The sequence below is a fragment of the Aquarana catesbeiana genome, linkage group LG13 (assembly GCF_042186555.1).
Source record: "Aquarana catesbeiana isolate 2022-GZ linkage group LG13, ASM4218655v1, whole genome shotgun sequence".
NCBI classification, from domain to species: Eukaryota; Metazoa; Chordata; class Amphibia; order Anura; family Ranidae; genus Aquarana; species Aquarana catesbeiana.
In genome coordinates, this window is record NC_133336.1 from 167,316,589 (window position 1) to 167,388,677 (window position 72,089).

The following is a 72,089-nucleotide window of genomic DNA, read 5'->3' on the forward strand; positions in this document are numbered from 1 at the left end:
TGCGGGAAGAAGCAAGGGATTGCATTGACCAGGGGAGGACTCTTCGGGAGAGGACCGAGCATAAGGCTGGTATCTTGAGAAGAGCCTGGGAACTCAGTCGGAGACGCATCTTGGATCAAACATAGCAGTCAGTCCATTCAAGATTGCAAGGTCTGTGGCAGAGACCGTGTTAATCACAGCAATCAGTCCATTCAAGATTGCAAGGTCTGTGGCAGAGACCGTGTTCGAGCATCACATCGGCTGCTAGGTCAGTGAGAGAGACCTATCCAGTGGTTGTTGAATCCAGCTGTGAGTGCTCGTCGCTGGATATAGAAATTACCTCAAACTGCAAGAAAAAAAAAAGTACTCAGCAACAAAAAAGTGTGTATACAGCAATATATACAGCACTAAATGTAATGCTGTTAACCACTGCAATACACTGACACTACACTATACTCACACTACACTGACACTCTACACTCAGTCACAATAACACTAACTAGTTATCACTGAGCCCTGCTCTATCTAACTCCAACAACACACTGCAAAAGGTTCCTGTGGGAAGGAACCTTTCATAGTGTGGGGTGGAACTATGAGCACTGAGCCATGATTGGGCAAAGTCATCATGACTTTGTCCAGTCAGGGCTCTGAGAGTGCTATATGCCCTGGTTGGGCAAAGCCTTGCACCTGACCAGTGGTCAGGTGCATTGCTTCAACCAATCAGGGCTCTAGAATGCACTGTGCAGCACGCAGCGTGCAGCCCGGCTGAGCGCCCGACAACTTCAGGTGCTTGGTGAACACCCTAATGGCCGCTGTTTGGGGCTTAACCAATGCTTGGCTCGAACAGCTTGCCTATCTATACCAGTGATACCAGACCAGATCTTGAATAGACAGCCCCTTCAGCCAGCTAAAGCCGCATGTCAGCAATTCAGACCGTCAAGTAGCCCACCTGAGGCCACATGGCAGTTCTCCCCTAGCTGGTTCAATTCTCTTCCAGGAAAGACCCAGTGCTCATGTGCTCCTAGAATATAAATACAAGCACCCAGCATGCCTAGGGGCACCTTCCCTTGTAATTGGCCAGGGCTTTATGAATATTCATACTCCCATCTGCATGTTTTCTGCTTATTATCCAGCACTTTACCTGGTTACTTGGATACAGGGAAACTCAAAACAGCATGAGCAGCAGCAGAGCCTACTGAGCAGGCTACACTAGCCAATCACAGCTCTCTGTTAAGCAGACAGCCATTAAATTTAACTAGCCAAAATGGAAAAGGTGTGATATCAAAATACAGGAAATCGCCCCGGGACTTTGAATAAGGTGTATGTGGTTAGCCAACAATTGACAGAGTAAATGCAGTCCCAAAATGTATTATTATTGTCATGCAAACATAAACAACATAAATCATAGCCAAGCCACTGAAATAATACATACAGCAAAAAATGTCACAACACGTATCATGGTATAAAATGTAAATTGAAAAAAAAAGATATAAATTATATTTTAGTACAGTGTCGCACAACTGCTCAATTATCAGTTAAAGTAACGAAAAAAATGGCAATTTGCTGTTAAGTGACTCTGGAATGTATGTAGATGTGATCGGGGCTGGTGCGAGGATTTTCGACACCCTAGGCGAAAACCTCATTTTGCCGCCCCTTGGCTCCGCCCCAACTCCACGCCGACTCCACCCCCTTTGACCTGCCCATGTATACGGTGGAGGTGGCGGGTGGAGATTTTTTTGTAATCCCCAAATGTAATCACCTCAGTGTAATACCCCCAATGTAAGCCCCCTGTGTAACGCCCCCAATGTACAGTATACAGGTGGGGCGGGAGTATACAGGTGGGGGTGTGCAGTATACAGGTGGGGGTGTGCAGTATACAGGTGGGGAGTGGGGTTGTGCAGTATACAGGTGGGGTGTGCAGTATACAGGTGGGGGTGGGGGTGTGCAGTATACAGCTGGGGGTGTGCAGTATACAGGTGGGGGGTGGGGGTGTGCAGTATACAGGTGGGGGTACAATACACTCTCCTGGGCACAGTCAGTATACCGACAGCTGTGTAGGGAGGTCGGTATCCCCCTGGCAGTAGGTCATCTCATATACACACAAGGCAGTCAAGGTGTGTGCATAGGTGACTCACCGTCAGGCAGATGGCGAGCAGTGTGATGAGTGAGGAGCCCCATGCCAGCTCCTCACATCACAGGACACCGACTTCGCTCTCCTCCATTACTGACCATACACTCCGCCCTCTTCCTCACTCCGGACCGTCCAACCCCGCCTCCTCAGCGACGTCCTACAACTCCGCCCTTCAGAGCTCATCCTCTCTTCTAACTCGGACAGAACAGGACTCCGCCCCCAAGATCTGAGGAGTTACTGAGCGATCTGAGGGAGCCACGGTGCGAACAAGGAGGTTAGGGAGGGGGGTGCCCCTGACTGAAGGAGCGGGACAGGAAGATGCCAGGGGAGGCAGGGTGCACCATTGTGATTCAGCTGCTCTGCCACCAATTATATCAACAACATCCCTAGTGGCTGTGGCTGCGCCCTAGACGGCAGTGCGCCCTAGGTGGCTGCCTAGTCCACCTAGTTGTAGCGCCGGCCCTGGATGTGATGTGACTGTTTTGTGCCAGTTTCCAAGTACCACAAGTAAAGTGCAGCAACCTAATTTATGTGTGGATATTTCTTCCTGTGGGAATATAAAGGTCAACAGCCAGGAATGTTGTGTGGAGGCCCCTGGCATGTAGTGGGGGACAAGATGGTGGAGTGTTCGGCTTCAGCAGGGGAGGACAGTGTTCTAGCATAATAGGAGTGGGGATATGGACTTGTGCTTTTGGGGGCTAATCTAGCCAAGCACGAAGCTCCTCTGACAAGCAGTCATGTGATCATTTCTTATCTTTAGGGCTGGCAGGGGACAGGTGCGGCATCACACATGAGTATGTATGTTTGTTTTTTTTAGCACCCCAAATTTCTCATTTAAGAGCTGGCTATGTCAAGGAAGGGCCTTTTTATTTTTGCTACACAGTGGGGTGAATATATACAATTACTACAAGAACATTTCCATGCAAGTTTTTTTTGTTATTAAGAAAGTAATATTAATTTCATAATATGCATTGGTTCTTGCACACATTTAAGAAAAGAAAAAAAAAACCTTTTATTAAGATTAAAAATGAGACACTTTGGAAATAGAAAGTTCAGCACCTGATAGAAAACAGCTTGGGAATATAAAGCATTTATAAGCAGAGGATGCAAGCACACATTTCTACAGCTTAATCTCAGAACATGACACTATCAAAATTGCATCTCATTTGAGGCTACTTGAAAAACAGGAACAGAAACATGCAAGATGGTTCATTGCTTTATAACAGGAACTCATTTGTTTGATGCTGTCTTGTTTCTTAAAGCTTTTACTGTAATTATGATTACAACTCAAAGTCTGACATCCTACGCTGCAAAAAAAATAGGATGTGATCTTAAGATGATAAATCCCAAATTACCAATGGGCTACACACGAGAAGGAGACTTTAGTATAGGTGGAATATTGCAAATATTAATAGCAAATGTCAGAGTTCAAGATGATTTTTCTGAACGTCCCGATTTGGATGTATGTGTGGGGTAAGCATGAAAAATAACAAAATTTGTATTTTGTATATACTCTAAACCATGGGTAGGCAACCTTTACGAGGTAAAGATCTGCCCGAGCAACATGGAAGAGATCAAAGCACACTTTTTTCTTTTTTTCCAATTTTAAAAGACTAATTAGCAAGGCTCCAATAAAAAGTAAGTATGTCAGTGAGAACCTTGAAATTCACATTCATTCACAACTTTTTCTTGTTTGGAGAATAATTGATCACCCCCACAGGACTGATATAGGAGTATGTAGGGCAGTGTACAGAGGTCAGTAGGATGTTTTGCAGTGTACAGAGGTCATTAGTAGGTAGAGCAGGGTATAGAGGTCAGTAGTATTTAGGGAAGATTATAGGGGTCAGCAGACAGTGTGCAGGGGGTCAGCAAACAGTGTACAGAGGGTCAGCAGGACAGAGAATGGGTCAGCAGGGCAGAGGACAAGGTAATGTGTTCAGAGGTAGGTAGTAACACAGACCACAGAGATCAGATGTACATAAGGCACACTGCAACAGTCAGTGGTGTGTAACAAGCAGCTGCCTAATTGTATCTAGAACCCTGGCCATTAACTGTTTCCTCCTCTAAGGAAGCTGCCACTTTAATGCAAAATAAATGTTGATCTATGGCAGGTTAACACATCTGCATTGTAGACAGCAGCCTCATTACAGCCTGCTGCCTCCTTGCTGCCCTTTCTCTGATATCCAGCTTTCAGCTACCTGTATTGCAGCATGAGTCCTACAAGGCTCCCTGAAACACAAACACAACTTATGGTTTTACAGTGCTGGCTGGGCAGGGACTCCTGTGGCTCACTAATTGATTTTCTCATTCTCATCCAGCCTTGCTACTTATTCAGAACTTCCCGTGGCTCAGCATTACATATTGTACTGTATATTGCTGCTCTGATCTAAGAGGTGGAAGGCAGCAGCACGTAGGGGTCATGATTCAACTGTCAGATGGCTGCGACAGGTAGATCATGATCAACGGGTTGTTGACCCCTGCTTTAAACAAATGATTAATGCAATATTGCATCCCACTACTGAACAAAAATGTTTTCTAAAGGGTCATTCCACCTTCATATACCTTTTTGGTTAAATTGATATTTTTACTCTGTTATGCTTCTAGAATGCACTATAGAATGCTGTACTTTTTACATCTATGCAACACTTGGTCAAAATGTCTGTAAAGCAAACTTGTCCTGATATAAATATGGGTATTCAATTGCTGACTTCCCTCTGAAAAATCCTAGTTACTCCAAAAATGCTAGTGACTTGGCAGCCATCCTGATCCACTAGTTTCAATAATTTCTAAATGCAGTTAGGCCAGTCAGCTGTAGCATCCATGTTTCTCCCAAAGATGAACAAGAAGACAGACCTTCTGTTACTTTTATCCCATTATGTCCAAATGCTGCCTGACAGTGTGCAAGCCAGAGCAGTTAAAGCTGAGTTCCAGGCAGGTATAAAACATTCAGTTGCAGGACTGTAATCATTCATTTCATAATTAAAGTCTGTGGCAGATCTTAAAGCCTGGTACACACAATCTGATTTTTAGAGGAATAATCGTCCGTTTTTTGTTGCATGCTAGTCCCATATATTGCTCTTATGATTTTTTCAGATGAAAACTGTACTAATTAAATGAAAATTGGATGTTATGTTTACATGCAATAAAAATTTTATAGCATGCATCTTCAGGTTTTTGTCATCCGAAAAGTCGGAATCAGTTGTCAAAGCACTATATTAACGATCAGAAAATCGGCCATTGTTCGTTGAACGAAATTTTACTTTCTCATTGTGTGTACAGGCCTTATGGGTTGTATACTGTGGCAGTTTTTGGGGAAGCAACACACTGCAGTTAATAATTTCAATTGCTAACCACCTAGTTGTCTTTTGCAGAACTAATTGACAGAAGTGAATGAATTGTGTGAAAGAGAGAGGAATAAGCGCTGTGTTCAGAATGAACTTTGAGCTTATCCCTACTACTAATACAAGTTTAGACCTACCTTTAGCTATTTAGCAGTTTGTCTGAATACCAAACTTTCTACTTGATCAGCAGGAGCCGAGCGTCATGTACAGTAGCAGTACAAATACTTCCACTTCATCTGACATCTACCTTGATGTCATTGTTTGATAGGGAAGCAGCGGGTGCTGGAATCCTCCACATCTTTAGTAACCAGTTATGTCACCTGGATCAGTTCAAGATTCTGCACTGTTCCCCCTGGCAACACAACTCCTCATGTTGAGGGAATGTGGTATGATATGGTTCAGGGGGAGACACACACTCGCCCCACACCCCCCTTTCCTGACCTGCCAGACTGCATTCTTGAATAAGGGCATAGTATAGATATTTGAGGGGACCCCATTTTTCTTTTGTTTTTTGCATGCATGTTGACTTGGCATTTGTTGATGCATGTTTTTGAAAGACTCCTTTTGAACCAACCTGAATGGCAAACTGCAAGTTGATGCACCCAAAGGCAGCATTCAAAGCTTTTTTTCAGTGTGGATGTAGTGTATTGGTGGAAAGTAAGAGCACCCCTGCTAAATGATTACTTCACATTTCTTTTGAACCATCTGGCTACCCTGTCCAAATCTATGTCATATCAAGACACCTTTTTCTAAACAGAGGTCATCTGTGACACCACTGATTACCAGTTTAAAGGACAACTTACCTCCACCACCCTTAGTACAGCCCAGCCATTACATACTTTCAATACTGAAGCAGTCATGTTAGTTTTGATGTTCTGCCTAGCTCAGCACAGCTTACTAAAAAGAAAAAAATCTGGCCAGCAACTCTTCACACTGCTCATGTGGGCCATTGCCCCATTCATCCTTATGAGATGGCCATACTAAAGGTAGGTTCTAGCAGTCCCAAGGCATACAGACATTCTATAGGAATGCAGTCCTGAGGCATACAGACATTCTATAGGAATGAACTGGGCTGCATCAATGTTATTATGGCCTTTACATCAGTGGTCAATGTTAAATCCCCTGTTATGTTGCTGGTTACTGCAGTTCTTTCCTTAAATTGGTGCTTGGTGAAGAGGGGCTACTTCCATTGGTATTTGGAGGCAAAAGGATCCCTATCAATAATGTTAATGGGGAAGGGCCAATTGCAAAGCAGTTTATTGATCACATATAACAGCAACATTTCAGAGAATCTAAGAGGACTTCATCAGGCATTAGTTCTCTTAGTGGCTTTGAAATGTTGGTGTAATATGTAAATAAAAATGCCTTGACTCTGTCATCAACATAGCCAGCATAGCCAGAGGCAGGCAAACTTCTTCAATTTGCCTGACATATGATGACTCTATTTTTGTCATTACAGCACCCCTTGGATGGTTGATCATATAGCTTTATGGAGTCCACCTAAGTCCCTACTTTGAGGTAGAGAAGGACCACCCCATTGATAGTGTTTAGTGGTTACTTACATGAAGTAGGAGCTGTAAAGCAGACACAAGTATCTACACCACTAGTTTTTATGCTAGTGCCTGAGTGCTGGGTACCCCTTGAGCACATGACTTGCTGAGGGGGCACTCAGAGAAGAGGATGAGTAAAGAGTGCCAGCGGGGGACCAAAAAAGAGGAGGTAAGGGACTGCTCTGTACAATATCCCAATATCCCTGGTAAGCACAACATCTTTTATTTTAGGAAAGTGGAATGGAGACCAGTGGCAGCTGGTGTTTTTTTTGGGGGGGCAGCAAATAACCCCCACCAGCTCTAGGTAGGCAGGTCGGTCGGCAGTTAGGTCACCCGCACCACCCCTCCCCAGGTTGGTCGGTCATCCAGCTCGGCACTTACCCCAACTAGGTTTGAGGGCAGATGGCAGGCAGCGGCTCCTGTGTTGGCGGGCGGTGGACAGTGGCTCCTGTATAATCTCCTCTTCTGCATCATGACGGCTTCTGCCATGCGTCTCCTCCCTCCTCCTCCTAGGTGTCCAATCAGATCGTCTGTCCTTTCAGCCAATCGGGGGATGGGTTTCACGACCTGCTTCCTGATTGGCCGGGTGGAGAATCAGTGTGGCAATAGTGAATATTCATTCGCTATTGTCACACAACTGGGTGGGCTCAGAGCACAGGTGCTCTGCGCCCCAAGTCCACCCCTTTTTGAAGCCTGTTAGAGCCTCTGGCTCAAATCATGGGCTTTATAAAAACCCTAATTGTGATCCATGGTCCGGCACCCTGTATGTAGATCAGGGGGTCAGACGCATGGATGCGGGGGCCGTGCCCGTTTCCCCCCTTAATGGACGGGCTGCCACTGATGGAGACTTTAATATCACTTTAAGATTCAAAGCTGTGTGAGAGAATTGCTGAATTGCTGGAGGGTTCTCAGCTATTTGTCTTGTGACCTGAGTACCCGATCCTCTCATTGATACCTCTTGCTAACTCAGTTTGCTTATGAACTTGCATCTGCTCTGCCTACCTGTTGACCTGCCTAAAGATTGTCCCCATCTACTACCTGCTCCAGTGTGATCTCTGTGACCTAGATTATGGCCCTGCTTGTTGATCTGCCACATGTCAGTTTCCGCTTACTGCTGACTCTAACATGTCCTCAGCTACTACCTTGCACCTGTATTGCTTCCAGCTGCTGACTTTAGCTTTAGCAGTTTCAACTTCAAGTTCATCTGAGGTGTTCTGATCCTAATTGTTCTGATGCTCTGTGGGGCACTCCATGAATAAATCTTCCATTTAGGCATTCAGAGACTGCATCTAGGTGCATCTAACTGTCTCATATAAAAAATGGTATTTGAATCCAAAACTATTCAAAGCATAATTCCACCAAAAGTGATATTTCAGGTATAGGAGGATTCTGGTGGGTTAAATAATCCATGTGCTTGAATGTGGTTTCCTGGTAATGGCCATAAAGGATGGGAAAAGCTTGGACTTCAGGTATAGAATATATAGACTCTTAAGCCTAGTACACATGATCAGATTATTCGCCAACAAAACCGTTGAATTTTGTCCGAAGGGTGTTGGCCCAAACTTGCCTTGCATACACACGACCACACAAATGTTGGCCAACAATTACGAACCTAGTGACGTACTAGACGTACTACGAGCCAATAAAAAGGAAGTTCACTAGTCATGCGCCACCCTTTGGGCTCCTTCTGCTAATTTTGTGCTAGTAGAAGTTTGGTGAGTGTCGATTTGTGCTTTTCAGCCTCGTGCTTGTCAGTTTGTTTCTGAACGGCCGTTCGTCTTCTAGCCATATAGCTTTCTCGTCAGAGACATCATGGTATCGTTGGGCTTGGAGTTATTGCTTTGACCCAAGTCCAGTCCAGGAACAGGGGGAGGAGGAGTTCTTGGACCAATAATTGGTTGCTTAATTGTGACCAATTCTGTCATATGCCTTTGCTGCGGGAGCTCCAGGAGAATAATCCTGATGATTTCAGGAATTATCTCCAGATGACGGACCCCTGCTTTCACTGTCTATTGGCTTTGCTTACCCCCTATATTAGTAAGCAGGACACATACATGTAGCAAGCCATCACTCCTGAACAAAGGCTCATCGCCACCTTGCGGTACTTGGCGATGGGGAGAAGTCTGGAGGACATCAAGTTTATCACTGGGATCTCCCCCAAGGCTCTGGGAATCATTATTCCATAGACCTGTTCTGCCATCATACAAGTCCCGCAGAAGGACTATATTCGGGTAAGTATTAGCCTTTAACATCACATTCTATGTATTTAATGTTTGCTAATGTATTGTATTAATTTCTTCATTCCATATTTATCATTATTGTAATATGCTGTGAATGTCCTCATGCATGCTGTAAACTTTTAACGCTCCTTTTTTGTCCTTCATGCATATTTGCCTTCACTAACCTCCCCAGCATGCTATCCTGGGCCCATACACACCTAGCCTAGTAACTTAACAATGTATTTTGTCAGCTACATGTTTGTGCTTACTCTAAACACCCCCTAAAATGTGTACAAATGTTATTGTTGTCCTCAAATTCAGGCAGAGACCATTTTTTGGGGGGGTCCAAACTCATTTGGAACCCCCCAAATGCTAAGTCAACCGATACCAATACTCTGCTGACTTTGCCAATCCCATACACACTATACCTCTTTTGTGGTCATATTTATTGATAAATTCACCAAAGCATGTAGTGCAAGGGCCTGCCTGAATACTTTTAAATGGTACTGCTGCAACTTTTTGTCTCCTATTATCTTGATAGGTAATTTATGAATGTAAAAATGTGCTTTTGGACAGTGTGTATCCATATTTTTAAATTATGACACTTCTTACCTGTCCACTGGGCTGCCAATAGTGTAAGTAAGGAGGGGCTGGCCAAAGTAACACAAATTTTTTATGCATTCAGCTCTCATGGAAGTGGAGAGGGTTACCTGTCCAAAACATCTACCCATCCCCCCACCATAACATTTTTAGAATGGGCCACCAGAGGGGGTGAGGAATCTGATAAGTTGACCTTATACTTTTGTCTTTAAATACTAATTTCAATAAATATTATACTCATGTTGGCCAAGAATTTTTGTGTCTAATCTGCTTGCAATGTTATGTGCAAAAGTATAGTACCTGACCGCGAGAATGTGTTTCCAGCATGATCCCATCGTGCTGGTTCTCTGCGACAGGGTACTGTGCATCTCGTGCTGGCTCGCTCATCGGGAAAGGAAAACTGTTTTTTCTTTCACAATAAGCGACAGGCAGTGCTGACAGCTGTCTGGTATGAATCATGAGGGGGAACGCCGCGCCAAATTTTAAATAAAAAACTGGCATGGGTTCCCCCCAGGGGCATACCAGGCCCTTAGGTCTGGTATGGATTTTAAGGGGAACCCCCTACGCTGAAAAAACGGCGTGGGGGTCCCCCCAAAATCCATACCAGACCCTTCACCGAGCACGCAGCCTGGCGGCCCCCCACCCCTGAGCACCTTGTCCCCATGTTGATGAGGACAAGGGCCTCTTCCCAACAACCCTGGCTGTTGATTGTCGGGGTCTGTGGGGGGAGGGCTTATCAGAATCTGGGAGCCCCCTTTAATAAGGGGGCCCCCAGATCCCAGCCCCCCACCCTATGTGAATGAGTATGGGGTACATCGTACCCCTACCCATTCACCTGGGGGAAAAAGTGTCAATAAAAAAACACACTACACAGGTTTTTAAAGTAATTTATTAGGCAGCTCCGGGGGTCTTCTTCCGACTTGGGGGGTCTTCTTCCGACATCTCCGCTCTCTCTGGCCTCTTCTCCCAGTGTCCAGTTCTTCTCCCGCTCTCCGGATCTTCTGCCGGGCTCCTCCGCTATCTTCTGCTCTTTTGCCGCTCTTTTGCTAGCGGTGGCCCGGTCTTCTCTGCCGTCTTGTTCCTTCTTCTCTTCCTCCGATGTTGACACGACGCTCTCTCCCACTGTAATGCTGTGTGAGCGGTGCGCGATGACTTATATAGGCATGGGGCGTGGTCACCAGGTGATGTCACCCGGTGACTCCGCCCCCTTATGATGTCACAGTCCCAGGGTATGATGGGACTGTGATGTCATAAGGGGCGGGTCACCGGGTGACATCACACAATGAAGGGTGGGGGGCCGGGATCTGGGGGCCTCCTTATTAAAGGGGGCTCCCGGATTCCGATAAGACCTCCGCCCACAGACCCCGACAACCAATGGCCAGGATTGTCGGGAAGAGGCCCTTGTCCTCATCAACATGGGGACAAGGTGCTTTGGGGTGGGGGGCTGCAGGGCACCCACCTGCCCCAAAGCGCCCACCCCCCATGTTGAGGGCATGCGGCCTGGTACGGTTCAGGAGGTGGGGGGCCACTCGCTCATCCCCACCCCCTTTCCTGACCGGCCGGGCTGCATGCTCGGATAAGGGCGCTGGCTCCCGTGACGGGGCTCACAGGTGTCAAATCTCACTGATAACAGCGGCAAGATTGACACAATATCGCAGTCACCTAATGTACTTTTATTTTTTCTTGTTTGACTCCAGTTTCCTTCAAACCCACAGGAATGGCAGACTGTGGCTTCCCAATTCCACCATCAATGGGATTTTCCAAACTGTGGTGGTGCTATTGATGGGAATCATGTGCAGATTGTCTCACCGTCCAACTCGGGCTCTTATCATTTTAATTATAAGGGCTTTTGTAGTATAGTGATGTTAGCGGTGGTGTTGGTCAATTATGAATTTCTCTACCAGGACGTTGGGTAGAACGGCCGCAACTTAGATGGAGGAGTGATAGCCCAGACAGAATTCTACCGTTTTGTACAAAATGGCACCTTGCATTTGCCACCTCCTGAAGAGAATGTGGAGGGTCTCAACTTTGTGTTTGTTGCGGATGAGGCCTTTGCTCTGGGGGAACATCTCAGGAGGCCATTTCCCATGAGGAACCTGACCCCAGAGCAGAGGATTTTCAACTATCGGCAGTCTCGTGCCCAAAGAGTTGTCGAGAATGTGTTTGGAATCACGTTGAGTCAGTTCAGACTTTTTCTTACTGCGATAAACCTGTCAGAATACAAACCTAATCATGTGGTCTTGTGCTGCTGCATTCTGCACAATTATTTAAGGAGGAATGCAGGCAGCTATCTTGCCTCATTTTCGAGTGAGGTGGACATTGCTGTGTCCGGCCCAGCTGAATCAACAGTGCTGATGGCTATGAAAAGTGTCCATGCTGGGTTGCCCTCCCAAACTGCCAGAGAAGTCTGCCAAAAGTAACTGGAGTACTTTTGTGGGTAAAGGGGCAGTGGCTTTACAGCAAAATTTGGCTAATGTATAATAGAAATTTGTTTTTATACTAAACTCATATTTCATTTGAATTACTGTTTGTGTTTCTTATCTGTCTCCTAAGTTTTCAAATGGGCTTTTAAATTTGGCCATTTTATTCAATAGTGCCAATGTAACTTATTTGCTCCATGAAGTGACAATCTCTTCTTTAGCTAACTATTATGTTGTGCTGTGGGTCTGCAACACACACACAGTGTTATTGTTGTTAATGTATTTAATGCATTAATGATAAAAATATTCAACCTTTTCAACTCCTTGAATTAATTGCTTGGAGTCCCTAAAATTGCCTGAGTTTGGCACATTTTACAGCATATTGTCACTGTAACTACACCAACTTAACAAATACATTGGTATTGAACATTGACATAAGAAGCTACACATTGTTTAGTATAAAACATTTTGCTCCAAGAACACAGGTGCGTTATAAAAAGTTTTTGAACAAACCAAGATCTTGGTGTATAACATGTATGTTTGACATTATTTTGCCTTTTTTTGGGGGCTAAACAGGCATGTTTAAAAACATAAAATACACATCCCCAACTCAGGAACTTAAAAAAGTTCAAGTTTGCTAAAGTGAAGGCAATATGAGACATTAGTATCACAAAACTGTGTTGATGTTTCCTTACTCAGATGGGGTGATCTAACCCCTCTAAAAGCCCAAATTTGAAGCCACGTACATGTAGAGGCATAACTGTTAAATGTCCCTTATGATCCCCTGCCGAAAATGTGTGTAGGGGCAAACAGGACATTTCCTCAATCCATTTTGCACTACAAGTGCACTTTCAAGTGCACTTGCATTGCACTTGTAGTGCAAAGTGGATTTGCCTTTTTGAAATAACCCCCAGTGTGTCAACATGTGCTAGCTCCCATCATGGTGGATCAATGGACGTGTTTTGGGGGTGCAACACCTTCCTCGCACCTATTTTAGTTTGGAGGAAGGAGTTGCACCCACAAAACGCGTACATTGATATCCTGTGATGGGGCATAGCACATGTTGACAAAAATAAAACTTTTCTTTTTTAGATTTTCACTAATATATCAATAATGTTGATAACTCTGTTTTGTACATTATGGATGTTTTCTTTCATTTTCTCCAATTCACGATTGCAAACCATGAGCTCACTGATAAGAATTTGTGCACTTGCACTGCTGAAGTGATTTGGGTCTTCAACAACATCCACATCACCTAAAAAAAAAAAAACACACCATGTATTAGAAATATGCAGGCATCCATATATTACTTGAAGCTGTGGTCTCAGATAGGGACGAGCTTCGAGTTTGAGTCAAACCCACGTTCGACCCAAACATCGCATGTTTGACCGTTCGTCAAATTTCGAACGTCATGGGCTGTTCGCGCCAAATTCGAGTGACGCGTCATGGCCCATAATTCACTGCAGCATCGCAGTGCATTGCTGGCTGATGATTGGCCAAGCATGCACTATGACCCGCATGCTTGGCCAATCACAGCACCGTCTGTACAGAGAGCCGTAATTGGCCAAAGCCAGGGTGGCTTTGGCCAATTATGGCTCAGGGGGTTTAGTACACGCCCCACACTATATAAGGTATATATATTGTGTAGTGTGTTGCGGCGGCGACGGAGAGATAGACAGAGAGACAGTGTCATTTGATTTAAGTTAGATAGAGTAGGCAGGTGAGTCAGTTAGCTGCACTTACAGTGTATTATGTATATATATGCATCCTAGGTGTTGTATATATATATATATATATATATATATATATATATATATGTACTGTATTCATTTTAGCTAGATGCATTCCTGTTATTCTCTTCCTACTGACAGGCAGGCAGGTGTTTTTACAGTATTTACAGCTACCTGTAGAAAATTGCTGGTGTTCTTCTGATCCTATTAGTCCTATTAGCTACAGTATTTACAGTTAGTGTAGTGCGTCCTCTGCACAGTGTGCACCTAAAGCTACCTGAAGAAAATTGGTGGTGTTCTTCTGAACCTATTAGTACCGCAGGCAGCTGCAGTATTTACAGTTAGTGTAGTGCGTCCTCTGCACACTGTGCACCTAAAGCTACCTGAAGAAAATTGGTGGTGTTCTTCTGATCCTATTAGTACCGCGGGAAGCTGCTGTATTTACAGTTAGTGTAGTGCATCCTCTGCACAGTGTGCACCTAAAGCTACCCGAAGACAATTGCTGTTGTTTTGATCCTATTAGTACCACAGGCAAGCAGCTGCAGTATTTACAGTTAGTGTAGTGCGTCCTCTGCACAGTGTGCACCTAAAGCTACCTGAAGACAATTGCTGTTATTCTGATCCTATTAATACCACAGGCAGGCAGTTACAGTATTTACAGTTAGTGTACTGTGTCCTCTGCACAGTGTGCAGAGGACACAGTACACTAACTGTAAATACTGTAACTGTGTCCTCTGCACAGTGTGCACCTAAAGCTACCTGAAGACAATTGCTGTTGTTCTGATCCTATTAATACCACAGGCAGGCAGCTACAGTATTTACAGTTAGTGTAGTGTCCTCTGTACAGTGTGCACCTAAAGCTACCTGAAGACAATTGCTGTTGTTCTGCTCTTATTAATACCACAGGCAGGGAGCAACAGTATTTACAGTCAGTGTACTGTGTCCTCTGCACAGTGTGCACCTAAAGCTACCTGAAGAAAATTGGTACAGTGAGCAAGACCTAAGTGTGAATACATTGATCCATATACCAAAGGTGAATGCACATTTCAAAAAGCACTTGAACATCGTTTCACAGTTGTAACCATGTTGCAAGATATAAAAGGAATCAAAACGTTACATTGAGATCATAGCTTCAGCAAATTTGCAGCAATAAAAAATACAGCAATCAAATCAAAAATAGTAGGTACATTGTATTGGTTATTTATTGGTCGATCAATAGAGTTGTCGCACAGCATGCTCAACGCATCACTCATCAGGAGCAAGCGACAACCATCCATCTATAAGTAACGTATAAGTATGTATAAGTACCACTGTATTCAAAATAGTCATAAAGTAAGAATATGGCCAAAATGAGGGCAAAGATCAAAATTTATTTGGAATTACTCACAAAATCCGATACCCCCATGGGCACTAAGTGCCAACACCAACACGCCATCCCAGAAGTGTCCACCATGGGAGCTGCGGGGACCACATCAATGCACACTGTATTGCAGTGGTGGACCAGGAAGGGGAAACAAAGTATCCATGAAGAATTCACCGGTGGTCGATTGATCATCCGGGAAGTTCTGTGAGTAGGTATAATATATGGTAAATTTTAGTGTTTGTAATGTATACAACTATATTTACAAGGTATAAATGTTTTATAATGTATTTTATAATGTATGGAGTCCCAAACAGATTCAGACCTAGTATATCAAAAATGTATTTATTTATTTTTATATATGTCTTGGACCTGTGCATAATAAGAAGCATAGTGATTCATTTCTAAATATTGTAAATATTGTATATAATTATATCACAAAACCATGAATTTAAATGTATTATAACAATAGATGGTTACACCTATATAAAAGTAATAATAAATGGTAAACTGGTAATGGTGTGTCCACCCAATGACAACACGGTGAGGTTGGTAATACCAATGGACACTTTTGTTTTTACCCCCACACAATTCCATACACATTGCACATTAACACTTCACTTACGTATTGTTCACACATCCACATATCATCTCTCCGTTGGGTGGACACACCATTACCAGTTTACCATTTATTATTGTTTTTATATAGGTGTAACCATCCATCGTTATAATACCTTTAAATTCATGGTTTTGTGATATAATTATATACAATATTTACAAATGAATCACTATGCTTCATATTATGCATAGGTCCAAGACATATATAAAAAAAAAGAAATAAATACATTTTTGATATGCTAGGTTTGAATCTGTTTGGGACTCAATACATTATAAAACATTTATACCTTGTAAATATAGTTGTATACATTACAAACACTAAAATTTACCATATATTATACCTACTCACAGAACTTCCCAGATGATCAACCGACCACCGGTGAATTCTTCATGGATATTTTGTTTCCTTTTCCTGGTCCACCACTACAATACAGTGTGCATTGATGTGGCCCCCTCAGCTCCCATGGTGAACACTTTTAGGATGGCGTGTTGGTGTCAGCACTTAGTGCCCATGGGGGTAGCGGATTTTGTGAATAATTCCAACTAAATTTTGATCTTTGCCCTCATTTTGGCCTTATTCTTACTTTATGACTATTTTGAATACAGTGGTACTTATACATTACTTATAGATGGATGGTTGTCGCTTGCTCCTGATGAGTGATGGTTCACAAAATGCATTGAGCATGCTGTGTGACAACTCAATTGATCGACCAATAAATAACCAATACAATGTATCTACTATTTTTGATTTGATTGCTGTATTTTTTATTGCTGCAGATTTGCTGAAGCTATAACCTCGATGTAACATTTTGATTCCTTTTATATCTTTCAACATGGTTACAACTGTGAAACGATGTTCTATTAAAGTGCTTCTTGAAATGTGCATTCACCTTTGGTATATGGATCAATGTAGCCACACTTAGGTCTTGCTCACTGTACCAATCTTTGGAAACACACCTCATTTAAAGTCCCAAACTTTTTTCTTTATTTTTGGCAACGCCACAGGGATGGAGGCGCATGTCTATGTGCACCTCATACAAAGTCCCAAACCTCCTTTTGTCTAGTATGTACCCAGGGATGGAGGTGTGCCACCAAGTTGATTGCAAGTGACTAACCCCTTGATGTCTACAGTTTATAGACACTTGGGGGGCCGTTCCCACAAACTATGGGTTCCGCTTTAAAATGCCCATTTCTTTGTACTCTCCATGTTTCAACCTACAGCTATCATGTTTGAATCTCACAGTCGGCTCCTTGGTGGACACGGCATCACCCATCGGGCTGTACGTTCCTTGTCCACCTTCGGGAGCTGCGATGCGCCCCGGCTGCTCTCCCCTGTCTTCCACTTGGGGTGGGGGCAAGCATTGCCACGCCACATCGGCGCCACACCTCCCTTACCAACTGCAGCATCACTGACGTGATGTCTGCAGGCCATCACGTGGTTTTTCCATCAGCGCTCGTGGTTGTGGGGGATTCGGAACACTTGACCAGCTGTTGTTGGTCAGGTGATGACGCAATCCCCATAAGATGCTGGGAGCCACACATGCATGCTCGAAGGGGGAGTGTTTTTACCCCGTTTGCAGAGGACTGCTGGGTTGAAACTTTGTGTATCCCTCTGACCATTGTTTTCCATTCTGGACATTACAGACACCAAAGTAAACGGCTTTGGAGAGGGTGGTATTCACCATTTCCCCCTTACTTCACACACCTACACATCCCGGTGGGTTATTCCCACAAGGCTTCTTACACTCATCTCATCACTCATTTTATTCCCTGGTTCAGGTCCACTTTGTGCCCTGTAACCAGGGTCACTTTCACTTTGTTCACCCAAGTTTTTCTTTTCATTTTTCCACATTTTATTCATTTTATATTTTTATATTGTCTGTTATGTTCACCTCAATACCAACAGACACTTTTGTTTTTACCCCCACACAATTCCATACGCATTGCACATCAACACTTCACTTACGTATTGTTCACACATCCACATATCATCTCTCCGTTGGGTGGACACACCATTACCAGTTTACCATTTATTATTATTTTTTATAGTTGTAACCATCCATCGTTATAATACATTTAAATTCATGGTTTTGTGATATAATTATATACAATATTTACAAATGAATCACTATGCTTCATATTATGCATAGGTCCAAGACATATATAAAAATAAATAAATAAATACATTTTTTGATATACTAGGTTTGAATCTGTTTGGGACTCAATACATTATAAAACATTTATACCTTGTAAATATAGTTGTATACATTACAAACACTACAATTTACCATATATTATACCTACTCACAGAACTTCCCGCATGATCAGTCGAACACCGGAGAATTCTTCATGGATACTTTGTTTACCCTTCCTGGTCCACCACTGCAATCCAGTGTGCATTGATGTGGCCCCATCAGCTCCTGTGGTGGACACTTTTAGGATGGCGTGTTGGTGTCGGCACTTAGTGCCCATGGGGGTAGCGGATTTTGTGAGTAATTCCAACTAAATTTTGATCTTTGCCCTCATTTTGGCTATATTCTTACTTTATGACTATTTTGAATACAGTGGTACTTATACATACTTATACGTTACTTATATATGGATGGTTGTCGCTTGCTCCTGATGAGTGATGGTTCACGAAACGCATCAAGCATGCTGTGCGACAACTCTATTGATTGACCAATAAATAACCAATACAATGTACCTACTATTTTTGATTTGATTGCTGTATTTTTTATTGCTGCAAATTTGCTGAAGCTATGAACTCAATGTAATGTTTTGATTCCTTTTATATCTTGCAACATGGTTACAACTGTGAAACGATATTCTATTGAAGTGCTTCTTAAAATGTGCATTCACCTTTGGTATATGGATCAATGTATTCACACTTAGGTCTTGCTCACTGTACCAATCTTTGGAAACACACCTCTTTTAAAGTCACAAACTTTTTTCTTTATTTTTGGCAACGCCACAGGGATGGAGGCGCATGTCTATGTGCACCTCATACAAAGTCCCAAACCTCCTTTTGTCTGTCATGAAGAAAATTGGTGGTGTTCTTCTGATCTTATTAGTACCACAGGCAGGCAGCTGCAGTATTTACAGTTAGTGTACTGCATCCTCTGCACAGCGTGCACCTAAAGCTACCTGAAGACAATTGCTGTTGTTGTGATCCTATTAATACCACAGGCAGGCAGCTGCAGTATTTACAGTTAGTGTACAGTGTTCTCTGCACAGTGTGAACCTAAGGCTACCTGAAGACAATTGCTGGTGTTCTCATACCAATAATACTACAGGCAGGCAGTTGATTCTGCTAGCTGCAGAATCAGTATATATATACATCCCAGCTTTGTGCAGCTACATCTCACTGCAGGCCATTAGTATGTCTGGAAGGCCAACAAGGAGAGGCAGACAGTCACAAGCCAATAAAAGAGGGCAAGCAGGCTCTGTGTCTAAAAGGCAACAGTGCTGGTCGTGAAGACGGTGCATCCCTCATCAGCATGTGGCCGTGGGACACGCTTGTCCTTTTTTACGGCAGCTGACCGTGTTGAGCCGCAACATGCGGAAGACTTGGTAGAGTGGATGACCAAGCTGTCCTCTTCCTCTTCATCCTCTCTCACCAAGGCTCAGGGTACTTTGTCTAGCAAAGCAGTTGCCAACGCTGCCTCTTCTCTCGGCTCAATGGCATCAGTCTTTCCTTCCCTAGCCCCACCATGTCCTCCTGAGGAGTCCCGCGAACTGTTTGACCACAGTGTTGGGTACATGCTCCAGGAGGATGCCCAGCGTTTTGACGGCTCTGATGATGGTACCCAGCTAGAGGAAGGCAGTATTGTGAGCCCAGAGAGAGGGGGTGCCCAAGAAGGACAGCAATCTGGCAGTCATGTTCTCCCAGCTGCAGCATACAGCCAGCTTTGCTCCAGTGATGAGGAGGGAGGGGATGATGAGGTCACTGACTCCATGTGGGTGCCTGATAGGAGAGAGGAGGAAGAGGAGGAGGAGACACATCTCCAATGAGGCAGGATGCCCTCCGGGGGCCAGCTTAAGGGCAGCACACCGACTGCATCACACTGCAGAGCTCCGCATGTGCAGGGTGCTGCTGTCTCTGCGTGTTATTCCAAAAGTTCTTTGGTGTGGGCCTTTTTTGAGACGAGTGCATCAGATCCCACCGCTGCTATTTGCAACATATGTCTCAAGCGTATCTCGCTTGACCAAAACATCACCCGCTTGGGCACCACATGCTTGACTAGACATATGTCGACCTGCCATGCAGTTCATTGGCAAGCGTACCTAAGAGACCCACATCAAAGAACAAAGCAGACCTCTCCTTGCTCCTCATCAGCTGGGATCTCCAACCCCACTATACCTTCAGTCCTCTCTGAAACCTGCACTGAGAGGAATGAAGGTGTAGAATTAGGTTTCACAGCCAAGTACTTGCGGGCAATCTGCTATCAGTACACCGACGTCAGATTGTACCAGGCAAATTTCCCTGCTCCAGCTGCTGCGCCGCCGAAAGAAGTTCACTCCCAGCCATCCACATGCCCAGCATTTGAATGCTAGCTTGGCAAAATTGCTAGCACTTCAACTGCTACCTTTTCAGTTGGTAGACTCTGCCCCCTTCCGTGAGTTTGAGGAATGTGCGGTTCCTCAGTGGCAGGTTCCCAAACGCCACTTTTTCTCATGGAAGGTGATTCCGGCTCTCTACCGGCATGTGGAAGGCAATATCTTGGCCTCGCTGTACAGGGCAGTCAGCGGAAAGGTGCATATTACTGCTGACTCATGGTCCAACAGGCATGGACAGGAACGTTACCTAAGTTTCATGGCGCATTGGGTGACTCTGCTGGCAGCTGGGAAGAATGCAGGACAAGGTGCAGTAGTGTTTTAGGTTGTTCCACCACCACGCTTCCAAAATGCCACTACTGGTGATTCTGCCACACCTCTCTCCTCCACCTCCTCCTCTTCTTCTTCCTCCATGGCCTCTTCCTGTGCTGATTTGTCCTCGGAACCAGCAGTGCTCCGTAGGCGTTCAAGGGGCTACTCAAGCACGCAGGCAAAAAGATGCCATGTGGTGCTTGAGCTGGTGTTCTTGGGGGACAGAAGTTACACTGGGGCAGTGATTCTGTCAGCTCTGCAGGGGCAGGATCAGAGCTGGTTGATGCTGCGCCAGCTTAAAGCAGGCATGGTGGTTTGCAACAATGGCACCAAACTCCTCTCCGCCCTCCGACAGGGACAACTGACCCATGTGCCCTGTTTGGCTCACGTCCTTAACTTGGTGGTGCAGCGGTTCTTGGGCAGGTACCCGGGCTTACAGGATGTCCTGAGGCAGGCCAGGAAAGCTGGCTGACCTCCAAAAGGAATTTAACCTGCCAAGAACCGCCTAATCTGTGACATGCCCACCAGGTGGAACTCAACATTGGCCATACTGCAGTGGCTGCACATGCAGCAGAGGGCCATTAATGAGTACCTATGCGACTATGGCACCAGGACAGGGTCAGGGGAGCTTGTTTTTTCCCCACTCCAGTGGGCTATGATCAGGGATGCATGCACTGTCCTGTCACCATTTGAGGAGGCCAAGAGGATGGTGAGCAGTGACAGTGCATGCATCAGTGACACTGTACCACCTTGTCCACCTGTTGGAGCACATGCTGCGTGGAATAATGGACAGGCAGAACAGAGGGAGGAAGAGGAGGACTTCCTTACCTCTCAAAGCCCCCTTTATCCAGACAGTGTTCCTGATGATCCGCTGATCACACAGGAAGAGGAGGATTGTGTCAGCATGGAGGTGGAGCCTGGCACTCAGCATCAGCAGCAGTCTTCAAGGGATCATTTACAGTCCGAAGAAACCCATGGACGTGTACGTGGCTGGGAGGAGGTGGCTGCGGATCATGTTGTCCTTAGTGACCCAGAGTACTCTGGACCGAATGCCTCAGCAAACCTATGCCGCCTGGCCTCCCTGATAATGCAAAGCCTGCGGAAGGATCCTCGTATTCGTAGTATTAAGGGGAGGGATGATTACTGGCTGGCAATCCTCCTTGATCCTTACAAGGGTAAGGTTGTGGACCTTATCTTGCTGTCGCAGAGGGAGCAGAGGATGAAAAATCTTCGGGAGGCCTTTCAGAAAGGTTTGTGCAATGTGTTTCCAGAGCCTGGGAGGTTACAATTTCCTGGTCCTCCTGGAAAACGTGTTGCTGAGGCGTCGGTCAGTCACAGAAGGAGCGGTGAAGAAGGTGGCCGTCTGACCGATGCCTTCAGACAATTATTTAGTCCGCAGCCCCAAGGTCTGATCGGTTCCAGCAACCACCGCCAGCGTCTGATTCACATGGTGCAGGATTACCTAGGGGCAAGATCAGACTTGGACACCTTTCCCACTGAAAATCCTCTGGTTTACTGGGTCTTGAGGATGGATCACTGGCCAGAGCTTGCACAGTATGAAATTGAGCTACTGGCCTGTCCTGCATCCAGCATTCTTTCAGAACACACATTCAGTGCTGCTGGAGTCTTTGTAACCGATCACAGGGCGCGCCTGTCCACCAAATCGGTCGATCGGCTGACCTTCAAAAAAATGAATCAGTTTTGGAGCACCATCTACAAAGCACCTGATGCTGATGTAACCAATTGATTTTTTTTTTTAATGTGAGATCTGTTCAAGACTGCCTATGCTGATGCTGAGCTACTGGCCTGTCCTGCATCCAGCGTTCTTTCGGAACGCACATTCAGTGCTGCTGGAGCTAGACATGTGCAGGATGAAAGAATTTGTTTAGTTTAGTTTAGTTTCGATTCGTTATTTAACTAAATTCCTTTAGTTAAATTAGTTGCATTCTTTACTTTCGTTTTTGGGATTCGTTTAGTTTCGTATTTGAATTCGAAAAAATTCTACCGCATTCGAAAAAAAGTATCAAATTCGAAAAAATTCTACCGCATTCGAAAAAAAACGATCAAATTCGAAAAAATTCTACTGCACTCGAAAAAAAATTGACCGAATTTGAAAAAGTAAACTATATATAACCATTTTGCGAAATTGGAATTTCATATAGAATGAAATCAAATTCCAATAGAAAAGATTTGAACAGCATAGAAAATAAGAATAGCATGCAAAAACAATAGAACAGAATAGAAAAAAATATAATATATTCTATTCTAATCTTTTCTATCCAAATTCGAATTGTACCAAATTCCAATTTCGGAAGATGTTATATATATATATATATATATATATATATATATATATATATATATATATATATATTTCCTATTCTGTTCTATTGTTTTTTCTATTCTAGTCTTTTCTATTAGAATTCGATTTCATTCTATTTCTATATAACCATTTTTCTATATAACCAAATTCGAATTTCGTATAGAATGAATTTGCATTCAAATAGAAAAGATTAGAAAAAAAATAGAAAATAATAGAAAAACCATAGACCAGCATAGAAAAAAAGTATATATATATTTATATATATATATATATATATATATATATATATATATATATATAACACCATCTTCCGAAATTCGTATAAAATGAATTTGAATTTGAATAGAAAAGATTAGAATAGAGTAGAAAAGAATAGACTAGAAAAACAATAGAACAGAATAGAATAAAACATAATATATATATATATATATATATATATATATATATATATATATATATATATATATATATATATTTTTTTTTTTTTTTTTTTTTTTTATTCTATTCTGTTCTATTCTATTTTTTTCTATTCTAATCTTTTCTATTCAAATTCAAATTCATTCTCGAATTTCGTCTAGAATGAATTCAAATTCGAATAGAACAGTTTAGAATGGAAAAGAATAGCATAGAAAAACAATGGAACAGAATAGAAAAAAAATATTATATATGTATGTGTATATATATATATATATATATATGTGTGTATATGTATATGTGTGTATATATATATATATATATATATATATATATATATATATATATATATATATATATATATATACAGTGTATATATATATATATATATATATATATATATATATATATATATATATATATATATATATCATCTTCCGAAATTCGAATTTCATATAGACTGAAATCAAGTTTGAATAGAAAAGATTATAATGGAATAGAAAATAATAGAAACGAATAGCATGGAAAACAATAGAACAGAATAGAAAAAAATATAATATATATATAGATTGAAGTGTAGAGGAGGAGAACCACATACAGCTTTCAATCTAGTGTCAGCAAACAGGTCCTCCCACCGACCTTGTATATATAAAAATAAAGTTCAGATGTGTTCTGACTGATCTAAGGAAGGGTGCGAACAAATCAGAATAGAAAAACAATAGAACAGAATAGAATAAAATACAATATATGTTTTTCTAGTTTATTCTTTTCTATTATTTTCTTTTCTATTCTAATCTTTTCTATTCAAATTCATTCTATACGAAATTCGATCTTCAGAAGCCATGTTCCGAAATTCGAATTTCGTATAGAATGAATTTGAATAGAAAAGACTATTAAAGAATATAAAATAATAGGAAAGAAAAGCATAGAAAAACAATAAAACAGAATAAAAAAATATTATATATATGTATTCTATTGCTTTATGATTTTATATTCTATGTTATTGTATTTTTTAGAAAATCGATTTCTATTGTTTTCAAATTCGATTTAAATTTATTTTTGAATTCGATCCGAATATGTTTTCGACTTTGATTCGAATATGTTTTCGAATTCGAATATGTTTTCGAATTCGATTCGAATTTGTTTTCGAATTTGATTCAAATTTGTTCGCTTTTTTTCAGATTCCTTTAAATTCATCACTTTTGTAATTCAGAAATTCGGATGCATCCGAATTTCCGAATAATGAAAAATTCATCCGAATTTTGTTTCGGAACGAAACGAAATGCACATGTCTACTGGAGGCTTTGTAACCGATCACAGGGTGCGCCTGTCCACTGAATCGGTCGTTTGGCTGACCTTCATAAAAATGAATCAGTCTTGGATCACCAGCTACCAAGCACCTGATGTTGATGTAACCGATTGATTTTTTTTAATGTGAGATCCCTTCAAGACTGCCTATGCTGATGCTGAGTGACTATCCTGTTATGCTGAGTCACAATCCTCTTCCTCCTCAATTTTCATGCTGATAGCTTGTAAGAACATTTTTGGTTCTGGGCACCGCCACCAGTGGCCAAGGCCCAATTTTTCTGCCCCTGTTTAACAGGGGCATGTAATTACAATTTTTGATGCAATACTTTGCAGCAGGGCTCATTCCTGCACTCCAACTATAGTACCTGTGAGGGGTTGCAGTGTTGTGGCACCAGCACCAGTGCCCAAGGCCCAATTTTTCAGCCCCTGTTTAACAGGGGCATATAATTACAATTTTTGATGCAATACTTTGCAGCAGGGCTCATTCCTACACTCCTACTATAGTATCTGTGAGGGGTTGCAGTATTGTGGCACCAGTGCCTAAGGCCCAATTTTTCTGCCCCTGTTCAACAGGGACATGTAATTACAATTCTTGATCTAATATTTCACAGCAGGGCCCATTCCTGTGCCCACCAAGAGTAACTGTGAGGGCTTACAGTGTTGTGGCAACACCACCACCAAAGGCCCAATTTTTCTGCCCCTGCTCAACAGGTGCATGTAATTACAATTCTTGATCTAATATTTCACAGCAGGGCCCATTCCTGCGCCCACCAAGAGTAACTGTGAGGGCTTACAGTGTTGTGGCAACACCACCACCAAAGGCCCAATTTTTCTGCCCCTGCTCAAGAGGTGCATGTAATTACAATTCTTGATATAATATTTCACAGCAGGTCCCCTTCCAGCGCCCACCAAGAGTAACTGTGAGGACTTACAGTGTTGTGGCACCAGGAACACCACCACCAAAGGCCCAATTATTCTACCACTGTTCAACAATGGCATGTAATTACAATTCTTGATCTAATATTTCACAGCACGGCCCGCTTCTGTGCCCACCAAGAGTAACTGTGAGGGCTTACAGTGTTGTGGCAACACCAATTTTAGCAGAGTATATAGAGCAGGCCCCTACTTTCAAACATCCAACTTACAAATGACTCCTACTTGCAAACGGAAGGAGACAACAGGAAGTGAAATGAAATCTACCCCTAGGAAAGGGAAATTCTCTCCTGTAAGAGTTAATATGGGAAAAACGTGTTTCCTCTTCACTGATGCTTTATCACCAATCCTCGTTTCACTAAAAAAAAAACAAATTTTCAAAAAAAAATTCTCGTTGGGACAGAAAGTGATGTGAAATCTTCTGAAGAGGTGTACAGACAGCAAAACAAATGTTACAGGGGCAGGGCTGGTGCTAGACTATTTTGCACCCTAGGCAAGACCAGCAACTTGCGCCCCCCCCAAAAAAAAACAACAAAAAAAAAACACACTGAATGGCTTTGTGCAGTGTCATTAAATAATAGCACAACACACTCTTTGATCACAGATCCCAGTGTGTATTGTGTGACAATCTGACAGTGCACTTTCTAATTATTTCACTGTGAACACCGGGGCCTGATTGCAAGTGCGACCTTTGTGACCCTGGCTGTTAGGCCTGAATTAAGAGCATCATGGGCCTGGTGCTGAGGATTTTGGTGGGCTCTGGATCATGAAGCCCCTTGCCCTGTATGATACATTAAAATTTTCTCTACAGCCCCGCCTTAACCATCACTTGTGCCTAGGCATTCTTTCCATCACCACCCATTGCACCTGGGACCCCTTTCCTCATCATCTACTGTGCCTGCAGCCTCCCTTGCCTTACCACCCACTGCACCTACAGCCCTCTTCCCTCACCACCTACCATGCCTGTAGCCCTCCTTTATTGCAGAAATACTACAGGAGATGATCAGAGACTGCAGACATAGTACAGGAGATGGGCAGAGACTGGGGACATGGTACAGGAGATGGTCAGAGACTGCAGACATAGTATAGGAAATGGTCAGAGACTGCAGACATAGTACAGGAGATGATCAGAGACTGCAGACATGGTACAGGAGATGATCAGAGACTGCAGACATGGTACAGGAGATGATCAGAGACTGCAGACATGGTACAGGAGATGATCAGAGACTGCAGACATGGTACAGGAGATGATCAGAGACTGCAGACATGGTACAGGATATGATCAGAGACTGCAGACATAGTACAGGAGATGATCAGAGACTGCAGACATAGTACAAGTGTGTCCTAGGCTAGCAGTGACCAGTGTGGAAATACATTGATCACTGCACTATGTGTAAACAGGAGTTTACAAGATATAACAATGTGCCAAAAAAACAAAAGTCATTTCTCAAGCACAGGAGGACAGTAAATGGTTAGCAGGTCTGAGAAGCTCCCAGCCTGACCAGATAATGCCTTCAAAGATAACAAATAAAAGGTCAAACAAATCCTAGATGGACTATATAGCTATAGAAAGAGCTGAAGTTGCAGCTCTTGCAGAAGTCTAATCAGCATTCTCCTGTCCTGTGTTCAGTGTAAATAAAAACACAGATAAGAAGCAGTGTGAGAAGACAGAGGGGAATCCCTCAATCAGTGTGATCACTACATATTCTACACACAGGACGGGAGAAGGAGAACACACTGATCCATTTCTGCAGCCAGCAATGCATTGTGACATGTTTGATCTCATACCTTCTTCAACATACTCAGGTATGTCGGATCCTCTCCATCCCGCCCTGCACTGGCCACTAGCATCTTCTAGTCAAATGTGGCGGGCTGGGCAATCTGATTGACTAAGGAGGTAGTGGGAGGCGGAGCAACTTAGCAGTCACACCCTCCCACTCAGAAGAGCAGTTCTATTGGCTGCCTGCCCTGTTACACAGACGTCCCTCTCCCTCCAGCATGTGTGAAAGCCTGGGAGGGAGAGAGGAGAAGCTACATGCCACACTGCAAGGCTACCACCCACACGCCTGCTGCTCCGAAATCCTTGCTGTCTGGGTCCCCTATCAGCGGCTCTGCCGGGAGCTTGGGGGGGGCGAAAAGAAGGGGGAGGCAAGGGTCAGATGCGCAACTAGGCGGCAGTGCGCCCTAGGCGGCTGCCTAATTCGCCTAGTGGGTGCACCGGCCCTGTACAGGGGTGATAACCCTTCCCTACGTTTTCCAAAAAGCTTAAAAATATATTTTTTGGCTGGAGCTACACTTTAAAAATGTAACAGTTCAAAATTACAAACAGATTCTACTTAACAACAAACCTACAGTTCCTGTCTTGTTTGCACCACCTGTATACTGCTGTTCAGAGTACAGAGCCTGTATACTGCTGGGGGCCCCATGCCTTTACTTTTTTTAATTTGAGTGCGGGGTTCCCCTTAATATCCATACAAGACCCAAAGGGCCTGGTAATGGACTGGGGGGGTGGGGGGTACCCATGCCGTTTGTCTCACTGATTTTCATCCATATTGCCGGGACCCGACATTACATTAAAACCGCAAGCAGTTTTAAATTACTTTTATTCCTTTAAAAATGTCATTTTGTGCAGGGACTATTCTAAGCATGGGAAACAGGTGCCACTTTACAGGCATACTATAGACACCCCCCCAGGTATGATATTTAAAGGAACATTTCGCTTTTTTTTCACTTTCAGCATCATTAAAATCACTGCTCCCGAAAAAACGCCCGTTTTTAAAACTTTTTTTTGCATTGATACATGTCCCCCTGGGGCAGGACCCGGGTCCCCAAACCCTTTTTTAGGACAATAACTTGCATATTAGCCTTTAAAATTAGCACTTTTGATTTCGAAGGTCCTATAGACTTTAATGGCGTTCTAATGTGCACGCAAACTTTCAGTCCATTCGCAGGTTCTGGTGCGAACCAAACCAGGGGGTGTTCAGCTCATCCCTAGTCTCAGACACTGACCTGTGGTCGACACCATTTCAAGAACTTCACAGAGTACTTCCTGCTCATCAGCATCAACATCTTCAGGGTTTGTGGTGAGTTGACTTTTTGTATCAGGAGGTGCTTGTTTACTGGTGTCCACACACAGCTGAGATGTCTATCTTCTTTTCTCTACTGACACTGAATCAAGTTGACATTTCGTTATAGTTACAAACACATCTAGACAACAATCTAATGAACTTATTTTAATCAAAATAGGCCATAACAAATGCATTTAACCTGCATCTCCCAAAAACAAAGTATTAGTGGTCGATTGAATGATGTTTAATGTCCCGTGAACGATTTCTGTGTCCACAAAAATAAAACTTGGCATTTTAAACTGTGCAACAGTAAAGAAAAGAACATGGACCAGCATGAAAGTAATAATAATAATATGAACATGCGACAAATACCGTACTTACTTTTACGCAGCAGTTTCCTGATCTTTCTATACTGATCTTCCTCTTTCAATTTAAGGTCTGACCAGCGTTTTCTCAACTGATCCTTGGATCGTCGTACCCCAAAATTCCTGTGCAGACTTCTCACAAATTTAGCTATGATCTTGGCCTTTCTTGCATTTGGGTTTCTGTAAAGTCCATGATTACCATCATAGTCTGTCCTCAATAAGATGTCCACCATCTCCACCATTTCTTCAAAAGACATATGTGAGGCCTTATATCTCGTCCTGGATCTGAAAGTTTCTTGCTCCAGGCTTACCTCATTGCTGCTCTCAGCACACACCTGCTGTCTCTCCGCTATTTGCTCTCCCACTGCCCTGAAAGAGAAGAGGCGGACAGTACATTAGTAAGAAGGACAGGGGCAGAGTTTCACGCATGCACAGTGTATATAAAGCCATAAGGTCGATGTAACGGCCGTAGGAACGATCTGGGAGTGGAGGAAGAAAGATTAAAATCACACAAAGGAACGTTAAAACGAAGGTACAATTTTAAATTGGGGTATCAGTGGTTAGTGGCCTATACTGTTTATAGATTGAGGCCTATATTGGGACCAGATTATGAGAGTTTAGCCAGACATTGGGGTTTGTCTTGTGACTTGCAGGAAAATGATGGATAAATTTACAGCCCTTGATTTTTTACTGGAATTTATACAGCAATACTGGGAGTTGCCATGTCTATGGCAAGTTAAAAGCAGGGATTATTCAAACAAAATCAAGAGGAAGGCAGCGATGAAGAAACTGTTGGAGTTGGTAAAGCCTGTGTATCCCACAGCAGACATCAATTATTTGAAGGCCAAAATTGGTAGCCTGTGTAGTACATATAATAGGGAGCGCAAGAAGGTCATGGATTTCCAGAGATCCGGAGCAGCAGCAGATGACATATATGTCCCCAGGCTGTGGTACTACCATAGCCTGAGTTTTTTGTCAGACCAAACCGAACCAGGTATAGCATTGTTGAACATATTTGTTGACAAAAATTGAATGATGTTAACTAGACGTTATTGATCCCAAATTTCTGCTTTAACAAAGTGGTTTACATATCAATAGACAGTAGTGGCCAAAAATGATTGGGACAATAATGAAAAATGCTTGGGTCAGAATAATAGTCTTTTCTATTTGTTAACATTCAATTTGCAACAGTCATGAACTCAAAATTGTGATGACCAAAAACCTAAAAATATGTCCCATTTTCACAGACAGGAAAGTCTCAGCCAAGAGGAGGCCGTGCCCAGCAGCCAGACTGAATCCCAAGTTCCTCCCCTCTGCCCTCCAACTAAAAGGGCCAAGAAGTCGAGAAACCTGGATGATGCCATGGCTGCCTTCCTCAGGCATGCACAAGTGCTATTAACACGACCCCTTATGCCTAGGAGGCTTTTGACTGCCTGACGACAAACAAGCTGAAGGATATGGAGGAGGACTAAAGCAGCATGTGCGAAGAGATGATCCTTCAGCTCCTCAACAAGGGGAGGAGGGGCCAAATCACCACAAAAACACACATATGTAAAATCGACCATAATCCTCCACCACCTCCACCAACAGCACAGTCACCCCACCCACCAAAGCAGCATGGCAGACCATGGCCAATGCAGCCCCAACACCCCCAACAAGGCCGCTGGAGTGGGGATTATCAACAGTATAGTTTATAATTTTCTTTTTGTTTAATTTGAGTTGATCTTATTTTTTTGTGCAAATAATGCATTTTTGAGTTAATTTAGTTTATTTGTGTGGAAGGAAGCGTTGAGAGCGATGGCCTGGGTTCGGTCTGGTCTGGGAAAAAATGCAGGCTGTTGGAAGACCACAGCCTCGGGACATATATGTCATCTGCTGCTGCTCCCGTTCTCTCGGAGTCCAGGACCGTATTGTGCTCCCTATGAAATTAACTCCTCAGGTTACTAATTTTGAAATTCACATAATTGATGTCTGCCCTGGGGTACAAACGCTTCACCAATTACAACTGTTTCTCCATCGTTGTCTTCCTCTTGATTTTTATATGACCTATTTAATAAACATTTTTTTTTTGGACAAATACTTGGCTATGTGTTTTACTTAAAAAAGGACAGTTTGTTTGTGAGTAGGCAGGTACATTTCAAAAATACAATGTCAAATTAACAAGGGACACCAACATAGTTGTATCTTTGAGCTTCAAAAATACAAGATAATAATGGTCTTGTGGTAACTTGACCCAAAAAAAACTAGAAAAAAAAATTATTCTGGAGATCACTAGAAAAAAAATGAAATATGTTTAGCAGAACTCTGTCAATATCACCAGCAAAGCAGCTTCATTATTATACAATTATAAAGAAGAAGAGAATGCGCTGCATTAGGAGATTTCATAATATGCCACATCGCGAATGTAATATTGCCATTACGAGCACTAGTTTTACAAGACCGCTTGCTTCCAAGCATGCGTGTTTGTACTTTGAACTTTTGTCCAATGGACTTGTGTACACACACTCGGAAAATCCGACAACACACATTTGTCCGTGGAAAATTTGAAAACCTGCTAGCCAACATTTGTTGGTGGAAAGTCTGACAACAATTGTCCGATGGAGCATACACACAAATTTTCCTCCAACAGCCTGTCATCACACATTTCCCATCCGAAAATCCGATCGTGTGTACGAGGCTTTACTAGCATGTTTATTCAGATATTTTAGAAACTGACAGATAACTGATCTTACCATATTAGACAAACAATGCTATTTCAGTTTTGGGTAAAGTGACTCAAAACACACTTACTTGTTTTTAATAAAATAACAATGTTAATCTTTAAGCTATAACTAAAATTACACCTCTTTGCAGGGTTTCATATCAGTACCTCAAACACGTACTGGCATTTATTTACGCCATAGAGGAAATAAACAACAGCACTGACATCCTTCCCAACATTACTTTAGGATTTCAGATCTATGATGTTTGCAGCAGTGAAAACTTGGCAATACAGAGTGTTCTAAATATTATTTCTGAAACCGGGGAACCAGCTCCAAACTACATCTGCCGGAAGACTCATAAGACAGTTGCTATAGTTGGACATTTATTATCCTCTGTCACATATTCTATAGCAGGTTTAGCTCAACTCTTTGCTTACCCTCAGGTAAAAATATGGATTTATTATGATAAGTGATATTTGGGTTGATTTACTAATGACAAATAAGCTGTTCACTAGGGATGAGCTTCGAGTTCGAATCGAACCCATGTTCGACTCGAACATCGCCTGTTCGATTGTTCATCAAATTGCGAACATTATGGGCCATTCGCGCCAAATTCGAGTGGTGCGTCAGGGCCCATAATTCACTGTGGCATTGAAGTGCATTGCTGGCTGATGATTGGCCAAGCATACACTATGACCCGCATTCTTGGCCAATCACAGCACCGTCTGTACAGGGAGCCGTAATTGGCTAAAGCCATGGTGGCTTTGGCCAACTATGGCTCAGGGGGTTTAGTACACGCCTCACACTATATAAGGCCGCCTGCGTGGTGGCCTTGTGTAGTGCATTGCGGCGGCAGAGAGAAATAGATAGAGAGACAGTGTCATTTGATTTAAGTTAGATAGAGTAGGCAGGCGAGTCAGTTAGCTGCACTTACAGTATATATATATATATATATATATATATATATATATATATATATATATATATATATATATATACACTGTATTCAGTTTAGCTAGATTTGTTCCTGTTATTCTCTTCCTAATATACTGACAGGCTGGCAGATGTTTTTACAGTATTTACAGTATTTACAGTTAGTGTACTGTGTCCTTTGCACAGTGTGCACTTAAAGCTACCTGAAGAAAATTGCTGGTGTTTTTCTGATCCTATTAATACCACAGGCAGGCAGCTGCATTATTTACAGTTACTGTAGTCCTCTGCACAGTGTGCACCTAAAGCTACCTGAAGACAATTTCTGGTATTCTGATCCTATTAATACCACAGGTAGGCAGCTGCAGTATTTACAGTTAGTGTACTGTCTCCTCTGCACAATGTGCACCTAAAGCTACCTGAAGACAATTGCTGGTGTTCTGATCCTATTAATACCACAGGCAGGCAACTGCAGTATTTACAGTTAGTGTGCTGTGTCTTCTGCACAGTGTGCACCTAAAGCTACATGAAGACAATTGCTGGTGTTCTGATCCTATTAATACCACAGGCAGGCAGCTGCAGTATTTACAGTTAGTGTACTGTGTCTTCTGCACAGTGTGCACCTAAAGCTGCCTGAAGAAAATTGCTGGTGTTCTTCTGATCCTATTAGTACCACAGGCAGGCAGCTGCAGGATTTACAGTTAGTGTGCTGTGTCTTCTGCACAGTGTGCACCTAAAGCTACCTGAAGACAATTGCTGGTGTTCGTCTGATCCCATTAATACCACAGGCAGGCAGCTGCAGTACTTACAGTTAGCGCACTGTGTCCTCTGCACAGTGTGTACCTAAAGCTACCTGAAGACAATTGCTGGTGTTCGTCTGATCCCATTAATACCACAGGCAGGCAGCTGCAGTACTTACAGTTAGTGTACTGTGTCCTCTGCACAGTGTGCACCTAAAGCTACCTGAAGACAGTTGCTGGTGTTCTGATCCTATTAATACCACAGGCAGGCAGCTGCAGTATTTACAGTTAGTGTACTGTGTCTTCTGCACAGTGTGCACCTAAAGCTGCCTGAAGAAAATTGCTGGTGTTCTTCTGATCCTATTAGTACAGCAGGCAGCTGCAGTATTTACAGTTAGTGTACTGTGTCCTCTGCACAGTGTGCACCTAAAGCTACCTGAAGACAATTGCTGGTGTTCTGATCCTATTAATACCACAGGCAGGCAGTTGATTCTGCTAGCTGCAGTATAATCAGTATATATATACATCCCAGCTTTGTGCAGCTACATCTCACTGCAGGCCATTAGTATGTCTGGAAGGCCAACAAGGAGAGGCAGACAGTCACAAGCCAATAAAAGAGGTCAAGTAGGCTCTGTGTCTAGAGGCAACAGTGTTGGTCGTGGACACGGTGCATCCTCATTAGCACGTGGCTGTGGGACACGCTTGTCCTTTTTTCCGGCAGTTGGCCGTGTTGAGCCGCAATATGTGGAAGACTTGGTAGAGTGGATGACCAAGCCGTCCTCATCCTCCTCATCCTCTCTCACCAAGGCTCGGGGTACTTTGTCTGGCAAAGCAGCTGCCAACCCGGCCTCTTCCCTTGGTTAAATGGCATCAGTCACTCCTTCCCTAGCCTCATCATGTCCTCCTGAGGAGTCCCCCGAACTGTTTGACCACAGTGTTGGGTACATGCTCCAGGAGGATGACCAGCGTTTTGAAGGCTCTGATGACGGTACCCAGCTAGAGGAAGGCAGTAACATGAGCCCAGAGAGAGGGGGTGCCCAAGAAGCACAGCAATCTGGCAGACATGTTCCCCCAGCTGAAGCAAACTGCCAGCTTTGCTCCAGTGATGAGGAGGGAGGGGATGATGAGGAAATCACTGACTCCACATGGGTGCCTGATAGGAGAGAGGAGGAGGAGGCACATCTCCAATGAGGCAGGATGCCCTCCAAGGGCCAGCTTAAGGGCAGCACACCGACTGCATCACACTGCAGAGCTCCGCATGTGCAGGGCACTGCGGTCTCTGCGCGTTATTCTAAAAGTTCTTTGGTGTGGGCCTTTTTTGAGACGAGTGCATCAGATCCCTCCGCTGCTATTTGCAACATATGTCTAAAGCATATCTGGTGTGGCCAAAATATCACCCGCTTGGGCACCACATGCTTGACCAGACATATGTCGACCTGCCATGCAGTTCGTTGGCAAGCGTACCTAAAAAAGACTCACACCAAAGAACAAAGCGGACCTCTCCTTGCTCCTCATTAGCTGGGATCTCCAACCCAACTATACCTTCAGTCCTCTCTGAAACCTGCACTGAGAGGAATGAAGGTATAGAATTAGGTGTGTCACAGCCAAGTACTTGTGGGCAATCTGCTATCTGTACACAGACGTTAGATTTTACCAGGTAAATTTCCCTGCCCCAGCTGCTGCACCGCCAAAAGAAGTTTGCTCCCAGCCATCCACATGCTCAGCGGTTGAATGCTAGCTTGGCTAAATTGCTAGAAACTCAACTGCTGCCTTTTCAGTTGGTAGACTCTGCCCCCCTCCATGAGTTTGTGGAATGTGCGGTCCCTCAGTGGCAGGTTCCCAAACGCCACTTTTTCTAATGGAAGGCAATTCCGGCTCTCTACCGGCATGTGGGAGGTAATGTCTTGGCCTTGCTGGACAGGGCGGTCAGCGGTAAGGTGCATATTACTGCTGACTCACGGTCTAGCAGGCATGGACAGGGACATTGCCTATCTTTCACTGCGCACTGAGTGACTCTTCTGGCAGCTGGGAAGGATGCAGGAAAGGGCGCAGTAGTGTTGGAGGCTGTTCCACCACCACGCCTCCAAAATTCTACTAGTGGTGATTCTGCCACACCTCTCTCCTCCACCCCCTCCTCTTTTTCTTCCTCCATGGCCTCTTCCTGTGCTGATTTGTCTTCGGAACCAGCGGTGCTCTATAGGCGTTCAAGGGGCTACTCAAGCATGCAGGCAAAAAGATGCCATACGGTGCTTGAGCTGGTGTGCTTGGGGGACAGGAGCCACACTGGGGCAGAGATTCTGTCAGCTCTGCAGGGGCAGGTTCAGAGGGGTTGATGCCACGCCAGCTTAAGCCAGTAATGGTGGTTTGCAACAATGGCACCAACTTCCTCTCTGCCCTCCGACAGGGACAACTGACCCATGTGCCCTGTTTGGCTCACGTCCTTAACTTGGTGGTGCAGAGGTTCTTGGGCAGGTACCCGGGCTTACAGGGTGTCCTGAGGCAGGCCAGGAAAGTCTTTGTGCATTTCCGCAGGTCATATAATGCCAGTACTTGGCTGGCTGACCTCCAAAAGGAATTTAACCTGCCCAAGGGCCGCCTAATCTGTGACATGCCCACCAGGTGGAACTCAATGTTGGCCATGCTGCAGCGGCTGCACACACAGCAGAGGGCCATCAATTAGTACCTATGCGACTATGGCACCAGGACAGGGTCAGGGGAGCTTGTTTTTTTTCCCCACAGCAGTGGGCTATGATCAGGGATGCATGCACTGTCCTGTCACCATTTGAGGAGGCCACGAGGATGGTGAGCAATGACAGTGCATGCATCAGTGACACTGTCCCTCTTGTCCACCTGATGGAGCACACCCTGCGTGGAATAATGTACAGGGAATTTGAGGCAGAACAGAGGGAGGAAGAGGAGGACTTCCTTACCTCTCAAGGTCCCCTTTATCCAAACAGTATTCCTGTGTGCGCGCCGATCACACAGGAAGAGGACGAGGAGGAGGATTGTGTCAGCATGGAGGTGGAGCCTGGCACTCAGCATCAGCAGCAGTCTTCAAGGGATAATTTACATTCCGAAGAAACCCATGGACTTGTTCGTGGCTGGGAGGAGGTGGCTGCGGATCATGTCATCCTTAGTGACCCAGAGGACTCGAATGCCTCAGCAAACCTATGCTGCATGACTTCCCTTAACCTGCAAAGCTTGCAGAAGGATCCTCATATTCGTGGTATCAAGGGGAGGGATCATTACTGGCTGGCAACCCTCCTTGATCTATGTTACAAGGGTAAGGTTGCGGACCTTATCTTGTTGTCGCAGAGGGAGCAGAGGATGAAACATCTTCGGGAGGCCTTGCAGAAAGGTTTGTGCAACGCGTTTCCAGAGCCTGGGAGGTTACAATTTCCTGGTCCTCCTGAACAACTTGTTGCTGAGGCTTCGGTCAGTCACAGAAGGAGCGATGGAGAAGGTGGCTATCTGACCGATGCGTTCAGATAAAGTTTTAGTTCACAGCCCCATGGTATGATCGGTTCCAGCAACCATCACCAGCGTCTGATTCACATGGTGCAGGATTACCTAGGGGCAAGATCAGACTTGGACACCTTTCCCATCGAAAATCCTCTGGGTTACTCGGTCTTGAGGATGGATCACTGGCCAGAGCTTGCACAGTATGCAATTGAGCTACTGGCCTGTCCTGCATCCAGCGTTCTTTCAGAACGCACATTTAGTGCTGCTGGAGGCTTTGTAACCGATCACAGGGTGCACCAGTCCACCGAATCAGTCGATCGGCTAACCTTCATAAAAATAAATCAGTCTTGGATCACCAGCTACCAAGCACCTGATGCTGATGTAACCAAATAATTTTTTTTTAATGTGAGATCCCTTCAAGACTGCCTATGCTGATGCTGAGTGACTATCCTGTTATGCTGAGTGACAATTCTCTTTCTCCTCAATTTTCATGCTGATAGCTTGTATGAAAATTTTTGGTTCTGGGCACCGCCACCAGTGGCTAAGGCCCAATTTTTCTGCCCCTGTATAACCGGGGGTGTATAATTACAATTTTTGATGCAATACTTTGCAGCAGGGCTCATTCCTGTGCTCCAACTAGAGTATCTGTGAGGGGTTGCATTGTTGTGGCACTAGTACCAGTGCCCAAGGCCCAATTTTTCAGCCCCTGTTTATCAGGGGCGTATAATTACAATTTTTGATGCAATACTTTGCAGCACGGCTCATTCCTGCACTCCAAATATAGTATCTGTGAGGGGTTGCAGTGTTGTGGCACCAGTGCCTAAGGCCCAATTTTTCTACCCCTGTTCAACAGGGACATGTAATTACAATTCTTGATCTAATATTTCACAGCAGGGCCCATTCCTGCACCCACCAAGAGTAACTGTGAGGGCTTACAGTGTTGTGGCAACACCAACACCTAAGGCCCCAATTTCTGCAGAGTATATAGGGCAGGCCCCTACTTTCAAACATCCAACTTACAAACAACTTCTACTTGCAAATGGAAGGAGAAAACAGGAAGTGAGATGAAATCTACCCCTAAGGAAGGGAAATTCTCTGCTGTAAGAGTTAATATGGGAAAAACGTGTCTCCTCTCCACTGATGCTTTATCACCAATCCTTGTTTCACTAAAAAAAACAAATTTTCAAAAAACATTTGTCATTGGGACAGAAAGTGAGGTGAAATCTTCTGAAGAGGTGCACAGACAGCAAAACAAATGTTACAGGGGTGATAATCTTTCCCTATGTTTTCCAAAAAGCTTAAAAATAGATTTTTTGGCTGGAGCTACACTTTAAAAATGTATCAGTTCAAAATTACAAACAGATTCTACTTAACAACAAACCTACAGTCCCTGTCTTGTTTGCACCGCCTGTATACTGATGTTCAGAGTATATAGGACCTGGGGGCCCCACGCCTTTCCATTTTTAATTTGGGTGCAGGGTTCCCCTTAATATCCATACAAGACCCAAAGGGCCTGGCAATGGACTGGGGGGGGTACCCATGCCGTTTGTCTCACTGATTTTCATCCACATTGCCAGGACCCGACATTACATAGCCGCAAACAGTTTTAAATGACTTTTATTCCTTTACAAATGTAATTTTGTGCAGGGACTGTTCTAAGCACGGGAAACACGCGCCACTTTACATGCATACTATAGACACCCCCCAGGTAGGATATTTAAAGGAATATTTCACTTTTTTTTCACTTTCAGCATCATTAAAATCACTGCTCCTGAAAAAACAGCCGTTTTTAAAACTTTTTTTTTCATTGATACATGTCCCCTGGGGCAGGACCCGGGTCCCCAAACCCTTTTTTAGGACAATAACTTGCATATTAGCCTTTAAAATTAGCACTTTTGATTTTGAATGTTCGAGTCCCATAGACTTCAACGAGGTTCTAAAGTTTGCGCGAACTTTCGGTCCATTCGCAGGTTCTGGTGCGATCCAAACCAGGGGGTTCACTTTGCAAGGGAAGTTTTCCCATAGCTTAGGGATTGTAGTGAAATTTAATTGTTTTTTGTCCAAACACATGCATGAAAAATATAAAAAAAAATCCTTGATCACGATTAGATGATGGAATTCACCAGAGCTTCACCTAATTCAAATTCTATAGAAAATCCCCTTGCAATGTGCAACTTCCCTTGCTAAACAAACATCCTATTTGAATATCCTATTTGATCAATCCCACTGAGTAATTCAAAATGTTGACACTAATTGGAGTCAATGGGAAAAGTATACTGTTATACTAGTACTAGTATATAAAACAGAATCCAATAAATACTATACTGGTGACCCCACAATAGGGATAAAACTTTTTTGTGGAAGGGAGTTTAATAAGACACATGGCCACTCAATAAAATTAGAAGAAATGAGGTTTAACCTTAAACTGCGTATAGGGTTCTTTGCTGTAAGAGCGGCAAGGATGTGGAATTCCCTTCCACATGCGGTGGTTTCAGCGGGGGGCATCACTAGTTTAACAAAACTATTAGATAAGCACCTGAACGACCGCAACATACAGGGATATACAATGTAATACTGACAAATAATCACACACATAGGTTGGACTTGATGGACTTGTGTCTTTTTTCAACCTCTCCTACTATGTTACTATGTATGTACTGTAACTATTGTAAAGGATTTGCATCAAATGTAGAGCTTGAAGGACACCTCCACTCGCTGGTTCTTCTTTTTAAGGGCTTTGTTTGCCCATTTTTATTAAAAGAAAGTTCAACAAAGATATGTTTCCCTCGCAGGGGTTTCAGCATTCCTTTTCATCAACAAAACTACATTCAGCCTAGTTGGCTCTTACTTGTAGCACTGCAGCTCTGGCCTTACACTCCAGGCCCTTGTCTGTCTCATACAGACTGTTTCACCGACCACCTTGGTGCACACAGCTTTGAAGCCCTTCAACTCACACAGCTTCTGGCTCCCTGGACGCAAACAGCTAACAGCCTCTTGCTGCACTGGCTCCCACGTGGAGCCCTCCTGACTCCTGGTACTCAGACTTCCTATCTGCCGGGTGGAGCCCAGAACCATGGCCAGGTTACTACTAAAAGCCCAGCACACACCTGACCAATCAGTATGCTGGCTGTTCTCAAAATCAGGACCCAGGACTAGGGACCTCATCCCACCCGGATCTCTCAGAAATCCCCAAGCTCCAGGTCCCAAAGTGGACTTTACAAAACACTGAGGAAATTGAAAGGCCAGTTTCCTCTTCATGTTACATGCTCCCCGGAGCCCCTCAACCCATCTGGTTGAGAATTCTGGGTCACATCCTCCTTCTAGACCCTGGCAGGGCAACACTCTGCCACACTATGTATATCATAATTTGTAGACGTTATAACTTTCACGCATACGACGCTATAACTTTCACGCAAACCAATTGATATGCACTCATTGGGATTTTTTTTTTACCAAAGATATGTAGTAGAATACATTTTAGTGAAAATTTATAAACAAATTCCATTTTTTTTCACCAAAATTTTGTTGGATATGTTTTATAGCTGAAAGTTAATAAAAATTCTTTTTAAATGTTCAGACTTTTTGGTTTCTATTGCAAAAAATAAAAAACCCAGTGGTGATCAAATACTACCAAAAAAAGCGCTATTGTGTGAAAAAATTATATAAATTTTGTTTGGGTACAGCGTTGCATGACCACGCAATTACTAGTTAATGTATCGTAGTGCATAAAAAAAAAGTGGCCTGGTCATGAAGGTAGCAAAACCTTCCGGAGCTGAAGTGGTTAAATACCAACTCCAAATTGGAGACAAAGAACCCCCAAGTCCTCCTCCATTTTTTCCCAACAGTGGTGGGCCATCCTTAGGGCAGACCACTGCACAGACTAGATTGACCACCACCAGCAGGAAAAATGCAAAAGCAGTCAAAATGTCCCTATCCTGAACGTGATTCTTCCACGTTCAGGAGAGGGAGATTGAGGGAGGTTGAACCTCCCCTAACCGCAGCAGCTTCTAAACTCTTGTAAAAGCCTATGTGTACAGTTTAGAAGCTGTAGTGTACATAAGTCTTTACTTATGCACAGAAAGGTCCATATGTAATGGCATGGCATTAATCTGTACAGCAGTAGTGTGAGCCCAGGCTAACGCAATGACACACTCCTAGTAGTTATGTCTATGATGACCTGCACTCACAGTAAAAGCAGCAACAGCAGCACTGTGGAGCAAAGTGTCTTTGGGAGAAAGAGCTAGAAAGAATTTAACTATTACGGTGCATTTTTTAGCTTAAAGTTAGCTTAAACCATGTCATCTCACATAATGGCATAATATCCAAGTATGAACAGCATATTTCCACATTATGGCACAATTTCCTTGTAAAGTAACCCCCTCCAGCGCTGCATTGTCTGCTACAACCCTTGTCGCTTTGTAATTGGTGCTTCCATCTACTCTTCAGCATCTTTCGGGTTCAGGAGTCTCTGGCTATCTTGACTGGTATGACATGGGAGTTAATTTATTGTGACACCTGCAACTTCTTTCCAGTGAGCTGCATATGTCCATGTACAATTCATAAAAAACTGCAAGCAGGCAAGGAGCATGATTTTATGGCAGTGCTTGACCCATTGGGCAGATATGTTTTTTTGTTATGCAAGTTATCTGGCTTGGAATGTATACTTTGGAGTATTTATATATACCCCCAACGCCTTAAAATTACAATGATGCGGTTTTAAGAGTAGTGACAAGCCTTAAATCTGAATACCTGTATATTCTATTTTGAATACTAAGAGGTTTTAACAATGTCCTTAATCTGAGTACAGACCGCCATCCAGTGGGTACACAGGTTGACACTCCACTCTCTCGACAGATATGCGAGTTGGGACTGTATGGCATTTGGAGAATGCAGAGTTCTTGTGCTTCTCCAGTACTGAAACTAGATCTGGCATTAGGAATGTAATGAAATCTTTTTATCATGCAAGAGTGCTTTCCAATAATTTCCCGTTGGAGGTAAATTTATCACTTATTCAACAGCTCACTCACTTACCCAGGAAACCAAATCTATTTTGGCTTAAAGTGCTGACAGCCAGATGTAATAACGCAGTTGCTGAGTGAATTTTATAGGAATAATAAATTATTTTTCATCTGCTTTAATACTAAAGGATATGATGAAAGCATATTTGAGGGGAGTATTAATACAGGAAATAAGTTACTATAAGAGGAAAGCAGGAGAGTGGGAAGACTTTTTAGCTGAAGATGAGAAAAAGTCAGATGACTCCACTCTGGATAGTTTAAAACTGTGGAAGGCTGTTCAACTGATGTATAAACAAACAACTTTTTTGAAGGCAAAATATAACATTTTATATAGTAAGAGCCATTTTTTTAGAGGAGGGAGAAAATACAGGACATTTAATTAGCAGTATTAGCAAAATTGCAAAACCCACCTATGCATATTGAAGCGGTGTATACTGATGATGGTAGTATTTCACATAATTTAGGCAAAATACTTTTAGAAGTCTAAGGTGAATCCCCAATCAGTGTAATTCTCCCACCTATTTGCAGAACATAAAAGTACCTAATATATCTTTGGCAGATAAAACCACCTTAAATGTCCCACTGACACTGGAAAAACTTGCTACAGCAGTGGCAAAATGATTCAATAACAAAGCTTCAGGCATGAATGGGCTTTTATGATAGATCTATAAAATGTATGGGGATGTAATGTTACCTAAACTACTGGAAGATGAACCATTTAAACAGAATGAACCCCCTTTGTCTATGAAGGAGGCTAGTATTATAATATCGTTGAAAGAGGGGAAAAACTCACTGTGCCTAGACTATTGCCCTATTTAATTGCTTAATACGGATGTAAAAAAAATTGCTTTAGTTCTAGCAATCAGACTAAAGAATGTGTCATATGGATCCTAATACATCCGAACCAGATGGGATTTATCCCCACTTGGTCTACTGTAACTAATTTATGTAGACTTTTTCTAAACATGCAGCGCCCCTCAAATAATATAGGAAGCTGGGCCATTATTTCATTAGACCCCGCTAAGACGATTGACAGTGTAGAGTGGCCTTATCATTAAGAGGTTTTGTGCTTATTTGATTTGGGTGAAAATTTTATTAGATGGGTTCGGTTGTTATATTCCATGCCTGGGGCTTGCATTTAGGTTAATGGCATTGTCTCAGAATTTGTATTTATTCAATAGAGTACAAGACAGGGGCTCTGGCTCTCCTCTCTTCTGTTTGCTCTGGCTATGGAACCTCTAGTGGAAGCTATTAGATAATCTGAATTTATATCTGAGTTTAAAAGAGAAGATAGGGAGGAAAAAATTGCAGATGACATGCCGTTATTTTTAGGGGATATGGACCGCTCATTAGAATCATTTATGGCAGTGATAGAGACACATGGCTCCCATTCTGGTTTTGTTATTAATTTGGATAAGTTGGTTGTGCTCCCATTAGATAATTGGAATAATGCCCCCATTAATGGGTACCCAGCAGATTAAGGTGTTAATGTCTCCTTGACCACTGTTAATTATGTTGATTAGTAGTAGCAAGAATTACTAAGTTGTACTAAATGTCTTATAGACTATCACACTGAGGTACAAAAAGATAAGAAAAAGAGGGTTTTTTTGTCATTATTGTTGTAGGGGTCCATATGTGAATAGAGGTTATACTGAGGCATACTTTGGGTATTGTGTTTTGGTATTTTGTTTTGATTCATTTTGATTTGATTGTTTTGTTTTTGATTCATTTAACCACTTCAGTCCCGGGAAGGATTTACCCCCTTCCTGACCAGGACATTTTTTGCGATACGGCACTGCGTCGCTTTATCTTTCCCCGAACCCACCCACTTGTGACATTAGCAAATCGATACTCACTATTGTCTTCTGGTTTCTCCTCCTCATCAATCAGGACAGGAGTCAGATCTTAAGACCAGATTAGCTGGGAGAAGAAGCCAGGGAAGCCGGGACCATGGATGGGGTGAGTGCGGACCTGGCGGGAGGTTTGTTTGCCGCCCCCTTAAAATAAAAATTGAGCCCCAGCCCCACTGATCTGCAGAGTACAGCCAAATATCTATATGCTAGCAGTTGTCCATGTTTGGTTTCACTTTAAAGATTGCCTAATTATTTTTTGGTTAAACTGGAATTGAATTTTAGGGTGTATTCACACAATTTAATGTGTTATTGTGTGGGCTTTAATGTGCAGGGTATTTGTCAATTCAGGAAAAAAAGTTTGATTTCTAATTTCAGTTTCTGCCAAAACACACTTTTTCATTATTTGATGATCTCTAATAACATTATTAGGTAATGCTGAGTAAGGGAGAAAATCCATCTTCCATAATCTTTAAAAATAGAAAAACATTATCTAACACCATCTATTCATACAAAATAAATAATAAAATCTTTTTCTGATTTATCAATTTGCATGACAGGGTTTGAGTGAAGAATGTCTATAGTGGAGTGGATTTGTAATACATAGTTTATCCATATCATTAATTTCTATGGTGGGGAGGGTGTTTAGAAACAGAAGAAAAAGGCAGAGAAAAACAAAGTGGTCCATTGACAATTGACTGTATTTTCAGGTTTTTTTTTTTTTTTTTTTTTTTTTTTTATATTTTTGTGTAAGGAAAAAGATCTCTGATTATCCCTGGCATTTTTAAGTTTATTTACTGATGGCTGACTCACTACATCTGCTGGATTTCTGCCCCCATTTTTTCTGTAAAATAATATTTTCGAATGTTGAACTTGAAATTTTGCGGTTATACCGCAAGAGGACTTGTGGGCTTTTCTCAAGTAAAGTGGTGTTGTAGGAGCTAGACATGTGCACAGTGAAATATTTTGTTTCGGAATTTAGTTTTCGTCCGAAAAATAAATTTATTTAGTTACTCCCGAAATTCGTTTTTATTTATTTCATTTTTCGTTAAAAATTGCATTTGTCCGAAAATCCAAATTAAGGTCGAATCTGTCATTGAAGGCTTATGGTGTCTGTCGAATGTTCAAAGAAGATTCGATGGAGCAGCTAAACTGTACATGTATATTTCTGGTCGAATTTTCCACCTACAAGCTAGCTGTAGTAGAATTACTTTATAATTATATAGTAGAATGTTGTATGACTAGTAATAATTATATTTATTAATTATTTTACTAGTTAACCAACATTAGAATTCTTCTATAGCGGATGCATTTGACCGGAAATGTACGATTGCAACGTCGTACAGTTTAGCTGCTCCGTCGAATCTTCTTAGAACTTTCATCAGACACCATAAGACAAAGATTCGACGTTTGTATGTTTTTCGTTGCTTTGTCGAATCTTCGTTGTTCATGTTGAATGGTCTACTCTACTCCAACAGTCAGCCAACTTTCACATTCATTTCTCAATCTCCAAGTGCAATCTGCGCGGCATCCGACGTTGTGTCAGATTTTGATATGGCATTATAATATAGAATCTATAATAATAAATCCCCCCCCACAACACGGGCAGCCTCTGAGGCTATCACAACACTAGCAACACTAGTATCACTATCAAGTTCACAACACTAACAAAATAGCAGCAGATTATTATGCTTGCTTCACTATTGTTCTGCTGCTGTGCTTATGCTTAATTGCTAAATAATTCAGGTTCTCTTACAAACAGACCAGCTAAGTTTGACTGTCTTCTGAAATGATTCAGTGTGTGTGTCTCTCTCTGCTAGCAAATCGTAAGTGAAAGTAAGTTGGCTGTACGTGTGTACTTAGTTCTAGCTATTTTACTGCCCCTCCTCATTGGTTACAATCGGCCAATATCATTCATTATCATCATTATTTTTATTTTACTTCCCCCACCCAATTCCAGCAGCGATCTTTTCTCTCTATGTTGAATCTTTTCTCTCTATGTTGAATCTTTTCTCTCTATATAGAATAATCTTGGACTAATAGAGTTAAGGTTAGGCACATTCAACCACAGGTTCGATAGACACAGATTGTTATTGTCAGCGTCATGTCGAATCTCCTATCTATATCGAACTGTTGCCACAACGAAAATGAAAATAAAGCATTTGTTTATGTCAGATCTTTCGATTTTCGTATTCTGCACTTTTGTTATCGTTTGTTAAAACGATAATGAAAATACCTTAAATTCGGACGAAAATGCATTCGGACAAAAACGAATGCACATGTCTAGTAGGAGCATGTTATCTTTCTGGCTCAATCTTTACTCCAGTTTGAGAGGTATTGAGTGTTTAAGGTTTTGCTTCCAGAGTCCCATATAGAAAAAAGAGGGAGTTTGGTCTGGTCAATCTATTTCAAAGGGATGGTAAGCTTACAGTATGTATTATGCATTCTTTAGAGATGTGAACAAAGCAAAAGTATTAAAGAAATGTCTTATTGTTTCAGATTAGTTATGGAGCACTTGACTCTGTGTTTAATAATTGGACCAAGTTTAAATTACTTTACCATACAGTTCCCAATGAAATTTCTCAGTTTTTTGCCATCATTCAGCTGCTAATCCATTTTGGATGGACTTGGGTAGGAATCATAACATCAGACGACAACAGCAATCAACAAGCAAGCTTAGAATTGAAAAAGGAGATGGAGAAACATGGAATATGTGTAGATTTCATAAAATACCTTTTACTGGATTCACAATCATTCAGAGAAAATGCTTCAAAAGTTCAAAAAATACTAGCAAGCTCTTCTGTCAAAGTTATTATATCATACTGTTCACTTATTTTACTTCTTGGCTTTTTGGAAAAGTTTTCTTATAATATAACAGAGAAAGTGTGGATATCTACAGAAGGAGTGAATGGCCTTCCAGATTATTTGTATCCTAATTTCCTTGACAAATTTAATGGCTCCCTAGAAGTAACAGTCCACAGTAAAGAACTTCCTGGGTTTAAGAACTTCCTGTACAGAGCTTCTTGGAATAACATGCCAGACAATACCTTTCTAAAACATTTTTGGATATTTGGACTTGGCTGTTATGATCCACGGAAAGAATTTAACTCTTCAAATATGATTTGTGCAAATAATACACTGTGGAAAAAAATTGTTTCCCAAGACACTATGAGCACGTACAGGTTCCCCTACACAATTTATAATGCTGTTCATTTCATTTCCAAAGCATTCCATCAGCTGCTCTATATACTACCATTTTCAGCAATGACAGATGAAGTGAAATTTAAAGTTAGTTAGTTTGTATTTTCCAATATAAATTTAATAAAAGTTAGCATACCAGTTAGACAAGCTAACAAACAAGGTATATTGCATATGAACTGTTAAGTTGACCATACATAATATTTTTTTTCTTTCAACCTGCAGGCTAAATAATAAAAAAAAAAAAAACAACAACTCCTTCATATAATGCTGATGGCCAAATCCACAGCTTTGCCCATTGCCAGCTGTTGAAATATCCAAACATCAGCTTCATCTCATTGGATGGATCAGCTTCTTAGCTGACAATTTTTTGTCCACCTCCTTTGATTCATTAATTAAGGAATGACATTTAGAAGGCGGCCTTCAGGGCCACCCTGTGAGTGAAATTCATACAGCGTATGGCCAGCTTTACTGAAGAGCCAGCAAGATCCAATTTCCATGTTGAAACCAATGAATCTGAGACATGGCACATGTGCACACACATTCTTGTTCTTCTAGGTCTTGTTAAACTCCTATGTGCACGCCTCATGTGCATAAAAATGAGCACTTGCTACACAAGGTTCCTGAAACCATCTCATTCTCCTCTGTGATGGATGGTTCTTAAATGTTATATTAGAAATTTCCCTATCCCCCAATGACAGGCCATCTGAAAGAATGTAATAACACATCTCCCAATAAATGTACTGTAAGCTTTTGTATGCTCACTGTGTTGTAGATAAGACCCTATATTCCATTCCTCTGCACTCTGCACACTGTGCTGTACATTATATACTTCATATTACTCCACTCTGTAGATCATCTTTACATCACAATTTACATCATCTTTACAACATCTTTACATCATCTTTACATCACAGCTTTATATTATAAACTCCATGCTAATTCCATATTGTTCCCTGCTGTATGCTGTGGCATACATTGAGTACTCCATAAAGCTCCACTCCATACAAGGGCACATTTTGGTTAGCTGGTATCTAATGGAGGAACCCTCATTTTAAAAACAAACTACCTTATTACCATTATTCACATTAATCATCAATAATAATATATATACAACTATACAATATCCCACAAAAGTGAGTACACCTTCACATTTTTGTAAATATTTTATTATATCTTTTCATGTGACAACACTGAAGTATTGCTACAATGTAAAGTAGTGAGTGTGCAGCTTGTATAACAGTGTAATTCTGCTGTCCCCTCAAAATAATTCAACAGAGTGGCACAGTGGTGTAGTGGGTAGCACTCTCACCTAGCAGTAAGAAGGGTTGCTGGTTCAAATCCCAACCACAACACTACCTGCCTGGAGTTTGCATGTTCTCCCTGTGCCTGCATGGGTTTCCTCCGGGTACTCCGGTTTCCTCCCACACTCCAAAGACATGCTGGTAGGTTGATTGGATCCTGTCTAAATTGTCCCTAGTATGTATGAATGTAAGTTAGGAACCTTAGATTGTAAGCTCCTTGAGGGTAGGGACTGATGTGAATGTACAATGTATATATAAAGTGCTGCGTAAATTGACAGCGCTATATAAGTACCTGAAATAAATAAACAAACAGCCAATAATGTCTAAACCACAGCCAACGAAAGTGAGTACATCCTAAGTGAAAATGTCCAAAGTGTCAATATTTTGTGTGGCCATCATTATTTTTCAGCACTGCCTTAACACTCTTGGGCATGGAGTTCACCAGAGCTTCACAGGTTGCCACTGGAGTCATTTTACACTCCTCCATGACGACATCACGGAGCTGGTGTATGTTAGAGACTTTGTGCTCCTCCACCTTCCTTTTGAGGATGCCCCACAGATGCTCAATAGGGTTTAGGTCTGGAGACATGCTTGGCCAGTCCATCACTTTTACCCTCAGCTTCTTCAGCAAGGCAGTGGTCATCTTGGAAGTGTGTTTGGGGTCGTTATCATGTTGGAATACTGCCCTGCAGCCTAGTCTCCGAAGGGAGGGGATCATGCTCTGCTTCAGTATGTCATAGTACATGTTGGCATTCATTATAGGCGACGCTGAAAAAAGACACAAGTCCATCAAGTCCAAACTATGTGTGATTTTATGTCAGTATTACATTGTATATCCCTGTATGTTGTGGTCGTTCAGGTGCTTATCTAATATTTCTTTGAAATTATCGATGCTCTCTGCTGAAACCACTGCCTGTGGAAGAGAATACCACATCCTTACCGCTCTTACAGTAAAGAACCCTCTAATAGTTACATAGTAGGTACGGTTGAAAAAAGACATGGTTCCCACAATGAACTGTAGCACCCTAGTGTCGGCAGCACTCATGTAACCCCAAGACCATGACACTCCCACCACCATGCTTGCCTATAGGCAAGACACACTTGTCTTTATACTCCTCACCTGGTTGCCGCCACACACGCTTGACACCAAATAAGTTTATCTTGGTCTCATCAGACCACAGGACATGGTTCCAGTAATTCATGTCCTTAGTCTGCTTATCTTCAGCAAAATGTTTGCGGGCTTTCTTTTGCATTTGCTTTAGAAGAGGTTTCCTTCTGGGATGACAGCCATGCAGATCAATTTGATGCAGTGTGCAGCGTATGGTCTGAGCACTGACAGGCTCACCCCTAATCCCTTCAATCTCTGCTGCAATGCTGGCAGTACTCATATGTCTATCTCCCAAAGACAACCTCTGGATATGACGCTGAGCATGTGCACTCAACTTCTTTGGTCGACCATGGCGATGCCTGTTCTGAGTAAAACCCGTCCTGTTAAAGCGCTGTATGGGCTTGGCCACCATGCTGCAGCTCAGTTTCAGGGTCTTGACAATCTTCGTATAGCCTACGACATCTTTATTTTTATTTATTATTATTTATCTTTATTTTAGAGCAACAATATTTTTTTCAGATCCTCAGAGAGTTCTTTGCCACGAGGTGCCATGTTGAAGTTCCAGTGACCAGTATGAGAGCTTGAGAGCAATAACACTAAATTTAACACAACTGCTTCCCATTTACACCTGGGACCTTGTAACACTAGTGATTCAAATGAAACCAGGGAGGGAAAATGACCAATTGGGCCAAATTTGGACATTTTCACTTAGGGGTGTACTCACTTTTGTTGCCAGCGGTTTAGACATTAATGGGCGTGTGTTGAGTTATTTTGAGGGGACAGCAAATTGACACTGTTATACAAGCTTTACACTCACTACTTTACATTGTAACAAAGTATAATTTCTTTAGTGTAGTCACATGAAAAGATATAATAAAATATTTACAAAAATGTGAGGGATGTACTCACTTTTTGTGAGATACTGTGTATATATATATATATATATATATATATATATATATATATATATATATATATATATATATATATATATATATAAAAATATATATATATATATCTGTGGAGTTGTGCAACACACATCTGTTGGAAAGGGGCAATTGGGATGTCATTAGGGAATGAATGGTGCCACAGCATCCCCAAGTGCAATGTGAGTGTTTTTGCGTTACTGTGAGTATCTCTGCACCACAAACATGTGAACCCAGTCATATACTTTATTGTGTGTATGCAAGCATATATTTATGCACGTATCAAATACATTTTCCCTCTTTTAAAGTTAAACCACTACTTAAAAAATGTAAATATAATATCTTCTGGAGAAGACATTTCATTCAGCGAAGGAAGATTTGTTCAAGGCAATTTTGATATTTTAAATTGGGTTGTTGATTCAAATTTGACAATGAAAAGCATTCTTGTTGGGAACTTGTTACCATTTGGACCTCAAATTTTTTTTTTAAAAAGCAGTATGATTATATGGAATCCATTGTTTAATCAGGTAAAAAAATTAAACCGCAAACCCGGACCACCTACCGTAATTCTAACATTACAGCCTGACAAGGCGGTACACATGCCATGGCTGCAATGCTTTTCTTACCAGCCATGGCAGTTTTAACAAGGCACATTTAAATCATGCTGCAGAGTTTGACATGTGGCACTGTCTATCAAATTCGCCCATTGAGATTAATAGGGCCAAATGCTTGGCTCACTGTTGTGGTGTGATCCCACAATGTAAAACTACCATTTAGCATTTAAAAAAAAAGTGTCAGAAGGTGGCCACATCCCTACTCATCAGGGATCACTTATCCCTGATGACTAAAGACCAGCAAAGTGATTTTAGCAACTTGATTTAGCCCTGAAATGACAAAACATTTAATTTTGCTAATTGAACTGCTTGGGAAAAATCTCCAGTGGGGACAATGGGGTTGATTTACTATAAAGGGAGAGTGCAAAATCTGGTGCAGCTCTGCATAGAAACCAGTCAGCTTTTGTGTTTTATTGTCAAAGCCTAATCAAACAAGCTGAAGTTAGAAGCTGATTGGTTACCATGCACAGCTACACCAGATTCTAAGAGGTCCAGTTTTTGCAAATCAACCCCACTGTCTCAGTGAGGTATTATTTGTTGTACACAATTCTTTTCACTTGCTATTGTGTCTCTAACACAGAAAGTGCAGGGAAATATTACCAAATAGACAAGCAACAAAAAGAAAATAGGAGCTATGAATTAACATTGGCCATAGGAGGTTTCTGTAGCACATAAAGTGGTTCTAGAGGCATAAGGTTTTTTACTCTGCATTAGGGTTAAAATCTTCCAATATCAGCTCCTCCCAGCCCCCCCTAAACCACTTCAGTACCAGACATGTTCACCCCCTTCCTTCCCAGGCCAATTTTCAGATTTCAGCACTGTCACACTTTGAATGCCACTGTGTACTCTTGTGTTAGCCGTGATTGACCACATATATCACATGGTACAGGTCCTCTGTGATTGGCCCCTGTACCACGTGATCACTGTGATAAATCACAGAGATCACATTAGTATACAATGAATTGCTATGAATGTATGCCATTGTGTAATATTGATTGGTCACTGTGATCACATGGTACAAGGGCTGGCCCATTACAACAATGGATCTTCCACTGTTTCCAGTGGACACAGCAGGTGACAGATCGTGCGCTGTGCATCCCCTAGGGCACACACAAGGCGTATGAGTGTAGAACATCATGTGACATATTCCTGGGATATAGTGATAGAGGTGATTAAACACTTACCTAGCTCCTCTCTCAATCAAGCTCTGTGCTTGTCTTGCACACATCCCTGGTTGGTAGCGTGCCCATGCAAAGGCCCCTATAGCACACAACTTTATATGGGAGCATTCGGAGAAGAGAAGAAGCAGACAGCAGTGGTGGAAAACCCTAGAAGAGAAGGGGCAGCTTTGTGCAACACCATTGCACAGAGCAGGAAAATAAAATATGTTTATTATTTTAAGGAAGAGAAGTATGCCTTTATAATCTCTTTAGTAAATCAATATATTGCTTTCTTTTTTTTTACCCAGACTCCCCACTCTATACGTAATAATCCATGTTCACCTGGTCACAGGAAGTGCCTACGGGCTGGTACACTACCCTGCTGCTTTAACTGTGTACCATGCAATGATGGGGAAATAACAAATAGTACAGGTATTATATTTTCAATATTTAAGTGACTGTACAAACAAATGGTCACTGCCCTCACCTATAATTAGCCACAGCTATCACATGGTACAGGTCCTTTGTGATTGGTCCCTGTACCACGTGATTACTGTGATAAATCATAGAGATCACATTAGTATACAATGAATAGCTATGAATGTATACCATTGTGTACTACTGATTGGTCACAGTGATCATGGTACCAGGGCTGCCCCAGTACAATGGTAGGTCTTCCACTGTGCCCGGTGGACATAGCGGGTGACAGATCATGTGCTGCACATCCCCTATGGCACGCACAAGATGTGCAAGTGGAGGACATCATGTGAAGTCTTCCTGGAATAATAGTGATAGGGTGATTAAACGCTTACCTGGCTCCTCTCTCAATCCAACTCTGTGCTTGTTTTTCACATGGCCCTGGTTGGTACTGTAGCATACCCACACAAAGATTCCTATAGCACACAACTTGCTATGGGGGCACTCGGAGAAGAGGAGGCACAGACAGCACCAGTGGGAAACCCTAGAAGAGAAGGAAAGAGGCAGCTTTGTGCAATACCATTGCACAGAGCAGGAAAGTAAAATATGTTTATTATTTCAAGGAAAAAAGTAAGCCTTTATAATCTCTTTATTACATCAATATATTGCTTCTTTTTTTTTACCCAGACTCCCCGCTCTATGTGTAGTAATCCATGTGTACCTGGTTACAGGAAGTGCCTACAGTATGGTAGACTACCCTGCTGCTTTGACTGTGTACCGTGCAATGATGGGGAAATAACAAATGGTACAGGTATTATATATTCAATATTTAAGTGATTGCACAAACATGGATTTTTTTTCTACACTATGATTGCTTATTATAGTGATGATCACTATTATAAGCAATCATTTTTATGAATGGCATCCATTCATTCATAGCCATTCATTGTGCACTATTGTGATAGCTGTGATGGCCACAGCTATCACATGGTAAAGGTCCCCTGTGATTGGCCCCTGTCCCATGTGATCACAGTGACCAGTCCCAGAGATCACAATAATACACAATGAATGGCTATGAATGAAAGCTATTGTATGCAACTGACATGTGATCTCTGTGATTGGTCACTGGTACAATGGCCTGTCCTTTGCTATGTCTGGTGGACACAGCACATCACAGATCATGCCACTGCAAACCCCTGAGGATACACACGATTGGTAAGAGTGACAGGATGTCATATGATGTCCACCCAAGATAAGGAAGATAAGGAAGCTCCACCCAGCCATATTATAAGAATATTAGATATAAATCGTGAATAATAATAATGATAATGATAATAATAGGACGGACAGGAGGAGGTTAAAGTCATTAAAATAATTATGGAGCTTATAAAAAAATCAGTCAGAGTCAAGTTAAAAGAGAAAATAACTAAGCATGACTTGTTACTTGTTCAGGGAAATTATTTAGAGGAATCATCTGCAAAACCTATATTCTAGTACATATCTAATAAAAAAAAAATTGTAATATACTTTTTTTTCACATAAAACATAGATTATATACTATATATTCACTTTAGAGTGGCACTGACTGTTACAATTATTTTTAATGGGTATGCAAACTCAACACCATACCCAGGTAGACAGTTACCGTATTTATCGGCGTGTAACATGCCCTTTTTTCCCCTTAAAATCAGATGAAAATTGTGGGTGCGTGTTATACGCCGATCCCCCGCCGATCTCCGCTGATTGTGAGCGGTGCGGAGCGATCGCGCCGATATACACATAGCCGAGTGTACTCGGCTCTTTTTGGCTCCGCTCACAGTCACACCCGGTCCCACCACTGGACCTATGTTATGTCCATCATAGGGCGGGACTGGGCGTGACTGTGAGCGGAGCCGAGAAGAGCCGAGCACACTCGGCTATGTGTATCTCGGCTCCGCGGACTCCCTGCGATCTCAGCGGCGCTCGCTCTGCTCTGCAGAGTCCCTCCGCGGCACCATATTTAAATCTGTGCAAGGCTGCACTGGGGCAAGGCTGCAAGGCTGCACTGGGGCAAGGCTGCAAGGTTGCACGGGGCAAGGCTACACTGGGGCAAGGCTGCACTGGGGCAAGGTTGCACTGACAAGGCTGCACTGGGGCAAGGCTGCAATGGACACTGGGGAAGGCTGCACTAACAAGGCTGCACTGACATGGCTGCAAGGCTGCACTGACAAGGCAGCACTGGGGCAAGGCTGCAATGGACACTGGGGAAGGCTGCACTAACAAGGCTGCACTGACATGGCTGCAAGGCTGCACTGGGGCAAGGCTGCACTGACAAGGCTGCACTGAGAAGGCTTCAATGACACTGAAAAGGCTGCAGATGGACACTGATAAGGCTGCATTGATGGGCATTTAAATGTAAGTTTTTTTCCTTTAAACTTCCCTCCTAAAAGTTTTTTTCCTTAAAATTCCCTCCTAAACTTTGGGTGTGTGTTATACCCTGGCGCGTGTTATACGCTGATAAATACGGTAATTAAATGAACGTTTATTATATAACTGCTTATTTTACAGATTCAAATTTGTTAGACCATTAAGTTATAATGGATAATGTTATAGCGGTCTTTTACTAAATGACCAGAGAATGTTTACTAACAAAAATTAATGTTTGTAAAAAAAAAGTGAAAATATGTTTTCTTTGAATATCGAATCTTGTGAAAAAAATGTGAAAAGAAGTAAGGATTCTGCAAGTATAAGATTAGATAACTTGTGTGAACTCTACTTCAACTTATTTAATAAATTAAGTGATGTGAAATTTCTCCAAAAAAAAAAAATAGAGGCGAAAAGAGGAAGAAAACATGAGAAAAACTACAGGAGTGATATGTCTCCATGTAGTTGATTGGCACAGAAATAGAAAAGTTTATTGCTTCACTGAGATCATATAGAACTCACATCTGCAGGGTTGCAAGTGACCTGAAGAGGGGATCAAGCAACCTGAATATAGCTTGAGTTGAATATAACTGCCTCTACACAGAGTGTGGTCACGCTCAATGCGCATCTTGGTGATCTGGAGAATCCTGCTACTTATGTGGAGTAAGACTTTTGCCTCAAATGTTTTTTTTTTTCTTCATAAGGCTAATATTTATTGGTCACGGGTACATATAAAACAACATCAATGTATTTTGTAGCACTAACAATGGACATTTCTTCTGGATATGTTCAAAAAGACAATAAGGAGAGATGTTAAATAAAGGTATAGTATAGACAATTTTATATAAATAAGATATACATGTAATATATGAAGAAAGAGTTATTGACATTAAAAGACACTAATAAATAGGCATGAAGAGTGGCTATGTTTTTATTTATATAGTCTATCATCCAATATAACACATATGGATACAGAAAATGTAAATAAAAAGTAATGCATATAAATGTATATATTTCCTAATATACTATATCGGGTATGAAGGATCATCATGATGGGAGCTGGTAACAATAAAGAAATAAAAAATAAACAAAAAAAAACATTAATTTTTTTTTTTAAGGAAATTAAATAAGTATGTGTATTTTTGAACCATAAGTGAATATTTAGTTTGCAAAAATAAAAACCCCAACATCTAATAAATGTTCTTAATATGTTGAAAGACCTTTTTCATTCTTTTTTATCTAGTGATACTCTTTGTTGTTTTCTATCAGAGAAAGCGCACCATTGTTATGTCATTTGAGATATAATCTTTGAACCAAAATATTTTATATATATATATTTTTAACAAATTCAACAAAAAACATGTTAATCAACCCTTATTTTTTTGCTTCCTTTTTTAGCAATGGAAAAATGTGAAAGATGTCCAGATGATCAATGGCCTAATCTCAATAGAAACCAATGTATTAAGCGTCCACTACATTTCCTATCCTATGAAGATCCATTAGGAAAAACATTGACAGTTGTGGCCTCTATCTTCTCTGCAATTACGGCTTTGGTGATGTGGATCTTTGTAAAATATAGAAAAACCCCTTTGGTGAAAGCCAACAACTGCAACCTCAGCTATGTCCTTCTAATATCTCTTTTCTGGGGGTTCCTCCTTTCGTTCCTCTTTGTGGGACTTCCTGAAGAAGTGACTTGCCTCATAAGACAAACTGCATTTGGATTCATTTTTTCTGTGGCTATTTCAGCTGTTCTCGGAAAATCAATTACAGTAATAGTTGCATTTAATGCTACAAAACCAGGAAGCAGGTTAAGAAAACTTTTGGGATCAAAAATATCGGCTTTCTTGGTTTGTATGTGTTCTTTAGGAGAATTGATCATTTGTGTGTCCTGGCTAATATGTGCACCACCATTTCTTGAATATGATACCAAAACAATGTCAGGACATATTATTGTCCAATGTAATGAAGGTTCTGTTGCTGCATTTCACTTTTCAGTTTCCTATATTGGTATCCTAGCTATATTTACATTTATCATTGCCTTTCTATCTAGGAAACTTCCAGACAGGTATAATGAGGCTCAGTACATTACATTCAGTATGCTGGTGTTCTGTAGTGTCTGGATCTCCTTCTTTCCAACCTATTTATGCACTAAAGGCAAGGCTATGGTGGCCGTTGAGGTGTTTGCTATTTTATCTTCTAATGGAGCAGTGCTATGTCTTATATTTTTCCCAAAATGCTACATTATATTGCTAAGTCCTGAACGTAATAGAAAAAAAAACATTCCCTTAAAAGTATCTACAATGTGAATTTCAATTTAGTGTACTGTTATGCATGGTGATTAAAAATAACTTTTAGTTTTGTATTCTCTACAAATTTACTTAATTGTATAAACAAACACATGTACTCTTACTTTTCAATTTAAGTTCTTATTCAATTTAATTCAAGTTCAATTTATTCAATTTATTTTTCATTAAATGCATTCAATTTAATTCAAATTAGTTCAATTCAAGTACAATTTAAGTCACATTCAAATTCATATTTATTTTTCCTATCTTTCTGTCTTCTTGATCCAGAACAGTCTTGAAAATTAGACTGCCAGAAAACTAAAAACAACATGTATAACTAAGGCCTTCCAGTAGAAAAGGAAAGACAGAATTTAGAATAGCAAAATATGCTTTCTGTTTAAGTTGCATTCTGGAGAAACTGGACAGGATTTACTAAAGAAAAATTCCAAGAGTTCACTCCCACAGGCAGAGCACAGACGCTGGTAGAGACCAAAAAAGTGCAAATAGCAATCTTCAAAAATGATTCCAAGGACTAAAGACGTCAGTTCCTGCTAAACCATGGAGCTCACTGGGAATACATTTACATGCAAAATGAAATAAATATACAAACAAGCCGAACAATGAAATATAAAAGGAAAAACTAATATTGAAAATAAAAATGAAATAAAAATAAAAATAAATATAAATTAATAAAAATAAGAATAGAAAAAAAAATAAAATGGAAAGAAAAAAGAAAAATACAATGGATAAAAAGTACTATATTGTTCTAAAAATTGGACAGGAAACAGTTCAGATCCAATTCAATGTTTAACCCTCGGGGGCTCATCATTTTTAAACGATGGACCCACTGGGTCTCATTACGAGAAATAGCTTGCTTGAGGTTACCTCCTCTCCAATGCCCTTCAACTCTGTCAATGCCACAGAAGCTGAGGCCACTGGGGTCCCTACCCTGAACTAGTCTGAAATGATTGGATAAATTGTGGTGTTTCTAACCTTTTTTAATCCTATTAACATTTAAAAAGAAGAGGTGCATAAACCAGGCCTAAAAAAGCACCTGCTCAGCGCCAGATCAATCCCACAAATCTGTTAGCAGAAATACTGTATTTATTGGCGTATAACACTCACTTTTACACCATGAAACTCGGGTGCAAATAGCGTGTGCGTGTTATACGCCGATACTTCAATTTTAGCTGCCTTGGAGCGGACAGGGAGGGGGGCGGGACGAGCGCCGTCAGATTACATACAGTGAGAATCTCCTGTTTACTTGGCGGCCTGTGTAATAGGAATTCCCATCTCCTGGGCCACCATTGAACCACTGTTCTGTATAACATATTAGATTCTCACTGTATGTAATCTGTCGGCGCTCATCCTGCCCCCCTCCCTGTCCCCTCTAGGCTGCAGATGGGCATTGATCAGGCTGCACTGATGGCAATGGTTAGGCTGCTGCATTGAAGGCAATTGTGAGGCTGCTGCATTGATGGCAATGGTGGGGCTGCTGCATTGATGTGGACTGATGAGGCTGCACTGATGGCACTTGTGAGGCTGCAGATTGGCATTGACCCTTATTTTGCTTCAAAGTTCCTTATTTAAAATGTACGTTTTTTTCCTGAAACTTCCCTCTTAAAATGAATGTGCGTGTTATACGCCTATGCGTGCTATACGCCGATAAATACGGTAAGTATAATCCTTGAGTATCCTTTAGGAGCTCTTCCCTTGGCACTAAGACTACTTTGTTGATGTCCAGTTTATCCCCAAAGTAACCTGTTTCCCTAAATCTTTTTTTTAAACACCAACGCTTGTGTGTGGAAGTCATCAATTTCTGTACAATTTCTCCTCACTCTGGTGAGTTGTCCCTTAGGGATATTTTTCAGCCACAAGGAATGGTGACCACTCTGAATTGGTATATAACTTTTAGAATCAGTAGGCTTAAAATAAACGGATGTGGCCAATTTGTTACCTTGTCTGGAAATATTGACATCAAGAAAGTGGATGCTGTTTGGACTAAAATTACTTGTTAATTTAATATTGTTGGTATTGTAGTTTAATAGTTCTAAACATTGTTGCAATGAGGCGCTCGTCCCTGACCAGATAAAAAAGAGGTCATCGATGTATCTTCTGTACATAAGGAGTTGATCCCTTTTCACAGAGAATATTGTTTTATCCTCCCACTCACCCATAAATAGATTTGCAATACTAGGAGAAAACGTGGCACCCATTGCAACACCTTGTCTCTGGGAATAGAACTCACCATTTTACCAGAAATAATTGTGCCCTAGACAAAAGTCAAGGGCATTCCTTATAAAAACCTTCTGGTTATGGGATAAGTCTTCCTTCTGACTGAAGGCCCAGTTTAAGGCTAACAAAGCATCGTCGTGTTGGATGATGGTGTACAAGGAGGAGACATCAGCTGTCACTAGATTAACTTCTTCAGTACCGGATAGGTAAATTTTACATAGATACATAGTTAGTCAGGTTGAAAAAAGACACAAGTCCATCCAGTTCAACCTTAAAAACAATAAATAAATAAAATAAAAAATATCGTACAATCCAATATACCCAATTGTATACCCTCAGTTGATCCAGAGGAAGGCAAAAAACCCCAGTGGAGCATGCTCCAATTTGCTACAGCAGGGGAAAAAATTCCTTCAAGAGGCAATCGGATTTTCCCTGGATCAACTTTACCTATAAATGTATAGTTACATAATTTCTTGTAAGAGCTGTAACAGCTTTTTAGTATCTCTTAAATATGCTCTGGTTTGTGTTACGCTTTTTTGTAAGAAGAGATCCAAATATTGCCCCATCTGTGCAGCCACAGACCCTATCTCGTTAACAATGGGTCTCCCGGGAGGGCATTGTGAATGCTTATGGATTTTTGGCAACGTGTATATGGTCAGGATTCTACTGGAACGAGATATTTCTTCTCTTTAGTGGATAAAACTTCTGTTTGGTAACCTGATTCGACCAAGGCCTGTAGTTCCTTTTTGTATTGCATTGTAGGATCTCTATCCAGCTTTTTATATGTATCTTCATCCATGAGCATCTTGTTTAGTTGATTGTGATAAAAGTCTTTTGTGAGAATTACAACTCCACCCCCTTTATCCTCTGATATGATGACTAGATCTTTTCTTTTCTCCAACACTGTAATGCCTTCTTGAATGTAACGAGGGTTCACATCTTTCTTTGGTATTAGGCTTCAAGATCTCATAGAATGAGCCCTTTAAACACATCCACTTGCTGGTTGGCCCCATTCAGGGGATTAAAAAGTGATTTGTTGCGTAATCCACTATCGATAGTAAATGATGATAAACTAGTAACAGGTTGTGAATTTTTGTTTAAGAAGTATTTTTTCATGTTGATTTTTCTCATAAAAATTTCTCATTAAACTCCAATACCAACAATATTAAATTAACAAGTGATTTTAGTAGAAACAGCATCCACTATCTTGATGTCAATAATTACAGACAAGGTAACAAATTGGCCATGTCCGTTTATTTTAAGCCTACTGATTCTAATAGCTATATACCAATTCAGAGTGGTCACCATCCCTTGTGGCTGAAAAATATCCCTAAGGGACAATTCACCAGAGTGAGGAGAAATTGTACAGAAATTGATGACTTCCACTCACAAGTGTTGGTGCTAAAAAAAAGATTTACGGAAAAAGGTTATTCTGTGGATAATCTGGACTCTATCATCAAGGAAGTAGCCTTAGTACCAAGGGAAGAGCTTGTAAAGGATATGCCTCACCCGGCAGTGAGTAGTAATCAGGAATGGAGCTTTATATCAGGGTTCTACTCGCAATACAGAGAAGTCGAAAAAATCTTTGGCACTCATTGGCACATTCTCCGCATGGACAAGACACTCAAACCAGTCTTACCCTCTAAACCTGGGTTCATATACAGAAGGGCTCCAAGTTATGCAGATAAAGTTGTAAAAAAGGTACTGGACCCCCCATGCAGACCCCCATTCTTTTGGAACAAAAACAGGTTTTATGCCTGCAGAAAATGCCGTGCATGTAAAGATGTTGGAACACCAATAAGAGCCCTGGATACATTCACCTCTTCCTCCAATAATAAAGAGTTTAACATTAAGGAATTTATTACCTGTAATACGGCATATGTGGTCTATGCTCTCCAGTGCCCTTGTGGGTTAATCTACACAAAAGGATCGCACAAAAGGATACGGATCACTGAACATATAGCTAATATTAAAATAGGCTTCAAGGACCATAATGTATCACTGCATTTTAAGACACATCACAACCAGGATCCCTCTGGACTGAAATTCTCGGGTATCAACCATTTGAAACCCTTTTGGAGGGGTGCTAATCTAGTGAGGGAACTCTCTAAACGAGAAACCCACTGGATTTTCTTGGTAGACACTTTATCACCTAATGGGTTAAACATTGATTTAGATATAAATTGTTTTATTAGTGATTATTAATATGTTTTATTTTCTTCTATGGTCCATTCTGTCTCATTTCCCTACATATGTTCTTTACCACCTCTATTCGTGCCTTCTATGTGGTTAGACGATTTGGTTACTTTTAGGCCTATTTTTATCCACTAGATCTTTTTGAATACAATTTTGCACATATTCTTTTACTTGGTCCTTTGCTGCACTTAATTATCTTGCCCCTTTGCTGTAAAATTATATAATTATATTGCATTAATGCTATTATTAATCTTAGCAACTTTTCGTTAATGGCCGATATATTTATACACGCATAACATCTCCTCCCTGTTAGACTAGTGTCCTATATCTCCCTGCTGTAGGGTTTTGTCAGTTTATTTTATTTGCCATTTGCTTGTATGCTTTTTATACAGATTTTTTTTTTATATTTTTGTAATTTTTGTAAAGGTGTTCAATGTATTAGTGGTACACCGGCTGGCCTACTTACTAATATTATTTTAATTAGCATTACCCCACTGCTCTCACTTTGTTAGCATGACATGAACTAAAGTCTAATTACCTGACATACTAATCTTAACAATTAAATGAGGTCACTTTTCATGTCTTAGTTATATTTATTTATTTAATATTGTATTTATTGTGACTGAGGACACATTCATTTGTGTTATTCAGCCTTCCATGTACTGCTCATAGAGTTTATGTTCCATCAATCCTCATTTTTGTTTTGTTATGCTGAGGCACCTATGTTGTGATTTTAATTGATCTTCATATGGTATAGTATTGGTGTGCTCTGTTCCCCTCATAGCTTGTAGACCGCTTCTGCCCAATGAAACGACAGTGATGCACTGCATCATCGGTTGGCGGGCAGATTTGATTGGTTAGCTGGGCGGGGTTTAGGATATTTAAGCTCATTGCTTTGTCGTGTGGCCACGCTCTCTGTGGAAGTCCATAATGACGAAACCGGTCAGGGCGTGACCAACACGACGTTCCGGAAGTGACGCTGTGCGCTCCACCGCTCTCCACCGCCCACCCAGAAGTGTTCACATCTATCTGCAAGGAAACGCTGGATCTATCAAGGACGGCTTATAACGGTGATAGCGCCATCTGGGTCACACATTTTACTTTGCTTGTGTTTTTAATCTTTATGTACGCAGTTTTACTAAGGGGTCCGCTTGTTTATGGGGGGGGGTTTGTCTTAAATAAACGAGGTTACACTATGTGCCGACTTTCTTGCATTTTATGGCACAAACTCTGGAGTCCCTGTACTGATGGACCTTGATGGTGATTTGGATTTAGAATCTGAGTGGCTGTAATTCATTCTACCATAACGCTGACTTATTTTGAGATTCTGGTGAGTTTGACCCCCTGGGGGAGTGTGCTACACAAGGTGGAATTTGCTCACGTTCTATGGTGAAAGGTGCATCTTCTGACCACTTACATTCTACAATCAAAAACCTTCTTTGAACTGTCTGCTTTACCATCCACTGCTTATAGACTTATACATGGGGGGAAAACCACACGTTGTGATATTGCATTCTTATCACATTTAATTTTCAGCGCTGTTTTAGTATTTTAATAATTTAGTGTTGTGAACTGCTTATTTTTATACTACTGTTTGACAATCCTATTAACATGCTCGCGTAATCTCACTCCCAACGCTCTGGTGGTCCTACCTACATATTGTAACCCACATGGGCAGGAAAATAGGTAGGTAACGTGGGTAGTGCCACATGTAATACATTTCTTAAATTTATAGGATTGACCAGTGGAGTGTGCTGTAAACTCAATTGTTTTCCTCACCGTGTGTTTAGATGTCCTACATATAAAAAGTGCATAGCTTTTTTTGGGGGTCAACAACATAGGGTGCCAGCTTGAGTCACAGCGTAGAAGGCATGGTGTAAATGAACTGTGGTCTACTGGGTAAAACACTGGCTAAATCGTCATCTTTCAATAGAAGATGCCAATGCTTACGAACAATATGTTCCACTTGTTTATATTGGCGTGTAAAACCTGACATAAAAGCAATATCAAAATCTCTTTTGGCAACTTCCTTCTTTTTAAACAAATCATTCCTATTCATACCCCTTACCAAGGTTAAGGTTTTGTTTAACTCACATGGGGTATAACCTTTTTTCCAAGAACCTCTCATACAGAACTTGCGCTTGTAGGTCAAAATCCTCGATTCTTTCACAATTGCGTCTAAATCTTAAAAATTGGCTTTTAGGAATGGAACTAAGCCAACATGGGTGATGGCTGCTCCCAAGGGGGATGTAACCATTTCCGTCCACTTCCTTGAAATAGGTTTTAGTGGACAGTGTATGGTTATCCTTAAAAATAACTAGATCAAGAAAATTGATGTAATGAGTGTTGGAAGTTGCCGAGAATGATATCCCGTACCTATTCTCACCAATTTTTGCTAAAAACTGAGAAAAAGACTCTTTTGATCCTGCCCAAATAATGATGATATCATCTATATAGTGCTTGTAAAACTTAAGCTGAGGAATGTTCGCACCAAAAATGGCATCCTTCTCCCAGAAACTCATAAATAAATTTGCCACTGAGGGGGCATATTTAGCCCCCATTACCATGCCCTTCTTCTGTCTGAAGAATTGCTTATCATGCCAGAAGAAGTTGTGGCTCATGGCTAAATCTAGGGCATGGACAAGAAAATCCTTTTGTTTATTTTTCATTTTGGTATTGTTAAAGGCCCAAACCACAGCTTCTACTGCATGACTTTGCTGGATATTGGTATACAGGGAATTGACGTCAATACTAGCTAGTATATGACCATCACCAACTTCTACCTGCTGTAATAATTCTATGAGATGCCTGCTATCCCTGAGATAGGATGGAAAACTTTGTGCCAATGGCTGTAGAAAACAATCAATGTATTCACCAATTCTGGCAAACAAAGAGTCCATCCCACTCACTATAGGCCTGCCAGGAGGTTTAACTGGATTCTTGTGGATTTTAGGTAATTGGTAGATAACTGGCACCCAAGGGGCATCTGGTACCAGATATCTAGGCTCTTTCTTGGTGCCAATACCTTCATCTTGGGCATCTTTAACCAGACGTCTCAGCTTAGCTTTGAATTTGTTGGTAGGGTTACCTCCCAGTTTTTCATATGATTCAGCATCATAGACAAATCTGTTAAGTTCAGCTAAATAGTCAGATTTATTAAGAATAACAAGCCCCCCCTTTATTCGCACTACGGATGACAATCTGTTTGTTTTCTTCTAGGTATTTTAGGCCCCTTTCAATGTCTGTTTTGTGCCTACTAGGTTTGATTGACAATCCTTCTAAGTCCTGCTGGACCAAGGATTTGAACACCTCTAAAAAATGATTGTTAGAATTTCTAGGATTAAAAACTTATTAGTTATTTCTCAACTCAGTATGACTATAATCGGACGGTTCCTGTCCTGTTTTGGGTGCTACTTTACTAAAATGTTTCTTAATATTAACTTTTATCATACATTTCTGAAGATCAATGAAAGTGTCAAACTTTTTAAGATCCTTATCTGGGGCAAATTTGAGGCCTAACTCTAAAACTCATCTGGTGTAAAAGTGGCATCACTTAAATTGAAGATGCCCTGTGTTAGGTCTCTCTTTTTCTTTTTCCTTTTACCTCCTCTGCAGCCTCTCTGTTTGCTGTACTTGGTTTGGCCACATATGGTCTAGGGGGTCCCGTGAGGTGCCACGGTTTCCACTCCCCCCCACCATTGTCTTGAGGGTGTAAACCTCTCCCTCTGGGTTGTGCAGGTCCCCTCCCCCTCCATGGGGGGACCACCATATCCCCTCTTGTTAAAATCCCCCCTAAAATTACCACCAGAGTAACCTCTTTGTGCTCTTGAGGGTGGGCCTCCCCTGGATTGTGACGAAGCCCAACCAGGGCTGTTCCAAACATGATTGTTACCGTAATCCTGCTGATAATATCCATCAGAGGCATAGTACTAATCCTGTTGTAGGGGTTCATACCTGTTATAAGTGGAAACCCCATAGGCATTGGAATCAACACGGGGCCCAGCATTGCTGTTGCCCTGTTGAGATGACCGGGGGGTTGCTCCACCATGTGAGATATATGAAGTTGTTGGAATGGTCTCTCTATCCTTTATAGGGACAGTGACCTCTTCAGTTAATATGGCATCTTGCCATTTATAAACTTTATTGGTTTTATAATTGTTCGTATCTCTCACATATTTTTTCATTTTTTTTCTTTTGTGTTTCTTTGTCGACTTTAACAACAAAGTCCTGTAGGTGTTTAATTTTTTCTTTAAACTCTGCTGTGCCTTCAAGAGGAGCCAATTTGGCTTTAACCAAATTAATACTGGTCTCCAGATTTTTTAATTATTTATCTTTCCGTGAGATCAAGAGTTAATAATTTGCACTCAGTAAGATTGAAAAAAGAGAACCACTCATCCTCTAGTTCTTTACCAACCATACCATCATTGGAAGCTACGTCCCATCTTAGTTTCCTGGGGGTAATGCCATCTTTAACATACTTAGCCAAAGTGAACACATCCCACCAGGTTCTAATTTGCTTGCCCAGAGCATTTTTAAAAACCTTAAAATCTTGATTAACCACTTGCTTACTGGGCGCTTAAACCCCCCTCATATCCAGACCAATTTTCAGCTTTCAGCGCTGACACAATTTGAATGACAATTGCGCGGTCATACAACACTGTACCCAAATTAAATTTTTATCATTTTTTCACCACAAATAGAGCTTTCTTTTGGTGGTATTTGATCACCTCTGCAGTTTTTACTTTTTGTTAAAAAAAAGTAAAAATCTGAATTTTTAAAAAAAAATGTTTTTTTTTTTTTAGATTTTTTATAAAAAATTTAAAACAGGTCATTTTTCTGCTTTATTGATGTACGCTGATGAGGCGGCAGTGATGGGCACTGATAGGCGGCAGTGATGGGCACTGATGGGTGGCAGTGATGGGCACTGATGGGTGGCAGTGATGGGCAGCACTGCTAGGTGGCACTGATTGGCACTACAGGTGGGCATTGATAGGTGGCACTACAGGTGGGCATTGATAGGTGGCACTTATGGGCATTGATAGGTGGCACTTGTGGGCACTGTTAGGTGGCACTGTGGGCACTGTTAGGTGGCACTATTAGGTGGCACTGATGAGGCAGATGTGCCTCTTCCACTTCGGGACCTATGTCCCTCACATGCAAGCCGGTGATTGGCTTTTTTTTCTACTCACGCTGTAAGCGTGAGTAGAAAAAAAAAACGATTACCGATCTTTTGTTTACATCATGTGATCAGCTGTCATTGGCTGACAGCTGATCACATGGTAAGGGGCCAGGACCGGCCCCTTACTTGGATCAGTGATCACCCGAGTCTCAGTAACTCGGTGAGCACAGCGCACTCGGCGCACGCCCTGCAGGGCGCGTGCACAGGGGAGGCCATCATATGACGGCCTCCCGGGAATTCAGGTCCGCGCTGTCGCCATCATTCGGCCATAGCGCGGATGTGAAGTGGTTAAGATCTGAACTAACATTGGAGCATGAGAAAAATTCATCTGCATTAATAACTCGATTAGTGACAAATTACAAATATCCATAGCTGCTGAGTGCAATCAAAAACATTTTTTGAGACAAAAGTGAATAATATAAAATTTAAACTCATGCTGAATGGTGAAAAAACAGTGAAAAAGAAAGCTAAAGCAGCTGCCACACACAAAGTGCTCGCAAATGTTATTAGACATGTGTGACCAAGTGTAGATGAGTGCAGACGTGAATATACAAAGCAAAAAACATGTAAATAAAGTCCAAATAAATGTGCTGAATGTTCTGATCCGCAGTGGGAAAAAACTTTTGAAGTGCAATGCACCACAGATCCTCCAGGACTTTTCAGGTGCAGAAACACCACCCCCACATGTGTCCCCACTCACCAAATGGCGATGACCCCCAGCTTTGCAGTCTGGGAGTCACTTCAGGCTTATGTGATGGTATCCAGAGAAGCTCAGGAGTGGTGTTGTGCACATCAGCTCAAAGGATTTCTTGTTGGAATTTCTCAGCAGAATCACCAGGCACCCAAAAAGGAAAAAATGGAACCAATAGTGAAAAATACCATTTGAAAAGGGATTTATTCCATATGCAAATGAGTTGATAAAAACGGGCATGTAAAGGGATTAGAGATGGATCGGGACGCTGCTCACGGCGTGCGTTCCAGACACCAGGAAGTGCGTTCCAAGGAGCGGGGAATGATGTCAGTGCCACCGGAAATACGTCGATATGTTTCGCCAACCTACAGGGCGTTATCAAAGACCTAACTCCCGGCCCACTTGACCGTCTTAAATAGAGGAAAGAAGGAAACATCCCCCACACTAATCACCATCGCATGGGAAACATGCTGATGAAATTAAAAAAGTTCACTCCCACAGGCAGAGCACAGCCGCTGGGAGAGACCAAAAAAGTGCAAATAGCAATCTGCAAAAACTATTCCAAGGACTAAAGATGCCAGTTCCGGCTAAACCATGGAGCTCACAGGGAATACATTTACACGCAAAATGAAATAAATATACATACAAGCCGAAAAATGAAATATAAAAGGAAAAACTAATATTGAAAATAAAAATGAAATAAAATAAAAATAAACATAAATAATTAAAAAAATTAAAAATAAAAAAAAAATAAATAAAATGGAAAGAAAAAAGAAAAATACAATGGATATAAAGTACTATATTGTTCTAAAAATTCAACAGGAAACAGTTCATTTTTTTTTTTTTTTCTTTTTTTTCTTTCTTTTTTTCTTTTGCTTTCTTTTTTTTTTTTTTTTTCTTTTTTTTCCACTTCAGCGAAAAGTTTTTTAAGAGATTTTATATCAACTTTATGTGTCAAATTTTTATCTCTTGTTTTTCACATCATTGTGGATTATTTCCATTTTCATTTTGTCTTTATTTTCCCTTTGAGGGTCTTATTTACTAACATTAAAAACCGTGCCGAACTCCTTTTTATAGAAGGGAAAAAAAAAAAAAAAAAAACTGACACCAGGACCCTCCCTCTGTTGAACACCAAATCCAAAACAATCTTAAAACAAAAAACAAAAGGAAAAGAAAAACAAAACACACTATTACCTTATTTTCCCTCAATCCCTCCTATCCCCTCCCCCTCCCCTCCCCTATGTTTGGTTCACTCTTTTGTTATATTTATCGTCTTGGCGTTACTTCTATTATTTCTCTCATCTTGTCCAGATATATATCCGAGGATTTGTATTTTTGCCAGCTTTCCCATCTACTATTCTCCTTTTTCTCCCCTCCCTCTCCACTCCTCCGCTGGTCCATTTTATAGTAGTAATCTATTTCCTCTAGCCATTTTCTGATCTCTGGTTTTCCACTTTTTAGCCAGTTTTTAGGTATCAAGGCCTTGGCCGCATTCAGGAGATTAGGGACTATTGAATTCATATATTGTTTCTTGGATTTATTGTGAACATGAAAAAGACAAGTCCATATATTTTGTTCTATTTCTTCATTAGTTATTTCTTTTATGTTGTTTAATATTTCCTTCCAGTACTCCGTTATTATTGGACATTCCCACCACAGGTGTGTAATCGTTGCTTTTTGGCCACATTTTCTCCAGCACAGAGGTGTTTTTTCTTGTTGGAATTTGTGTAATCTTACAGGAGTCAAATACCATCTTGTTACTAGTTTGTAATTCATTTCAATAGTCCTCATATCCCAGGCATTGTTATATCCCATTTCTATTATTTTTTCTACTTTTTGGTTATCTATTTTTATGTTCATTTCTTTTTCCCATTGTTTTATGCGGTCTGGTCTATCTTGTGCATCCAAATCTGTCAGTATTCCGTATATTTTTGATGTTCCCTTTTTCAACGATGTTTTGTTACTACATAGTTTTTCCAAAGTGGTTAATTTTGTTTCGTCTCTAAGCGGATGTGGTATTGTGCTTACTTAATGCTTTAATTGACAGTAGTTCCATTCATTCATCTTCCATCCATTATTTTCCTCCAGCTCTAATCGTGTTCTTATTTTACCATTACTAGTGATATCTTTCAATTGTGGGTTCATTATTCCTTGGGCTTCAAAAATTTCCTTCCCGGGGATAAAATAATTCGATCCTGTAAGTGCAATTAACGGTGAATTGTATTTCCATTCGTTCTTTAAGTGTATAGTGTCCCAAATTTTGAATACGTTTTTTGTTATTTCATGTGTGTCTGTGTCCAGTGTTCTATATTTTTGTGGAATCCAAATATTCTTACATAGTGTAGTTCCGCTTATTATGTTTTCCATTTCGACCCATTTTTTCTCATTTTTCTCGTTCGTCCACTCTAGCATTCGTGTTAGAACAATGGCTTTGTAGTACCTGCTGATGTCCGGGGTGGCCAGACCTCCTTGCTCCTTTTTCCTTGTAATCAGCGTATATTTGATTCTTGGTTTTTTATTTAGCCATATGTATTTTAACAATATTGTTTTAATTATTTTAAAAAAACTCTGGGGAATCTTTACTGGTAACATCTGGATTCTGTAGATTATTTTTGGGAGAATCATCATCTTCCACATATTTATTCTTCCAATCCATGAAAGTGATTGTATTCTTAATTTTTTCATTTCTTCTTTGATCTCGTTGATCAATGGGATAAAATTTGCCTGGTAGATCTTTTCGACTCTGGGGGTTATTTTAATTCCAAGATAGTTTAATTCTTTTACCCAGGTAAATGGGAATTCTTTTTGTAAAAACTGGACTTCCTTTTTCTCTAATCCTATGTTTAATATTTTCGTTTTTATTGGATTGATTTTGAAGTTTGACAATTCTCCATATTTTTTTATTTCTTTCAGTATATTTGGGAGTGAAACTCTTGGGTTGGATACATACATCAGGATGTCGTCCGCGTATGCTGCGATCTTGTATTCTTTCCCTCCTAATCTCGCCCCTTCCACCTGTTGGTTGTTACGGAGCCTTGCTAATAGTGGTTCCAATACTAGTACGTATAGTAATGGAGAAAGTGGACAGCCTTGCCGTGTTCCATTCTGCATCTTTATTCGTGCGGAGAGTCTACCATTTACTTTTACAACTGCTGTCGGACCATTATATAGATTTGTTATCCACTTCATCATTTTTTTCCCGAGTCCCAGGTGCCGCAACGTATCCATCATGAAACCCCAGTCTACCCTGTCAAATGCTTTTTCTGCATCCAATGACAGGAATAGAACTGGGGTCTCTTTCTGCACCTTCTTATGTAACAACAATATTGATTTAAGGCTGTTGTCCCGCCCCTCTCTTCCCGGGACAAAACCAGTCTGGTCCGGGTTTATCCATAGTGGGATTAACTTTTTTACTCTTGTGGCTAAGATTTTGGAATAAAGCTTTGTATCGACATTCAATAGTGCTATTGGCCTGTAGCTTGAACAGTTAGTTTTATCTTTTCCTTCTTTTGGCAGTATTGTGATGTGGGCTAGTAGCGATTCGCTTCTTATTTCTTCTTTTTCCCCTATAGCATTCATATATTCTAATAGTTTTGGGATCAGCTAAAATTTATTCAAGAAATATACCAACATGGTATCAAGGAGACTCACCAATAAGATGGGCCAAAGGTGTAGCCATTGGAATAGGGAAAAATGTAAATTTTTTAATAGATCAAAGAAAAACGGATCCGGAGGGTCGTTATCTTTTCATTGTAGGCTCTATACAGGGGATAAAATACACATTTGCTAATGTTTATTGTCCTAATAAAAACCCTAAAAAATACTTGATAGATATAATAAAAATTCTAATGGAATTTAAACAAGGCAAATTAATATTGGCGGGAGATTTTAACTTTAGCATGGACAATGAAATGGACAGCACCTCCTTAGTAAGGGACAGAGAAATAAAACAACAAAAGAAACTAAAAAGAATACTATATGAACAACAACTAACTGATCCCTGGAGAATCCAGCACCCCAGCACAAAGGATTACACATATTACTCAGCAGTACATAACAGCTACTCCAGACTGGACTATATCATGGTCGAACACAGGAACCTGGAGGACATAGAAGAAACAAAAATAGGCATAATAACGGCCTCAGACCATAGCCCAGTAATGCTGAGAATGAAAACGCAGGGAGAAGCCTTTGAAAGGGGCCCATGGAGAATCAACGAAAACTTGCTAGAAGACAGTGAGATCGAAAAAAGCATAACAGAAGAAATTGAAAGATATTTTAAAGAAAATGAAACACCAGATGTATCGAAAGCAACAATATGGGAGGCCCACAAATCGGTCATAAGGGGCAAATTAATAGCCATAGGTATAAGAAAAAAACAAGAAAGGAAAAAAAACATGCAACAAATAATAGAGGAAATATATGAGCTGGAGCAAAAACACAAAA

The 72,089-nt window shown here is 41.3% G+C and overlaps 1 protein-coding gene across 1 annotated transcript; it reads left to right on the plus strand.

Moving 5' to 3' along the window:
• Positions 1-3,375: 3,375 nt before the first annotated feature.
• Positions 3,376-57,484, plus strand: LOC141117764 (vomeronasal type-2 receptor 26-like). The gene is made up of 2 exons (XM_073610786.1): positions 3,376-3,583; positions 56,456-57,484. The coding sequence occupies exons 1-2, from the start codon at positions 3,529-3,531 to the stop codon at positions 57,361-57,363; spliced, it is 963 nt and encodes a 320-aa protein (XP_073466887.1). The 5' UTR covers positions 3,376-3,528; the 3' UTR covers positions 57,364-57,484.
• Positions 57,485-72,089: the final 14,605 nt, after the last annotated feature.

What these genes read in the sequence shown, in the direction of transcription:
- LOC141117764 (XM_073610786.1), top strand. Translation starts at nt 3,529, where the DNA reads ATGTCAGAGTTCAAGATGATTTTTCTGAACGTCCCGATTTGGATGTAT. An exon ending in GATTTGGATGTATGTGTGGG is followed by an intron (nt 3,584 to 56,455) that starts GTAAGCATGAAA and finishes TTCCTTTTTTAG; the next exon opens with CAATGGAAAAATGTGAAAGA.